General features: G+C 42.5%; 1 protein-coding gene and 1 long non-coding RNA gene across 3 annotated transcripts; both read left to right on the plus strand.

The window, feature by feature from the left end:
- The first annotated feature begins 8,107 nt into the window (after positions 1-8,107).
- LOC309883622 lies at positions 8,108-14,172 on the plus strand. Of its 2 annotated transcripts, XR_014318490.1 has the most exons (4): positions 8,108-8,156; positions 9,663-9,765; positions 12,369-12,418; positions 13,418-14,172. It is a non-coding gene; the product is annotated as an uncharacterized lncRNA (long non-coding RNA). The 2 variants fall into 2 exon arrangements; XR_014318491.1 differs by lacking the exons at positions 8,108-8,156; positions 9,663-9,765 and adding an exon at positions 11,011-11,309.
- An 8,678-nt stretch (positions 14,173-22,850) lies between these two features.
- Positions 22,851-58,714, plus strand: NSG2 (neuronal vesicle trafficking associated 2; the record flags this gene model as incomplete). Its single annotated transcript, XM_082771577.1, has 5 exons — positions 22,851-22,969; positions 23,550-23,700; positions 36,840-36,959; positions 56,834-56,944; positions 58,523-58,714. Exons 2-5 carry the CDS (start codon positions 23,572-23,574, stop codon positions 58,712-58,714), a joined length of 552 nt encoding a protein of 183 aa, XP_082627703.1. The 5' UTR covers positions 22,851-22,969; positions 23,550-23,571.
- Positions 58,715-72,089: the final 13,375 nt, after the last annotated feature.

Genomic DNA, 72,089 nt, shown 5'->3' on the forward strand with positions numbered 1-72,089 from the left:
AGGCAGAGTCTAAAAAATTCACCTCAGAAAAGGTGAAATATCACAAGTCTGGAGCGTTCAAAACTGAAAATAACCACACTTCGTAGTGAGGGCTTCGGCCGATTCTGAATTGCTGAGGAGTAACTTTCTAGGAAAGCTGATATAACGAATCCCTTTTGGGTTTCAGTTTGTCCAGAAACTATAAATAAATGCTAGGGGCAGACTCCAGAAGGTGGAGATATGCCTGCGGGGTAGAATTTCAGAATTTCCACAGTACATGAATCTCAACTATTTTCTTTCAGCACAAACTGCTCGCTGAGCACAGTCAGCCACCAGCTTTCTCTTGGGTGCTACTTTCACTAAATGAACTGCTACATTCCACATCAGTGAAGAAACTCAGTTTGGGTGGAGATGGATAAAACCCATCTAGTTCGGAGTTAAAGGCGAAGGTATATTTTAAAGAGAGTCTCTTAGCTGTCAAGTTGTTGTTGGACAGTTTCTACTGTCTGTCCTGATTCTCCAGCTGCTGTTTATTCAGTGCTATGAAAGCCTGCTCAGGCGCAGTCCAAAATGCACATTGCTTGCCTACAGGAAATCTAAGACAAATAATAGCCTCAGAAAGGACAGATGAGGAAAAAACACTGACATCTCTTCCTCTGTATAAAATAAGCTGATTCAGTCCGCCGGCATGAAAAACAGCCTCTGGGATAAGAATATACTTGCAGCTGTCCTCCCAGTCATAGAAATTGAAGGGGGTAGAGGGGCTGAATCGGTGCTCTAAATACGTTACTGAGCTCCCTGTTTAAGATGGAGAGTCTTTCCGAAACGTGATGCTCTTGTTAGTGCTATCAGATACCACCTCCTTTCATGACGCCCAAACTAGAATTCGCTGACTTTTTGTAGGTCTTGTCGGAGAGGGGCTTTTGAATTATAAATATTAATTTATTTGAATGTAGCTATTATTAAGGAAAGCCCCCTCACCCATCTTGTTTACTGAGCTTGGGAAACCAGTGTGTTACTACTCTGTTCAGGTTCCTTTCCAAAAATTTGCTAGTCAAAAGTTCTCAGTTCTCTTTGTGTACATAAAATATGGAAATATATAAAGTTTGTGTTTGATTGTTTTTTTTTCTTCCTGAAATTTAATTTTAGTGAGTCATGAAAGCTGAGAGTAAATCCTCTGAACACAACACAGGTACCGGGGAACTGTGAGAACAGGTTTTTGATTTTGCATGAATGTTGATGTTTAAAATGGACTTAGTTTTGTTGCTCTTGGTGATGTGGCATTTTTTTGATTCCAAATCTGCATAGCAGAGTGAGTTGGTTTGCTTTTCATGTGAGCAAAGAACACTGGTTTCACTTAAATGGCGGACTGATGGTGTAGATGCAGTTCTCACATGCTGTGTGCCTTAGTAACTCTTAACACAATTTTGTAATCTGTGGGGGATATCAATTCACACATAGAGCAAAACATTTAAAAAAAAAGTCCGCCAACCTTCTCCAACCTAATGTTTGAGAAATTGTTTGCTTGATCTAAATCGCCATCTCACACTGCTGCTGACTCATGAACCAAGATCAGTTTGCTTAGTGATTGTTTTTGCCTTGCTATGCATGTGAAAGCATTAAGTTGTCAGTTTAGCAAAGTGCCATTTTTCAAGACAGTGCTTGTCGCTTTAAGCACTTTCCTGGTATTGGTTTGTGTATGGAGTACATTCTGAATTTTCTTTCAGCGAGTTAAATGTGATTTTTAGGTTTCTGAAGAACATTCTCATCGTAAGCAGCAGGCAGTAGCCCCCAGCTTTGCTTCAGCAGGCCAGCTGTTCACAGGCAGATGCTGCTCTGTACACACTGGCAGAATCAACTCAGTTCTTCAGTCAGTAGTGAGGAAATTTGCTCAAGGGTTGCTTTCACAGGAGGATGTGTTTGGAGGAATTTAATGGCAGAACAAAGCAGGGACTGCTTCAATTTTCTCTGCAGAACTGGCAATCCCCGGAGACAGAAGCCCTGCTCTGTTCCTTTCCTGGCAGCATCCTTTTGTCTCTGGAGTTAGGGAAGGGAATGAATGTTCGGGGACTGGAACAGTTGTGCTAAGGTCCCAGTGCCATCACAGAGTACACCCGCTGCTGAGGAAAGAGTATGTTCAGTGCTATTTATACTGTACTTACACAGAACTGTCTCTCTTACACAGACAGGTGCATTGGTGGTTACATATTCTTCCACACTTTGAGAAGACAATCTGGAGTTTTATATCAGGTAGGCCTGACCTTCTCCATCTGCTTGTTCATGGAAGGTCTGAGTACACATTTCCAAGAATTACAATAGTAACATTCAGTATTATAATCCCTGCAGCCTAACTTTTGAAAGAGACAAGGTAAAGTATTCTTATCACCGACTTGGAAACAAAGGGTGTCACCGTTAAATAAAAGCAGTTTGCACATTGACATGGAAAAGATAAATCAGAGAAACTGAAGTCCTTACCTGACTTTTGTGATATTCCCATGACGAGTTTTTTTCCAGTAAGAAGGCTGTTGTATTCTGGCATTACTGCAGTGATCATTTTGCCTTTTTTTGAGTCACTATAGTTTATATTTCAGATTGGGAATCTTTATTTAAATACCGTAACATGAAGTTCTTCCAAACCAAGGGTTTCAGTCTCATTGACTTGGGTTTTAGTTATAAAGTCCGTGGTTCTTCCCAGTGACTTGAAAATCTCTCAAGGGGGTGCTCAGGCTTTTGTGTAACAAACTTGGTTTATAATGTGCTAAATATTTTTATGTGCAGCATGGATAAATGGGAAAATATGCCTCTCCTTATGAGTGGTGCGGATGAAGTGATTCCCACATGCATGGTTTGTAAGGCAATCTGAGATATGCAGGTTCATTAATATGAAATGCAGGTGTGTTAAAATGGCAGCTGGCCATTTTATGCCTCTGCTGCACTGTGTTGTTGCTTACATAATTAACTGAGATCTATTGTAAATTATGAAATGTTACAAGTAAGCAAAAACTGAAGGCATAATGCATTGCTTAGATTTACCAGAAGTGGTGGGTTTTGTTTTCATAATGATTCCTAGTTATACTAATAAATGGTCTCCAGTGTGTTCTGTAAAGTAACCACCTTCTAATAAAATACCTCACTCCAGCGACTCTTATTAAGTCTTCTTTGAGGACGACAGATACTGTAATTGTTTGTCCTACTGGTGAGGATATAATTAACAAGGTTTGTCTGTAGCTGTTCTCGGAATTAGCATACTTTCTACATTAAAATTTTGGTTAAGAGTGTTAAAATTCATATTTTAGATGGATTCACAATTTGAACTTGATAACGGTAATGTAGTATTTAATAAGCAATCTGCCTTGCCAGTATTATGTTGAGTAATTCTTTGCAGTCCACAGCAAACAATCCTCACAGAGAAACAAATCTCAAATGAGAATGGGTTTCTTTTTTGCTGGGGAGTGACATGAGATAAATCACCAAATGTGCATGCAGCAATGGCCTGTTGGCTCTTTCCTTCCTCCTTGGCATAAATTGTAGGCATGCTACCACCAAACCTTTGTTATTTTAAAATGGTATTTGAGGTTAACAGAAGATGATGCATACTTGACCAAGTAAAACTGAAACAAGAGAATGCGGGAAACAATGCACATTCTGAGCTGGAGAAGCTGACATCTGAATACAAAACAAACTATGACGAGGTGCAGACTGAAAGCTACAGTCGGGTGTATTTTTAACTAGACAAAGATGTGGTGAAAAACTGAGAGGTTTGTTCAAAGTAGCAAACACAGAAGTAGCTGGTAGTCAGTTCACATGTGGAAAGGAGCGCGAAGAAGTGTCCAGTTCTGCAGATTTCTCAGAGACTTTCGTGTTTGTTTTTGTTTGTTTGTTTGTTTGTTTTTTGTTTTTTGTCAGCAGTAACAGATTCTACATGGGATCTGAGATGAATTTGCTTTTGGAATCAAAGTCCTGGCAATGTGCTATTGAGGAACGTAGACAAAATGCGTCACAAAAGGGATGTGTATTTGTATTACAAAACACAAATTGTGTGGAAGAATATGCCATAAATACAGGTGCTGAGAAAACCCACTGATGTGGCAGCCCCAATGCCCTGAAAGGGCCACAGGACAGGAGCAGCCAGGTGGCAAAGCGAACTCCTGGTCAGGATCATGCAGCAGCAAGTGGTCATGCAAAGTGTGAAGAGTCATGTACTGAAAATGGGTGCTGTTTAGATTTATGTGCGTGGATTTATGTTCTCTGGGTGGTTGTGGACTGAGACCTGTGTATTTCAGCAAAAGAAGCACTTTCTTAACCAAGTCTTTGTGATTAATGGACATGACAAACTTTGTATGCTGGGATCAGTTTTTAATGAAGTTATTTGTTTGTTTCCCTCTGAGCTTCATTCCCCCAAGCTGAACACACTGGCTACCTCTCTAGGCTAAGCTGTCAGCTCAGGTCTTTGAAAAGAAAGGAGTGAGGCGTGAAGCTCTGGTGCCTTCTTTTTCTCTCTCATTTTTTTCTCTCTCTCTCTTTTTTTTTTTTTTCTTTTTTTTTTTTTTTTTTTTTTTCCCTGTGTGTGTGTGTGTGGCGGGGGGAGAGGGGGGACAACACACACACAGTCTCGGTGGTTATATTATATAACTTCAACCTCTTTTTCATTCCATGTGCTTTGGATCCTGTAGTAGATGTCCTTTTATCATTCGGACATAACAAATTACTCTGGCAAACTGTCAGGCTGAGCTTCTGGAAGTTATTTCCCTCTTTTTCAACTGCATACACAAGATGCCTTTTTCCGACAGTGTATAAAATAACTGAAAATCCTGGGATACTTCGCAGAAGAGTGCTGTGGGTTTTTCCTTCCCCTTGGCTCCCCTGCCTACATCTCAGGTTCCTGCGGGGACACGGGAGGCTCTTGTTTGGAAGGTAAGGCTGCCATCTCGTGGGGTCCTTCTGCACAGCACCCTGCCTTGCCAAGGGGACAAGGGGACAGCAGCTCTGGAGACCTTGAGGGCTCTCAGCATTATGGTCTCTGAAAGCTGGGGAAGATTCCAGGGTGACAAGTTGCTGGTGCCATTCATGTGCTCCTGTTGGTGAGTCAGAACAAGTCTTCTCACGGACTTTAATTTGTAATGCTTTCCCTCCTGAGAGCTAAGGTTGCTGAAATGCTGAAAAATAATACAGAGCAGTATTTCAATGCTAAAGCAAAAATCAATGAGAGGATGAGAGGTGTGCTGTTGTTTGAGAAATCCTGCTTGTCATCACTGACAATACGTCCTAACCACGGTGCTGCAGTGGGACTCATCTCATTAGAGCCTGACAAGGAATGTCTTGCTGTAGTGGTGTCACACAATGCTCATCAGCTGTTGCTAGAAGGACAAAATGACAACAGTTAATTAATATTCCATAAATGCTGGTGGCTGGAAACCCACCCACCCGTGACCCATGCACTGGCAGGTAGGCTGTTAGTTTGGGATATACTGGTGTGAAAACTCACGGTATTAACACAGGACCATAGAAGGGCCCACATGAAAGGGGTGCCAATTATTCTTCTTCTGGAAATTGCACCAAAGATGGACTGCCTTCAGCCTGGATTGTCAATAATTTGCATCAAATACATCAATAAATGACTTCAGGCTGTGTCCTTTGTGCTAAACCTTTACTGAAAGAGGGTAGATTGAGATTAGACATAAAGAAATTCTCTACTCTGAGGGTTGTGAGGCAGTGGACCGGGTTGCCCAGAGAAGCTGTGAATGCCCCATCCCTGGACATGTTCAGGGCCAGGTTTGATGGGGCCCTGGGCAACCTGATCTAATGGAAGGTGACCCTGCCCACGGCAGCAGGGTTGGACAAAATAATCCTTAAGGTTTCTGCCAATCCAAACCACTCTGTGATTCTATAATGGTGGCCAAAGGCATCCCTGTGGAATAGGTTGCTATCTCATCTGAGGAGTGAGTTATAACCAGCTCGTAGTGGGCTCATCAAACCAGGGGGATGCTTCCTGGACAGCTGGAATTTTGTGATAAACCATTTTTCTGTGTACGTGACAGGAGGGGTGTTCTGCCGGGCCCCCACACCATGCCCATGTACCCCAGAGCACAGTGGCTGGGCACCCACTCCCTCAGCCCCCACCTCCCCAGGCTCTCCTCAGCGCCCTCCCGGCCTGTCCGCCAAAGATGGAGCCTGGCTGCAGCCAGGGGAGGCCGCTTGTGCCACACATTTATGTCAACAGCTTTGGCTCCCACCGCTGCGGTTCCCTCATCCGCTGTGGCAGGGGCTACAAGTGGGCTGATGTGGGCCAGTCTAGGATCCTGCTTTCTGAGCAGAGCCCCGTGGACAGGAGCAGGGGGCATGGGGCAGCCAAGGCGCGTTGGGACAAGGCTGACCCCAAGCCATCGGCCGCTGCTGGCAGGGTGCAGGCGGTGGAGAGCTGTGGTGGGTTGAAGGACACCAGCCTGTGCCGTGGTACGTGTTGCTGGGCCTGGGGACCTCCATGCCTTGGGAGAGCATGGGCTGAGGTCAGGCCCTTGCCATGTCCTTCTCTTCTCAGGGGACACCATTTCTGTGTGGTGCTTTGGGCTGGCGCGTTGTCCCAATCAGACTGTGCATACTGGGAGGTGAATGTGGCACAAAGGTTTTTTTGACATGCTGTGGACAGGTAGACTGGGTATTTAGGGAGGGATTGGATTGTGGTATTAAACTCAACGTGAGTGAAAAATTCAGTCTTTTTGCCCCAAACTCTTATTCTGTTGAGCTGCAGTGTCTTCAGCCTGCAAGGTGAGGTGGCTGCAATGCAGCACAGCCTACCTTGTCTTTTCCTGGGATGAGGCCAAAAATAACCAGCATCTGTGGAGCTGCTCTGTTACACCTTGTAGTTCTGTGCCCTTTCTGCCTTTTCTGAGGAGATTCCCCTCTAACCAGTGTGTCACTGTGCTGCTTGCTCCTTCCTTGCTGTAACAGCCTAAAGATGTTTCTTAATTTTTTTTCTTTGTGGCTGGGACCAAAGAAAGTTGGGATGGGCATGGGTGTGGGTGCCTTTTATTTATTTAAAGCACACAAGAAAGATTAGGCAGTTTCCCACTGTTTTCAGTCTGTTATGAAACATAGCTCTGCTGCACAAGATGAAATGGAGAGAAAATGGAGAGCGTGACCTGGCTTCTAGAGAAGAATCCAGGGCTGGGGGTTGGAAATGCTGGGTGACAGAGATAGGGTGGTCCTGAGTGTTGTTAACTTGTTGATCTTCAGATGTTTTATTTTCTTTCCTTTTTTTTTTTTTTTTTTTTTTTTCCTCTCCTTTTTAAAAGCCATTTTTTCTGAAGATGACAAAGGGAGATGCTATATTAGGCTGTCATTAATATCACCAGTTCTGCTGTTTTTTTTATCTGAGTGATGGCACCCAGTGGCTCGGAGACAGCCTGTGACTACTGGCAATTGGAAGTCCTACTGCAATGATGTGACTGGCAATGGGGCTGTGGTGGCCTGGAGAATGCTGGTTTACCCTAAAGCCATGCTGCAGGAGGGGATGAGCCCGCAGCTGTGACTATGTTCAACAACCCCACATGGATGTACCCTTTCACTCATCTGCACACCTTGCCTGCCTGTCCAGCAGCTCCTGGGAAGCCTGCTGTCCTCACCCTGCTGGGAACTCATCCCAGTCCTTCCTCCTTGTGGCTGTGTGTCTCAACTCCAAGAGCCCAGCCTTGCTTCTCCTTGCTTCTGTTTTTTTAGCACTAGCAGAGGTGATTATTGTGATTTCTTGCCTCAGTGTACTCACCATTTCCTCTTTCAGCTGAAACTTTTGTAGCTGCCATACTGAGGAGATAAAAAGGGAATTAAAAGCTAGTTGTATTGCCCAGAAACATGTTGTCTTCATTTGTGGTTGCTGTACTGTTTTGAAATCTGTTTTGTGAAGTTTGTGAGACACCCACTTGCCACATGGTTATAATGTAAAAATGGGCAAGATGATGGCATGATGTGAGGACTGATGTTCTGTAACCTACTGGGACCAGAAATAAGCACCTCTGGAAGGATGGGATGCTACAGCTTCCTCAAGAATTTACTGTAAACACTCAGGATATGCTATCTAAACTCTCTTCTTAGATGACCTTCAAAAGGAGAAGCCTGACACCTTTGACTTTCCCTGCCCATCAAGAAATGTTGAAAAAGTAATTAAACGAAAGAAGAAAAAGGTATGAAATGTGGGAGCTGATTAGCTGCCTTTGCATTTGAGAAAATAGCTTCCTGCTTGCTCCATATATGTCTATGTGAGAGCATAAGGGAGATTAAAAGATTGAATTGGTAGTCTGTTTCTGAAAGCCTTACTCACAGAAAAGAAAATTGGAATTATTTTCTCTCTTTCAGGGCTTTAAAATTCTGGCTCTTATTCAATAAAGCTTTTAAGTATGTGCTTACCTTGAAGAATGAGAGTATTCTGTTGACTTGAAACATGTACTGAAATGCTTTCTTGGATTGGGGCCAGGGTGCTGTACACCTTGCTTGGTGAAACCTGGCAGGAAAAAACTTCTGCACCTTCTCTTCCTCTTTTGTTTTAAGCAAAGAAATTCCACAGGTTACAAAAAAAAAAAAAAAAAAAAAAAAAAAAAAAGTCGAGAACAATAGGTACTAATACTATAATAGTAGCAATATGAAATTACTTTCTGTTTCACAGATGTATTTCTGTTCCTGTTCAGTAGTTCAACAAATGCTTGAAATTTAAAAAGGCACATTTATTAAAACAGTAACCCATTATGAGATTTTGTAATGTGTGAGGTACAAGTAATCAGCTAGACTATAATATAGTAATGTCACAGACACTTGATTTAAAACCAGAAAAATACTACTGACTTCAGAGGAACAGCTAATAACATACTATAATATCACTCTTCTAGTACATTAAATAGTCTTCAAAAAGAATGAGGAAAATGTATTATGTTTTAGCAATAAACGTCCATGAGAAAGGAATTATCTTTAGATTTAAACTAGTTTCACGGATGGGGTCCAGCAAAAGTCATAACGTTAGCATGTTAACAGCCATTTATATTTCTTAGTCTGTTTCTCTTTCTGAATGCCATTGTCAACAGTTCCAGTTTAATATTCTTAATGCACACTTGAAATATGCCCACTATAGCTGGAGTTTTATGTCTCTAAAATAAAGGTCATCAACATCTATAAAACAGATAAATACTGACTTGATATCAAATAGTCCAGGCCATTGCTGTGCTGGGATTTGGCATGGGGTCTGAATTATGCCGTTGCTGAGGGATTAAGCAGAAAAGCTTTTTGTCCTGGTAAAAATGAGCAATCTTGTCTTATTCTCTCTCTCTCTCTCTTTTTTTTTTTTTTTTTTTTCCTCCCATTTTGGATGACTTTGAAGATAATTTAATGGCTCTGTGCAAGTTTGCATAAGTTCTTCTTATCTAGAAGTCCGCAAGTCCTGGATAAACAAGAGTGCTAGGCCAGAAAGTAGGGTGGTATCTCATGTGGAAAAATTATGGTATAATTCAAAGGTTTTTTTACTTTTAAATAAGAGATGACTTCCAGTATATCCCATGTATATATCCTTCCGCCACTCCTTGACATCAACGCCTCTAATCCTCTGACTTCGTAGTCATGCTGGAGAAGTCTGCCATATAGGAGATGTTTTGACACAAACTTTTTATATGCTTCATCGAGAAAAAATCAATTTTGTCTTTCAGTACAAAGTCTGGATTAAAGTCTGGAAAGTAATTTCAAAAATGCTTGAAGAAAATGAAAAGTTCAGAAGTCGACTGTCTGCTTGTAGTCAGTTTAATGGAGAAGGTAGGTAATGAACTAAGTGTATTTGCTATCCTAGAGAAAACAAGTTAATAATGCAAGTCCTCAAGGTTTAAGATCTCGAGGTTTAAGGTCCACTAAGCTGTTTGTTTTGTAATATGCTTTACAACTCAGAAATTATAGAACTCATTGCATACTTCATGCTCTTCAAGCCAAATTTGAACTCTTATTTTTCATTGAGGGTCTTATGAAAAGTGTATTACTTGGGAGAAAGGACATCAGAAGTGTTTTCTGCAGTCTTTAACATTAAAAATACGAACATAAAATATGTGCAAGTTTTCCTGAACATGTTAAGTATATACATGTAATTAAACTGTTATTCACAGACAGGTCTAAGGCTGTACTTGGATGAATAATAATTTATTCCTTCACATTGGAAAATTGGAAAATAGTGGTTGGTTTCATACTGACAATAAATAAATTAGATGCTCCCCAAAGGTAACTGTAATACAATTTAACATAACCATCAAACATGTCCTCACACTGTGCCCCGAATGCCACTATTTCATTACTGGAAAATGACTAAGGAATTAAAAGTGGTGCTCTGTACTGAGACAACTTCAATTAGAGACATTGTAGTTGCTACACAATTTGAGATAATACAGCGTATGCTTACAAATGTAATCAGAATTTCTGGCCTCACAGTCTGATGAGTTTTTAGGAAAGAGAATATACTAATCTGTGAAGAGTTACCAGGTAAGTTAAAAATGGCATATTCACGTGCAGTGCTTCTGCTTAGTTTACATTCATGTTGGCAGAAGTTTTCCACATACACATATTAAGTTATATACCAAAATGTACGTCCATTGTTGCCAATATTTTATGTTCATAATGTATTATGTTTTGTACTGGTTAAATTTACACATACATAATAAGAAAATACTCATTCAAATTTCTTCTTCATGAGAACAAAAGAAGTGCAATTTTGGTTCAGAATAGAAATACATATACCCCAGTGGCCTGTTCTCTGCAACCTACCGTGTATGTAATTGAAACGGTAGAAGAAATTTGACACCATGTCACAACATATTCTGTGATTGTTCTGTAAATGTTCTGCATTATGTGGAAAAGTACTGCTGTTTACTTTAAAATCATTTTCTGATTAATTTTGGTATAACAAGATACTGACCATTAATTTTATGGTATTTACATTCTTTATACCAATCATGATTCCAATGGCCTTTGCCATATTTCTACATAGCTCTCTCTCAAGCTGAGAAAGTCAAGACTACTAAATCTCTCCTCATATGGAAAATTTTTTCTTAGCTCTGATAATCTTTACTCTCTTATCTTGGTCATCAATTGAAATGCTGTCTCTGCTTCTCTACGTGCTGCAGAGTTCATCCATATTGCTCATTTGTTTGTGGTGATAAGAGACAGCAATTATTGGCAAGCCTAAAACTGTGTCTGACTTATGCCTGTACAAGTAAATACCTGTGATATCTAAGAACTCCACAGGGTCAGGCATAGGTACCCTTCCTGCTGAACTCAACCATTCCTGCTAGCCAGGAGAGGTGTTCCTGGGCAAGGTGGGTGTCTTTCACATCAGAAGTGTCTTAAGATTGTTTCTCTCTCTAAACCTGTTGCAGAAGCTGTTATAAAACTGTGCTTTACTACCTAACTTGAAGGTTTGGTCATTAATGTCTATGTGACACTTAGCAGTCAGTGAAGAAAAAATGTCTTCTAGGATTTTTGTTTGCCTGCTTTAAGAAAAAGGAGAGTGGGAGACATGGATAAAGGACTAGAAATCTTTTAGAAAGAAACTAGAAACCAAACCATATAATGTGTGATTGCTTCCAAAAATTCAAGTTATTGTAAAAAAAAAAAAAAAAAAAAAGGAAAAAAAGGTCAAGATTTCTGCTGGTACAAGATCTCCTAGGTGGATTTACCATCTCAACATAATGGTTCCTAATCTGTTTTTCTGTTTGTTATGGATATGCAAAGTACTGCTTTGTCTAGCTTGTATTTATCTTGGCATTGAATAGACAAGGCCCATTCACTTTTCAGATACTTACTTCTTTTTGTCATCAGGAGAGAAATCATTAGCTATATATGCAATTTCCACTGATTCTTTTCTTAAAAAAGAAACAAGCAAGCAAGCAAGCAAACAAAAACCAGCCAACCATGCAACCACCACCACCAAAAAACAACCAAATACCTATTCTATCTTTAACTGTAATTGTACCTCATTTTTCAGGAGCTTTAATTGAGAATCTACTATTAAGCCCTATTTAGCTGAAAACCATCAATTCTAACACCTTCTTGCTAATTAGCAGATTTTACACAACACCAAATCAAGGAGATAAGTCTGCTATTGATCTGAATTTTTCATTAAACAAGAAGCAAATGGAATAATTCTGGAAGACATTTAGATATGGATCAACAAATCTGAATAAACTTGCTTCATTTTCTAATTTTTTTACTACATTAATAGAGCTAGAAAACTAATGCTGCATTTTATTGCCTCTATAAATAGTTCTATTGAGAGAAAAAAAAATGTATGTGAATTCTAATGCTACCTATTTAATCCTTGAAATGCTGCATGATTAGATTCAGTGTGACTGAAAATGGTGATGATTCTCCCACAGGCAATGATATGAAGCAAAGTTCACAGAATGAGACATTCTCCCTGGACAGGGTATGTATATAGTCCATTAATTGCCAAGCAAGCTTAAAATGATAAACAAAATAATTAAATTAAAAAGATGCACTGATACTGTTTAATATTATTAATATGTGCCAGTCTTACACTTCAGTATTACTGATGTTGGGCTCAAATATTTTTCAAGATTGTAGTCATGTTTGGGAAGCAGAAGGGTTTGTTCTCAGCAGGAAGCGTTGTATGCGTTCCCAGCACAGGGAAGTGGATTTTGCCTTCACAAAGGCATAGTCCCTGTTCCCTCACTTCAGTTCTTCATGTGTTTGTAGTAATGACTGTTCTTGCCTGTTCTGACCCAATTCTACTCTAGGGCTGGTCCCCTGATCTCTGTAGCTCATTAAAGGCTTTCTCAGTGGAGTGAGGAAATGTTTCATCACATACGTTCCCTCCTTTAACCCCAAAAGATTACTAAATGTCTAAAAACTTGGGTCAGTGTACATAAAATATACTGAAGTGTGCTATCAACTTACATTGCTATGCACAGCAAGTATTAGAGGGGAGATGCTCAGTCTGTAGAGCACAGAAAAGTACAGCAGGTAGAAATGGTTTAATTTGTAAACTGTATGGTCATGTGAACTCATTTTTTTTTTAGCTCTATGGATGCAAAACATTCTTCTGTGATCCAGTGAGCAGTGCTGGTAGTTGGTGTTAATAACACTACTTTCTCATCAGAAATATGTGTAGGTCTGTTCTGGGAAGTGAGAGCATAGCAGCTTGGAGAAATAGCAAAGCTTAAGGCTACTTAGATAATATGGAAGCTTCCCATGAGCTCTAACTGTCCCCTTAAAGAAATTCCATGCATGTAGGTAAGTGGCCTATGTCCAGGCTGCCTACATGTGCAATGTGTGCCTTAATAAACAAAATCTTCTTGTGATGAAGTACAATCTAAAGAGAGTCTATTTGTTATGCTTTGTATATGACTTTTTTTTTCTGTTCATGTAATGTACCACTTCACTTTTGTTGTCTCTTTTTCTTTAGGAAGAGTCCATCTTCGGTTGGGTATAGCAAGAAAATAAAGGAAGATTCAATCCAAAAGGAAATATAAAAGTAGTGAAGTTGTTTGTTATGATCTAGTTCTTACCGAAATTGGTGGCAAGACTACAAGTGGTTTCACTGAACACTGTTTTTCTGTTGTTTGTTTGGCATATGTGTTTCTACTGTTCAAGAGGTTTGTTTTTAGAGTGGCTTAAACAGCTCTGTTGTGAAATATTTATTTGAAGTCATTAAGTCTAGTGTTTCACTTAGTTATTAGATTTGAAAGCTTTTTAATGAGCATAATATTGTGACAGTTTGCTTGCAAAAGAATAGAGACACACATTTAGTGTTGACTGTGTATATTTATTGGTTCTTTTTGTAGCTTGTCAGAATCATAAACAAACATAAATTCAGTAAAGCAGAACCCCACACAAGATATATAGAAACACTTTTGTTCCTAGTGATTTGAATAATTTTGATTTTATTATATTAAAATAACACACAATTACCCTTCTGTTCATTCATCCATTTATACATGAACCTCGGCAAGTATTTTGAATATGAAACCAGGTGAATGTTTTCTGCCTTACTGTTCATCACAAAGCACGTAATAATATCATCATAATCAGAAGGTGCTGTTTATCTAGCTGACTTCAATAACACAATATAATTTTCTTCTGTTATGGAGTTTTATAGTTGGAATCTTGATTGACTGTTAAAACCTTTTAAACTAGCAAATTGTGTAAATGGAACATGAAGACTGCATAAAAATAGTATGTATACAGATTTCATCTCTATAGCTAAAACATTCACCTGTCACAATTAGACATCTTTGGTTTCAATAAAAGGATGGTTTTCTCATTGCATAATGTCTTAGTGTTTGCAGATATAATGACTGGAATGTCAGAGTGTTGAGCTTTAATAGTATGCCAGTGATTGTGTCATTAAGCAGCAAAGCATTTGGAAGGGTTTAATCTTTGTTTACTTAATAGTAAAACTGCAAATATGGAACTGGAATGTGCCTTTCTGATGACAGTTTGGGCATCAAGTTTTTTTTCTGATTTGTGGCTGAGTAATATTCTGATTTTACTTGAAATAGTTGACATTTCAGCTTGGAAAAGGAAGTGAGAAAGCAAAGTATTCAGTCAAGATGTGATCATTTTTCTGGCAGAAGAAAAATGTCATAGTTCCTTGGTATTTTCAAAATTCATGTTTGGAGTCACACATTTATTTATTTATTTTTAATAAAGGAGATAGTCCTCCTCATCCCCCACAGTTGTATCAATGAATTGTTGGCATGAAGAGTAGTTATTTTATAATCCCAGACTGTAAATTGTAGAGCTGCTGCTGTAATGTTTCTTTTCTAGTGAACTGCAGCTTCAATTGGTACCTTTATTAGCACAGATTTAAGTGGCACTGGACATGAAGCTTTTGTGTTTCTGCTGTGCTGCTACTTTTTCATCCAGATGCGATGGCAATTTGAGGGGAGGGCCCATGCAGCATCAACCTTGCCATATAAGTTTATAGTTGTTAACATGCTGCTGATCAAGAGAAAGAAATGTCTACTGACTTCCTTATTAATCCCAGCAATCTGTGTTGTTACCTGCTTGTCATAGTCCTCGTCCAACATGCCTGTGTTCTGCCTTCGCCTTGTTTCCACCTCACTCAAGAATGCAGCTCATGCCCAGAGCAGAAGGTGGTGAGCATCAGTCCTTCTCAGCCTGTGAGGTGTGTGAAAGTGCAAGGAAGGGATCAGCAGGCCCTTCCCCCAGAAACCCTGTGGTAGTGGCAATATAATTAATTGGTTGGGATCCACTAATAGAAAAGAACCTCTGATTGGCAGCACTCTGAAAGGGATCTTACATTTGAAATCACTTTGGGTTAGATCTCCTAATGCAGCAGGGCAAAAAGATTGATGATTTAAGTTCAACTTCTAACTCTCTGTGTAATTTCTAACTTTTCTAGGTTCAGTTTCTAACTCTTTGCCTAGCTTTCTACTCTAGTGACCAGATTTCAAAGGTACTGTTATGAATAAGGGTAGTTAGAGTAGTTAAGCTACCAAAAAAAAAGAAAAAAAATTGGAGAAGATCAAGCTCAGGATGTACAAAGTAGCCCAGCTGACATGCATACGATCATCATCCACTCAGATCCCTGCTGCATTTTTTTTTCCTTCATAAGACCAGTTAAACTGCAGAAGACAAAGTAAATGTTGTGTTGCATTAAAATATTCATATATAATCAAGTAAGTAGCATTTTCAACATGGAAAAAGGGAGTTTGTACAGGAAGAACTTTATTTAAACCCTCTTTGTTAAAAGAAATCAGAAATAAATAGGGGAGCCTCAGGGCACTAGATCATACACTTGAGATTCAGAAAACAACTGACCCTCCTCTGAAGTCTTTAATCATCACTGCAGAAGCAAAGCCAAGGGTCATACTGTCCTGCTGTGGTTCCTGGGTAGTGGTGGTGTTCTTTCACATTCTTTAAAACGTATATCAGTTACCTGAAGTTTTTAATAACAAATCTCACTTGGAGTGTGAACTGAAGCAGATGTGCGAATATAGAGGTCATGATTTGTCTTTGCTTTGCAGCCTTTTTTCTTAGTACCTATATTACCTTTCTAAGCAGTACAAAAAATCTAGTGAATTCTAGAAGTTCAAGAACAATTTTTAAGCTCAACCCTGTGAACATATTGCAGGAGATCTGAAGAGGTACGTTGCAGTACAGAGGTGGGAGGGAGCAGCCAGGGCTTACAGAGTAGCTGAAGGCGCTGCTGCTGAATTCCTCTGATCAGTAAATGCTAGTGTCAGCCACTTGCCTCAAGTTCTTAGAGCTGGTCTGAATAAGTATTCTTTTGTAGCACATTTTTATAAATACAGATGACTCTATAGGAAGCTAAGTAATGCAGAGTAAGGCATTCAGTTACGAATTTACTGGTAAAACAAAGTTTAACTGGAAATAGCACATCTGCTGGGTCTGAAATGTTTTGATTGAAAGTTTTCCCAGATGGTGAGTTCTTGCCAAATGAGGTCCCCTGGCTCCTGGAACACTTCTTGGCAGGTCAGCCCAGGATACGCTGCCTCTTCTGTCTGCCCAGTGACACGAAGGAGTGTCCAGGGCTTGGGGGCTTGAAACTCCAGCCCTTGGTGTTAGGCTACCGCTTCCAAACTGCTGTAAAGCTGTAAAAATCATGAAAATCCGTATCTGGAAGTGCTAAGAGGCTTGGCTGGAGGCAAGACTGCTGGAGCTTCTGCACTCCCTGACACGGAGCTGTGACTTTGGGCAGGCTTCCCGGGACAGACCTCAGTGACAAGGCTTTGCCAGAGCCAGAGGGTCCTGGGAGGTCCCCCAGCTACTGCGCTGAGCTGGTGTTTGCAGATGCTGCCCTACTGCCAGACACAATGTCACTGATCAGCTGAGGCTTGGTAACTCAGGGAATTGTGTTCTGGAAGTGTTTTGATGTTTCTGAAGTGACCTTTCTGGGAATTTCCACTTTGCAGGCATTTTCAAAAGAGTTTGTTTCCTGCCTGATTTGGACCGAAGCCATGATTCAGATAAAAACCCATTTCCTGCAAACTGGCGGCTTGGCTTGCCAGGCAGCTAGCTCTTTCAGCTCATGACCCATCTGCTCTGGTGCTGAGATGAATCAGATTCCTCTGCCCTAATCCTGTGGCCTGCGAGGTTATAACTTGGCCATTACAATCACCAAAGCTAATAATGTTTCACAATTGATTCATTCCATAAAAAGATTTCAGCTTTTAAGAAAACTTGGGAGCAGGATGCGGAGTTTCTCCCATGATCAGATTTCAGGAAAGTATAAGGTGACCTTTGTCTTCACTGGATGTTTACATCCAGTAAATGTCTTTGTCTTTAGGGCCCTTGCTAGCAGTCAATGTTCATGTTTTAACTTCAAAGCTCCTAATACAATTTTGCATGGCCTCTGACTAAAGAATAGCCTTCAGCAGGCAGATCAGTTCTATTTTTTTTATCTTTTGGGAAGTGACTTAAGGCAAATTTGGGGCATATGTGACATTTTATGTATGTGTGCAATAGGTCTTTATGTATGAAACAAAACATGATGCAACTTTGATTTATAGCTCTTGTAAATAATTCTTGGTGACTTAGGCAGGTTTGTGTAATATGTATATTTTCATTGCATAAGCACTTATATAACTACAACAACAGGAATTTCCATAAAACCCAAAGCATCCATACTTCAATGAGTTTAATATTATAGGCTTTTCTGCAAAGTAGCAGGGGAACGTATCATATGAAGTGTATATTAAGGCCACAGTAAATTTTAATAAATGCTTATAGGAAGCTACCCACTCATTAGTGACAGCATCACAGAAATCTGATCTGATGGAAAAAAAAATCCTGATTGAAAGTTTTTCTGCTTGCTTTGTCACTGGTGAAAATCGAGGTGTGTAGCTGCAGATTCATTTTGTTAGAAGTAAAAGATATGGAGGCCCCTGAGCAAGAAGGGAGTACGCCTTGATGCAGAGAGAGGCCAAATAGCTGCTGGATGATGCTGCATACTTTCACGTCCTGTTGTTTGTGGTCCCTCTTAGAACAGGCTGCATTGCATCTTCTGTGCTCCATGTATGGGGCATATTAATGAGAGCATCTCTTCTTCTTGTTCCGAATTGTGAACTCACAGGTGCATCTCATCTAAGAGATTTTGCTGAATTGCAAACATTGCTGGGCTGCTTACGAGTATATGTCTGATTTGTGTAGTCTTCCCAGAGATCATGATAAGAACATGTTCATGCTGTGAATGTGTGAAATTTATTGCATGCCTGGCATTCCTGCACAGATGAGGAATGGAGGCAGATTAAAAGAGCTGTGCAGGAGGGTTCACTAAGGCACTGACAAATGCTTCCTCTCCTCCAGAATCTTTGTAAACTCTTGTAAACTCTTGTATTTTGAAATGAATAATAGATTAACATGGCTTTTCTTTCTTTTTTTTTTTCTCTCTTTTTTTTTTTTTTTTTCCTTTTTTCCTCCTGTTCTGCTATATGCTTATTTTCTTGTTCCTAATGTGTGTGTGACAGGACATCAGCAGCACTGATGTGATTTCACATAATGGATGATCTCCTCCATAGCAAAGGCTACAAGTAGTTAACCCCAACTTAAAATATACATGATCAGTTTTTACACCCCTTGGTATTTTAAATTTCTTTAACTCCATGTAGGATAGAAATTCTTGGCTATGATACTAATTTATCTGTGGAGTGATCTCCAACAGCAAAGAAAAGAAATGCATTCCTCGCTCAGCTCTGTCATTCCAGACTGAGCAAACCAGCAGGGGATGTGCAGTGAGGAGCAGTTCAGAGCATGGGCAGGGCACAAGAACTTGCCCTTTTCTAACTTCCACAAGTCTGTGGCTCATGCAGGCAGGCATTTTAGTGGGAACAGTTCCATACTCTGGGTTTAGGTTGAGGATGTGGTGAGATTCCTTCCTGTATTGATGTGCTCTGTCTAAACGTTGCTTTCTGTCACATCATGGTGTCTTTTACAGGAAAACACAGATGTGAATTTGTGACATACGGTATTTGTTAAGTTAGAAGGCTCAGATCAGGGCTGGGTTTGGCTTGAACTGTCACCTGAACTGTGCTCCTCACTGCTTGTCACTATTCTATTAGACTCATTTTGATATGAATTAATGGGAATGTCTGAGAGACAAACCCGATCTTTCATGAGATGAGTCTGAAGTGGCTGATGTTCTTCCTAGGCTCACCCTGCCTTAACTGGTCTGATTTCCTGAGACTTTGTCCTTACTGTGTGTTTTCAAGTTCTGCAGTTTCTCCTCTTAGTAATTTCTACCATCTGTCCACATGCTTTCAGATACTTTTATTGAGAGCCCAATGTCAGTTTTTCAATGTGTGAGAAGAGATAAAAATAATATGTTACTTACAATAATGTACAAGAACACTATAGGGAAAGTGCATGGTGTGCAGGAAATATGTTTTATGAAGAGGTGTAATGGGCATAAGGAATTTGTAGATCATGGAGCAAGTAAGGAAAATAATATTCATGAACACTGAAGTGCAGTTGATTTATATGTTCAGGCATGGAGTGGGTAGAAGTTGGACTATTTTGAGTGACATTTTGTTTACGACTTGCAGAATTCACAATACAGTGAAATGTTATACCCAAGCCCTATTACAAATATCAAGCCTCTTAAAGACAGCCAATAATCTTCAGTGTAAACTGATAATGTAAAAAGTAATTCTACTCTGATTTGTTTAACTGGAAATAGAAAATAATACATCATGTGAGTCTTATTAAATGAAGAAGGAGAGGCATATATTTTTGTTGACAGGAGAAATACATTGTTTACTCCTCTGGAGTCTCATGTTGCTCGTACTGCTGCTTTGTCTTATTGCCAGTCACTGATCTGCTCTGTGTGGGTGGAAATGTCAGAGTTTGTATTCTCTCCATAAGAAAAGCTGTACGTTACTCGTTGCTTTGTTGTATTCACTTGGGTTTGCTTTAATGCTGTCTCCAGAGAAGGTTTGCTTTTAGGATCTTGCTGGCAACTTTAAGCATCCGTTTTCTTCCATAAAGCATTCTGCTCTGTAAACTCACTGCTGGTAGTTGGTGTCTGTCTGTGAAACTGGTATTTTGCAAAGAGGTATTTGCAAACTGAAATGGAGCATATGACCCGAAACGGTTACAGGGCTAGTTTGGTCTCATGGAGGAAATAAAGGAAAGTTACTGGATGTAATGCCAATGACAGCTTAGAGGGAGACAGTATCTCTCTGCACATCTCCATCTGCCATGCTGCCAGAATTCTCAGATGGTGCCATTGAGACGTTGCTTAAAATGTGCTTCTGTTCTGAAAAGTCGTAAGGTAAAAGCCGCATCTGCTCACTTATCGCAGGTTCTCGCTGCTAGTACTCACAACTAAAAGCCTTCCAGTGACAAAGTGGCTCTAACTGCCAGTGCTCAAGTGCTGGCAGCATTGCTCTGTGCTCTCTGGCTTATACAGACTATCCCCAGCAGGGTTCAGTTCTGTTTAGTTATCGGTAGATTCACAGATTTGTATTTAACAGCAGAAGTAATGCACAAGAAGGTATGGGACTCACCTCATTGCTCCTTAGCTATGTTACTGTGAAGAGTATTCAGCTATAGCCAACAAAGGTTAATGTATTAAACTCTGCAAGTCAGTCTGCAATGTCAGTGTATTTGTGTGAGTCGACATACTGAACAAGCTGGTGCCATGTTTGCAACTTTATTTTTCATGGTATAACTATGCTTACCATGGATTTGCACAAGTGATTCTGGAGCTTTAACATGACTGTGTTTGTGGAAAGTGTTGCTTAAGACATTCTCTTAAGTAAGAGGATCTATCGACTTACTGCTAAGATTGTATTTTGGCTAGCAGAATATGCATTCCTGATGTTGATGTTCATGAAAGTGATTTGGCTTAATTATCACACAAGGTACTTGCAAGCTTTGCTTTTCAACAAAGCACTCTCATAGCACTTTATAATTCCCAGATAAAGGTAGAAGACCACTATGGAATTTCTATGTAGTTACAATGCAGTTGTTTCTTTTTTTTTTTTTTTTTAATAGTATTTCCCAGTTCCTCAGTTGAAAATAGCCATTTTGCTGAGCGAGGAGCTAGAGTAGTTCAAAAGTGTATGTTCAGGAAAAGATAACAATGGAGTCTGTTAGTCTCTTTGGATAGTCAAATCATATGATATAATCTGTAATATATTGAAGGTTGGGGAAAGAGTTGTTGCAATTGCTTTTTTATTATTATTATTTATTTTTTTCAGTTGGAGTATTTGCCACATGGGGAGAGGCAGAGAGAGTGAGGATTGCAGGATTGTTCAGCCTGGAGACAGCTCAGATCAGAGCCAGAATCTTCTCACTGTGGGCAGGCCAAGGGGCAATGAGAACAAGCTGAAACACAGGCAATTTCTTTAAAAAAAAAAAAAAAAAAAAAAAAAAAAAGAAGAAAAGATTTTTTTGGCTTTTTGGATTTTGTGTTTTTAGATTTCCTTACAACCTCTGCATTTTGAAGGTCCTCAAACTGAGCCAAACTACCAACGTGGCATTCATCTCTGTGCAGAGCATGAGAAGGCAGGTTTTGCAGGGTTTATAACTTGCTATATATTTGCACAGATCCTAGTCCAGATGGGCATTGATGGTTGATTTCTAGTAACACTGCAATATTAAGTTATTACATGTAGTAATTTAATCAATTGTCTTTAGTGAGTGGGTTTATGCTCCTCTTAAGAGGCACATTCTCCCATCTCTTAGGGATGCAGTCTGCTGGCTTTCTTTGTAGGTATCTGTTTCTGGGCAGACTGCAGCAGCCTGGAGTTGTAGTTACAGAGAAAATCTTGTCGAGTTGAGCTGAACATGGCTAACGGATGGATCTGGGGAGGATTCTGCTACTGAGCTTAAGACGTTTTTTCAGAGCAGCATGGATATGAACTCCCCAAACCTTGCGCTGTGGTCAAATGTAGCAGATGCTTCTGAGCACATCGAAAAGCTACCTGCTGACAAATTATAACACGCTGAATAAGAGTGACTCCAAGTAAATGCTCACACATGGCAGAACCTTATTGTTAAAAATGGAAACTCCATCGGATGGGATTTTCTATGGAAGTTCAGCCTTATACAGAAATGTGGCAGAACAAATTCCAACCCAAGCATTAAAAGCTGGCAAAGACAGATTCTTTAAAGGACCGTGCCAGGGGATGGTAGCAGTGAATAGTTTCAGCTGTCCCACCTCTCCTACCTTCCCGGGACCCTTCTTACCCTAAAACTGCAGCACCACGAGCGAGCTCCTGCCAGCGCCTCAAGCGCTAGGCCTTGCTCTGCCAAGCCTGGCTTTAAACACATTTTCACCATTTTATTATGGGAACAGCTCCCGCCTTTTAGGGCTATATTTAGGGCTCGAAAAGATGCCAAACCGCCAGCCCAGGCGGTAAACGCTCTGCTTACAAACCCATCAGGCTCCAGCCTCGCCCTGCAAGGGGACTGGGTCGAGGGATGGATCGTCAACCCCCACCCCTTCGGCCCAGCGACACCCCCAAAAACCCTTCCCGACCCCTTTTTGGTGCCCGCAGGGGGCGCCGGGGCGCGCGGCCGTGCGCGGCGGGGACGCCAGGGGGTGCCCGAGGCCGCGCAGCGGGTGCGCGCCCGGCGGGGGGGGGGGGGGGGGGGGGGCTGAGGGGAAAAGAAGGGGAGGGGGCGAGGACGGGAGGAGGAGGAGGGGAGTGAGGAAGGGAGGAGAAGCGGGGGGCTGAGGGGAGGAGAAGCAGGGGGTGAGGGAAGGGAGGGAGGTGTTTGGGGGGGGGTGGGGGGGAGCCGCCCCGCCCTCAGTCGCCGTTGCGGAGCCGAGCGCCGCGCAGCGCTGTCCCTTCAGCACCGCCGTCGGCACGCGGCGGCCGCCCTTAATTACAGCGAATCGAATAAATTACCCGAAAATTTCCGCCCGCCCCGCCTCCCCGCCGAGATCCCCCCCCCTCCTCCCCTCCCCCGGCCCCGCAGCAGCGCCCGGGCCGAGCCGCCGCCAGTGACCGCGTGGTTTGCAGTAAGTAAAGGCTGGGGGGAGGCGGGAGGGGTCCCCGCAGCCCACCCCCCTCCACTCAGCACCTCCACATCGCGGGGAGACCCCCGGGGGACCCCTTCAAGGCGGCCGGAAAAAATTTGGGGAGGTGTGGGGGGGGTGAAATGCACCTGGGGCCGGGAGATGCGCCCGGTCCCCGGGGTGGTGGGTGCTGGTGGGTGCTGCTGGTCGTGGTGCTGGTGCCGGTGGGTGATGCTGGTTGGGGTGCTGGTGCCGCTTGTGGTGCTGGTTGGGGTGCTGGTGCTAGTGGGTGATGCTGGTCGTGGTGCTGGTACCGGTGGGTGATGCTGTTGGTGGTGCTGGTGCCGGTTGTGATGCTGTGCTGGGGCTTGCAGCGGATAGGGGGGTTAAGGGGTGTTTGTGGGGTGTCTGTGTAAGGCGAGGAGAAATACATGTGTGAAGTCAGCCTTGGCGTGGCATGCTGTGCGGCTAGAAACCTGGGTATAAAACCCAGGAAACCAATCCGCCAAGGCAAAGTGAGCCAGGCAAGGCAGAAATCCTCTTCCCGCTACCCTTGTGACATCGATCGTCTCGCTGGTTTTAGGTCTGGAAAGCAAGGTCCGAGAATGGTGAAGCTGGGGAGTAATTTGAACGACAAGAACAGCAAACCACCATCCGGCGAAGATGGTTTTCAGACAGTTCCTTTGATCACGCCTTTGGAAGTAAATCACCTGCAGTTCCCGGCTCCGGAAAAGGTAAAACAAAATCCAACGGCACCCCTGCATGCTTGTGCACATGTACGTGCCCCTTGGTTTCCCTGTCCTTATCAATTAGTGGTCATTGATGATATGGGCTGTGGCATAGTGTCTATACAATAAATAAAAAGGGGGTGTCTTTCTTAGTGTATTTATCTGCTTGTACATGGCAACTGAGCACACAACTGTCCCCCAGCTCCTTCCCTCCTCAAAAAATATCTAAATATTCCTTTGTATATACATCAGGAAAAGGCTTAGTGTGTTTCTCTTATAAATGCTGGAGAAATTGAGGAGCAGTTCACAATGCATAATTATTATCAGTAAGATTAGTTGCTTGCATTGAGAGTAATTCAAGAACTCTTCCAAAATAAACAGCTATTTTAATTATCTCAGTTAAGGTTTATTTTCTTCTCTGTGGCTATGCAAAGCTCATTCGGGCATTCACGATGCTGATTTCTCTGAAGAGAGCGACTGAATTCCCCCATGCACTGGCTGGTGATGGAGCAAACCCAGGTTTTGTTCCCCCAATTGGCTCCTGCCAGGGGACAGCTTTCTCCCCTGCCCACTCTCAGCACTGAATGCAGCACTAAGATGTCCAGAAATGTGCCTCAGCGATTGGCTGAGGTTTGGTGGTTGGGGTGTTTTAGATGCAGGATGTGGCTGGAAATCTTTTGTCTATAGCATTGCAGTGACGGTGCATATCAAAATAACCCGGTGAGGACATGATGAGATCGTGAAAATCTGTATGCCACAACGGTCCTTACAAAAACAAAGCCTGTCTGCAGTGTAGTTCCCAGATACCACAGAGATGGAGCCAACTCACCCGAAAGTACAAGACAGAATGATTAGATCTCACAGGATAATGGAATAATAGTAAAATTAACACTGATGATTATTGAACATACATCCTGTTTTTACTGTAGTACAAAATGAAGTTTCTCTAAATACATTAGGAGAACATGATGATGGATGTGATAAAACTGTCAAGATAGACAAACTGAGTTTATTTTATGATAGATAGAGCTGAGTCAACTGCCTTGACATCCTGGGAACCAGCCGTGCCAGACAAAGGACCTAGGTTCATTCCCCATGGGCCTCATGGCAATCAGGAGCAACTTCACTGCATTCAGGAGTTACGCTTCCATGAATCGTTGTGAATGAGAGGATAAACTGGTCCGTATCTGTGACTCTGATAAATAAGGTTAAGCAAAATAACTTGGGCAAAGCAATATGATTTATGACAAATGTCTGAGAAGCTCAGAGGAAGGTATGGATGTGTGAAAATAACTTGTATGATCCTAGACAAATGGCTTATTGACACCACACACACACATTGACACATGATGTGAAATGTAACTGGCTCGCGTATCAGGTGAGACATGGAAAACCTAACAAAAATCCTTTCAAGCTAATAAGGTGGTAATGAGTGTTCTCAAGACCACCATGTTCCAATTGCCTGTTGGTGAACAAACATTGGAGTGTATTGGTCTAGTGTGATTCCTTGCTGATTTTCCTGTTTAAACATGCCTGCATCAATAATTCACATGTTGTTAGGTTACATTACCTTCATTAACATACATTACTGTCAATGCATCTACTGACATCCATATTTCTCTTTGCTGGAAGAGTGGGATGTTTCTCCAGGAGTGCTAAGCATGATTCAGAACTCATTACAGTCAATGGTATTGATTTCTGCAGGCTGTGGTTCAACTCCTGTGTGCAGTAAGCCTAGAGTTAATGGCGACAGAAGATTTGTTACATGGAGAGGTTATTTACGATAAAAGCAAAATAATTCACATTCTGTTTCTTTTGCTCTTTGTAGAACAGATTCTGTTGGGCTGAGTTCATCCTGGGGCAGAGTAAAGACCTGCTAATAAGGAGAGGGGCCTCAGGTGAAGAGCTTGGGTGAAGGTTAAGTGGTGGGGGAAACTTCAGCTTTGTACTTGGTAAAGCAAAGCTGCAACTGAATTCTGCAAGACTGTGAGCCTGAGGAAGAGTAAACATAGATTTCAAGTCATTCAGAGTGGATTTTTGTTTGGACTTGCCTTCATGTCAGGAGGCAGGGTTAAAAAAAATATCTAAAATCAATTTTACTTTTTTTTCTTTGTATTCCCCAAACCTGCCAGCAGTAGATTTCAGCTTGTAAGAGTGGAAACAAAAGCCAGGGCACTTTCTGTGCCTCTTGCACGGGATGTCGCATAAATCCCCAGAGACAAAACCGGTTTGGTATGGGGGTCTGTGTGTATGAGCTCAGAAGGGCTTTGCTCTCTTTTTCCTAAATGCAAATCAATTGCTGCTTGCTTTTAACCACAAGGAGGCAATGCTCCCAGCCTCCACGCTCCCATCAGGGAATCACAACGCCTATGCTACTGCAACAAAGAGCTGGTGCACCCTGGCATTTTCCTGTGATTGAAATCTAGAAGAAGAAAAATGGGGGAGCAGGAGAAAAGAAAACCTGTTCAAATGCTCCCTTTTCTGGGTTTATCTTGACCATTAAAGGGTATCGTCATTTAAGACACTGTGAGCTCTTAACCCATATCTAACCTGGATTGTCCAGGGGCACTCCAATGTGCATCAAAACGAGAGCAAGGCTCTGTGTATTTGCTCTAGCTTCAGTTTGGCTGGTAATTTGGAGTGGTACAGGCTTTGGGTTGTGATTCAAGAGGCGGCTAGGTCTGTACTGGGCAGCCCTACTGCTGTTCTCAGTGTGCAGTGGTGCATGTATCTCGCATGGCAAAGGTTTGCAAACACTGTCCATTTATAGGAACTTTTTTTTTTTTTTTTTTCCAGTTGAGTCTTAGACACCTGCATGCATGTGGAAGAAAACCAGACCTGTTGTTTCTCAGCATACTTGCCTTTGATTCTCCTTGAAAGCCACCCACAAAGCCCGTGGAATCTGCAGACTGAAAATAATTTTTAAGGGCTTAAACTATCCATTTTTTTCTTTGTTTTATTATTATTGTTATAACTGGATCACTAGAGAATACCTCTAAGTGACTCTCAACATTGACCTCTATAGGTGTTTCACCATAGCTGATCTCTTTCAAGGCATTTTTTGTTCAGCTCCACTTTCAGAGAAAGGATACACAGAAAGGCTATCAAAATGAGGCTTTTGCTCATGTGATGTAATTCCTGAAGCCCATCTCTTTTCAGACAGCTCCTTGATTATAGGAAATCATTTGGTGAGGGGGCGAAATTCTTAAATTCATGAATGTATTAGCTGTCCTTTTGGGGATGCTTTACTAATAGGTTTGTTTTTTGAAGTGCTGTGAGCTTTGCAGCTCCCTCTGACATCCACCTTGATACTGTTGGAAGTGAGGATGTCTCCTGCAAAGGCTCATGTTATTCCTCCTGCAGCATCAACATTCTGGTGGATCTGTCAGCGATTGTACGGCTGCAAGGGGAGAAATGTACCCAGGATGGTAATTTCTCCCCTAGGGTGTTAAGCCTGCTGTGTATTTATATTTATTGACTGTCTTCAAGCCTCAAGTTTTTTTCCCTTGGTCCTGTCCCCACCGCTGCCCCCCTTCTCTTGATGGGGAGAATTTGCAGAAGGCAGAGAGATGCTCTTAAATCATTTTTGTGTGGCTGTTTTGCTGAAATCCACCCATGTAGCAGGAATAATAACAATCACTGGTGACAAGCCCTTGACCTGGCTTTTTATGTTTCTGAATTTAATTTCTTTTGTATTCAAAAAAAAAAAAAAAGTATTTTTCTTTCAGGAGCTGGGAAGAAAAGGCTAGCTGTTCACTTGTTTTCCTGGGCGTAGACAAAGTGCTTTAGCTGTAATTGTTATGTGCGTCTGCAATAATAATGCTAAAAAATACACAACTTTTAACAGACCATACTGTTTCACTGAAATTTTAAATGAGACCAACAACTGGGGACCCCTTGGTCTCATAGGCTCGCTTCAGCAAAATCCAGCAGGAAATGCCTCTGTTCTGGCAGTAAAAATCTTAATTTTACATAATACACAAGTGCATGAAAGCTATTGTCAGGGCTGAAAAAAACATCCGGCATGTCTTTTGTGGGGAAAGCTGCAGAGGGCTTATCATGTGGTCCATTGTTCTTTATTTTGAATGCATCTGGAGGCTTAAGAAATAATTTCTCTGGTGACAAATTCCTGCCATCAACCCAAGAAAGAAAAAAAATAGATGTAAATGCTCCCTTCAAATACTTTTCCCACCCCATCCTCCGTATAGTCTGTGGCCGCACCCTGCTCTGAGTGCCCCAGACCATGCTTTTTAATACAGTGTAATCGAGAAATCCTGGAAATCAGGAGTGTCCCTTGAGCTCACAGCCTGTCCCTCTTGGTTTAGTAGAAAATAATGTTTTGTCCTGGCCAGCTGAGTAGGCATAATTAATAGTACGCTGGATGAGTGCTCTGGTACCTAGGGGACTACTTGCAGCTCTGTCCTGAAACATCGCTGTCAGCCTGCCCTCTGCCCTAGCAGCATGCTGCAGCTCCGGGCAGCCTCAATGCATGCAGCCAGGGCAACTTGGAGCAGGTTTTGGGGTGCAGTAGGGTACAATGGGAAAAGAAAACACGAATAAAAGAAATTTTCTTTCTTTTACTGCAACTATGAAGGAATGGGCAAGCTGTCCTGCCCCATCCTTTCCTTTATCCACCCGGGAAATGCTGCCTAATCCCCACAAATACCAAGTCTGAGCCTTCCTCTCCGGTGACATTTGTCCTCTAAATGCATGTTTGGATGTAAACACCACCTCTGCTCATTAAGCCACAATAAATATTTGCAGCAACGCTCACCCTGACAGCGCAGTGTTTTTGGGGTAACCTTTCTGATTTTGTTTGCGTGTCTCAGACAGCCCTGCTGGAGGTTCTTGGCAGTTGGTGCTCCTCTTCTTCAGATGCTCTTCTGATGGCCTTGCCCTCGCCCTAACATACTGAACAACGCTGGTTACCTGTGTCCACTCCTGGCAGGGCTGTGCTGCAACCCGAGTGTGTGCTCGCAGCCTGCGCAGACACCCGGGGTAGCATTCAGCTACCTCACTTGCATACAGATAGCACGCTGCTGCTGCTGCAGCTCCTGAGTATGGAACGGCTCAGGATTTGTGTAGCCTGTGCAGAAATTTCTCTCCTTGCAGCGCTACCAGAGCCTGAATTAGGTGGTTTAAAGCTAGCTCATGCCTGTTTATGTGAGCTCCATTGCCTCTCTTAAGCCCAGTTATGTCTGCTCTGTGTTTCTTAGAGCTACATTCTGCAGAAACAGCTGAAATGGACACAGGAGAAACGTGTTTGGGTATGGCTGTTTGGCTAAGCCTGTTGAAATCCATTCTTTATTTCAACATGAAATGCCATTACTGCAGGTGGAAGTTATTTCAGCAAGACTGTGGACTTAACCCCACATCCCAGTTGCTTACTGGTCTGTGAAGTAAGTCTGGGAAGGATTCTTGATTAGTGTAAATCTGTCATTTGGATGAAATCAATGGAGCTCTGCTAATTTACCCTGGCCAATTTACCATCACTATTGCTGTGTGATTGATTCTTTTGTCTGCTTTGCTGTACCCTTCCCTGGCTGAACCTACTAAAATCAGTTTTTACACCCTTTCACAGCCTCCCATGGGCTCCTGCTGGTTATGGGCACCTGGAGATTTGTAGTGAGACTTAACTGAATAATTTTCAAGCTGTCTTTGTGTTTGTGAGCTACGCTTTTCCCTTCTCAGCTGCTTTCAGCTCCCAGTGCAGCTTCTGCGTTCTGTGCTGCCTTTCATCGGTGGTGCCAGGGCTGATTATATTTGCTGTCTTTGTCCTTTTGTGATTTTCCTTATGCCTGGAATATCCTCCTGGCACTGATTCAAGAGACCACTTTTTTCTACCACCCTCTGTGAAGCTCATTTCTAGTACAACACCCATTAGATGAGCTGATACAGGAAAAATACAAAAAGCAGATTGTTTCCACTGGCTGGGGCTTTCTTCATTGACTATGGAGACTATGGATTTGATCCCAGGACATCCTTTTTCCTTTTTTTTTTTTTTTTCTTTCTTTTTTTCTCCTCTTGTTCATTGATATTTCAGACATTTCATGAATTCAAATAATGAGTAGGGTGTCCTGGGGACTACCAGTACATACATCCTAAATGCCAATTTTCTTATTAATCTCTGGGAAGTCTGCCTGCTGAGATATGTTCATCCTGTAGATTGGGAAGCACTGCCACCTCTTCCATGGGATGTGATGTAGTTTTAATTATAGGTCTTCAAAAACTTATCCAAATTTGTCTTAAAATCTTGGAATCTGCCACAGGTAGCCTGATTACTGATCTGTCCAGTCTGATGTGTCCTGTTTCTAGCAGGAGCCAGTGCAAGACTCAGAAGGAGGTACAGGCAGTAGACAAGGAGTTGCTCTGGTCCATGAATGTTTCATCCAAAGCCTGTAAAGAAAGAGATTGTTATAAGCTCTGAAACCTGATTTTTCCATCTCTTTTCCTACACTCTCTTACTGCTAAATATTTTAACTTCAGCTGCTCTTGGCAATGTGCACAGCTCATTTGCCCTTAGAGGCTGGCTGCATGTGAGGATTAGAGCTCGGAGGTCACTGGAGACTTTTGTGTGGGAGCAGGTGGTGAATTTTAGCCATTCCTTGGCATGAATCACATAAGCATAGAAACTGCCTCAGTCACAGCAGATTTAGTGCCAAGGCTGGGGGTCACCATTTTGCTATCATCAGTAACCTGGACAGCATGCTGCAGCTGGGACTTGGTCGAAGGTCTTTTTCAGATACTGATGCTCAGTTGGGTAATGATGGCAAAAGAAACCACGATGTCAATGCCAGTGTGAAGCTTTATTTTCTCTTCTCTCTTTGCAAGGAATGAAGAAAGGCATGTCTTTGGAAGCTGAGAGTCTCATTTTCACTTAAAAGTGAGCATGACTAATCCAAACGGAAAGTGATGGGTGTGTTACAACCATTTTGTGGGACTACAAAGGCCAGCTTTGAACCTGGAAGAAACCTTTCTCCTTGGTAGGAGAAGCGCATTTTGTTTATCTCTTCTGTCAATCTGAAAGCCACTCTGAGTGAGAGACTCTTCATTATTAATAATCCCGGGAAGTAGTATTTTAAATTTTTATGGTCTGCACTTTGCAGCACCTGAACCACAATATATTACATGCACTGTGGCAGTGAAGTGGGAATTACAGCAGGGCTGCATGTCCTTTTCCAGATGAATAATTTAAAGTTTTCACAATGCCAGTTATGTTAAATATTATTACTCATTTCTTCAGGGAAAACCATTGAGCTCAAACGCAAATATAAAGCGGCAATAAATGATGTTACATTTAGCCAGCCTGAGACAAGACTCAGAATTCATATCAGTTCATTTTCTGAAACACTTACTTCATACCCTTGCAGGAAAATCCTTTTTAAGTTTCCATGCTTAATGTGATATTTTTCCATTTGTCACATTTCACGTCTGCACTGCTCCTTCTCCCTGAAAGCAAATGCTTTCAATGTGGTCCATTTGGTGAAAAGTTGCCTTTCTTTCTTTCAGCATCCAAAAATCTCTAGATTTCCCAGCACTCTCCTACTGTTTACTTTCTTAAGGTTGTCAGTGATGGATTTCCTGCTGGTATATGCAGCCTCTGAGCTGTTGTTTCTCACCTCAGCATACCTATAATTTTCCAAAGTATCACTACGGAGAAGGTGTCTGGTCCTGCATTCATTATTTGAAAAGGAAAGGTTTCCTGTTAGCTCCAGTGGTCACTAGCGTTAAGCCTAGAATAGTAAGTACATTTAAGTTTAGTACTCAATAAATGTATTAGCAAACAGCATCATTAGAAAAATCTTGCTTGTATGGACCAGCATGATAGATATGTCTTGTCCCGTGTTTGGGATTTTATAACTTTTACAGGCTTCTGTGTAGACCACTACTGAGGTCTTGTAGAAGGGCATTTGAGGGATTGGAATGAAGAAGATGCAAGAAAGTAGATAGAAAGTAAAAACCTTTAAAGAGTTGGAGTGTGTAATCGCATCTGCTAACCTAGAGTGATTGAGGACAACAATTCTGCAGAGAGCTGCCATTTTCCATCGAGCATCTGACTTTCAACCCAACCCAGCCATATCACTTGCCAGCCCCTAATCCCAAGAATGTTTTATTTATATGGAGCTATTACTGCCGCTCAGTTAATGAAAACCTGAGCAAAGAGGATGCACTGTAAGTAGCAGCCACAAGTTGCTGGTGTGACTCAGCACATTACTCTGCTTTTATTTATTTATTTATTTTTCCTTGCTCTTCCTTCTCTAACATGGGGATACTGGGCCCATGCTGCTCTGAGTGGTCTCGCCGAAGAATGCCAGAGGAGCCCTAAGACTTTTTATTATAACTGGCTGTGGGAAGGTGACTGAAGCAGGCTTAAGCTCTGATCTGGCCAAAACACTTAAATGCACACTTAACTTTGAATATCCAACTAATTCTGCTGATGTTAATAAGATGACTTGCAAGCTCAAAAGCTTCACTGAATTGGAATTTGGTAAGTTCAACTGCTATATAAACTTAGTTTGGGAGGAAGCTGCAAGGACTAGGAGCGTGGATTCTCCTAATTAGAAGTGTCTTTTTGCTGCTCCATGAAAGCCCTTTACTCTCATCTTGTGTTCTTGTAATCTGCAAACTTCATCTGAGAAGCAACTTTCAAAGAACAGTTTTATCTCAGGTGTAAAATGAAAAAAGTCCCACATAATTTATTTGTGTCCTCTTTATTTTCCCTCTCAAAAACTATACAGTGTCTCTGCAGTTAAAGGTGGAGTGTCTCTGGGAAACAGTGTGAAAAATTTAAGAACAGGTTATAGCAGCAACCTAATTTGCAGGGAGATCCCCTGAGATGGTATTCATCTAAACTCCATCCACAGTACAGTCTTCAAAGGTCTGCAGCTGGGCTGTACTGAGCTGGCAGGGAGTCTGCTCTCTGGTGGACAATCGCAAGCCACTAAGTGAAGCTTAGGCATAAGCTGGTGCTGGATCAGGGCCTAGATAAAGGAACGGAAAGGCTGACAGGTGTCCAAAAAAGTTCAAAGGGTATTCATCCAGCAATCACAAAGTCTCAGTTAATCCAAAAAGCTGATTGATGGGACTGTTCTTGCTTTTTAATATTCATTTGCAGGTGTGCAGGTTATTTCGTGACATGAATAAAAATAATAATAATTCACTGCCCCAGTAAGCTCACAGAGTTGGGGATAGTGACCCAAAACAGCCAGACCCTCCTCACTGTGAGGAGTATGAGTTAAGGCAAGGCTTAGGGAGTGTGCAGGAGAAGGTGAGATCTCAAGGAGGCAAGGGCAGGGAATAGGTAGAGCGATGTTGCTGTGTTAGGGATGGCAAGGAGGCTAATTGTCTATTTTGAGATTATTCAAGAGACTTCTTGGCCATTTAAACACTGATTTGATTGTTTGCATTTATGGTCTGTACTCATGAGGCCAGAGCACAGCCATGCTGTGCTGCTGGCTCTGGTATTTACCCCCTTACTGCAGTCCATTTCCACCATAACAGCATTGCAGAGGAGAGAATGAGGAGATGGCCATTTCTCCCACTTCAGTTTGCTTTGAATTGCAACCTACACAGGACCCCAATTTCATACTCCTTTTCACCGGTTTCAATCAAGAACAACTGTACTGGAGTCAGCAAAGCTGCAAAAGGTACAAGAAGAGGGAATCGGGATCATTGTGATTGCTGTGGTTTGTAATAAATGCCAGTACCTTTCTGAAGGAACCTGCCATGGAGCGAGATGAATGTACCCTGTTTGCACAGGAACAGTAGGATCCTGGTCTCTGAAGGAACTGCTCTTGGGCAGCTGGTGATAAATGAGCTCTGATCAGTGTGCTGGCTGTGGAGGCAGTGGGGTTTTTGTTACATCACATCCAACAGCAATTTGGTTAGAATTTCTGGTAGAGTGAACTACCCCTGTTTTTTCCTTGGTAACAAAATGGAAAGAAAAGGTAAAAAAAAAAAAAAAAAAAAAAAAGCAGCAAAGGCAGGGAACAGGGGCAAGGCAAATCCCCTTGCCCACCCTAACAACCCCAATCAGAAAGCTGGAAAGCGAAAACAGAAATAACCAAAACAGCAACAATGATGCTAAAAATATAGCAAAGATTTCTTTATGAGATTCGTTATTCTTTGTGTGTGTGTCTGTGTGTGGGTATCATCTGACAGTGTTCGCTCCTCTTTCCGGATGCTGCCGAGGTAGCCCAGGCTGGGGTGTTCTCACTAGTGCAGGAGGCACGAACAGTTTGATGAACACAACTCAATTTCCAGAAGCTTTTGCGTGGGCTTCCTGATGGCAGCTTGTTGGATGGAGGGGGTGAATGTTGCTGCAAAAGTGGGATCTGTACTCAGGCTTATTTATTTAGGCTGTAGGCGACTGAACAAGAGGTAGGTCTTTTCTTCTAAATGTGCACCCAGTGCCCTCAGCAAAATTGCATTTTTATCCTTACTGCCACAATATTGAGTGATACCCTCACACTACAGGTTTTCAGTTTTCTGTTTGTCCTTTGTCATTTTATTTCCGTGCTCTGCTTTAAAGAGGAGACCTTACTGACTGCCCTGTCTTTCTTCTGCTGAGTAATTCCAGCAGGTGTCTGACAAAGATACTTTTAGAGAGCAGCTATTTAGCTTTTGCAATGCCAAAAGGCATTTAGCAAAGGTATGTCTTAGCTCCTCTACTAAAGCCTGCAAATTTTTCTGCAAAACACTGACCGGCAGGATGGCTGTGGCTCTACACACAGACATTTCACTGCTGGCACAGTCAGCGAATTGGGTTTCAAGTAGCTTCTCATCTGGCTGGGGACTGATCTTATTTATTCACAGATATGATAGACGTTGCTACTGGACTTGAAGGCGATGCCTTGTGCACAGTTGGGTGGGTTTATTTTCAGTCTCATGGATGTATGGAGACACATTTCAAATGTCCTACTTGTAGGATATTGAATGAATGAAATGACAGTTAAAAAATACCAGTAAGAAAGCTGTGGTTAATGACAAAGAGTGGAAGAAAATGTCAACTATATATAGAAACAAGTAAGACTTAGAATTTTTTTTCTTTTGTTTTCTGGTTTCATGGTCCTTCATTAAGACCTAATGTTAGAGCTCACAGGAAAACCCTCTTATGTATATTTAAAGATTTAATTGGTGACAACTTTGTGTATCAAGCAGGAGGTATGGATTTGTGACAATTGGATATTGTGGCTGGTAACTTTGAAACCAAAATGAGTGCAGTTTCTGAACTGTGGTTGGCAGGTGTTGATGGTTTACACTATAATTTACTGTACTGGGTTTACAAGAGGCCAGCGAGGAGACTGGAAAGCTAGGGCCCAGCTGTGTGTAGTCCTGGCACACCTGGTCTCTTTTGAGCGAGACAGCGAGGTTGTTATTTGTTCATGTCAGCACTAACTTGGATGAGCTTGTCCTGCTTGGAGAGGGAACTTTGTTTCATTTGGTCCAAAGTGTGCTGCATTTTAGAGCATGGTAGAAGTCAGTTCATTAGTAGGGTATTAGTAGTGTTAGGTTTCATCCCAAACCCGCTGAAGAAAGCTTGTCCATGTGTCACATACCAACATCTGTGTTGTGTCATCAGAAATCCCAGGTTCCAAAATGCTAACATGAATACGTTTAAGTGTTTTTTTATCTTGTTCTTCCGAAGTCTTAATGTTGCAAATACTACTGTAATAAATGTTATTGAGAGGGATTCACTGAAGGATGTAAATATTCATCAGTCTTTAATGATTTGCATTTGAATCCAGAAAATTGGCTTATGACTCCATGCTGATTTTCTCTCACTCTGATTTTCACATGGCATTAAGTGCAGGAGAATTAAATACTCAGGGTTTTCTCTGCTCCAAGCCAGACTTTACTGTCTTCATTTGGATATAAATTCTTCATTAGCCAATAACTCAATCTTGTACATCACTTTATAATCTTCCTACAAACATTCAAAACTTTGCTTCTAACAAAGATCTTTAGGATCAGTCTTGCCACACCCATATGAACTCCTGGAGTATTTTATTTTCACCTTGGCAAAGCTGACAAATGCATAGTCTTGCAGTTCAGAATGGGAGGCCAAAAAGTGGAAGTATTGGCCCTGGGATGGAGATTTTCAATGTGCTTTCTGTTCTTTTGTGCTTAACCTCTCTGAACCTTGAAAGTCACACCAAACGGTTGTATGTCTTGTGGACGTCAGCTGATTGGGGAATCACAGCCACAACCCCAACTCTCCAGGGATGAGCTCCAGCTCATTGCCAGTGCTGAGGACAAGGCCGTTTTGCCTTCTCTGCCATTTCACAGCTAGATTTAGACAGGGCAGCTATACTAGCATGCTGTCACACTGTTTACCTGCATAGGCTCATGGGTGGGTAGTCCTTTAGGATTCTCATGTATAATGGGATGGACACGCTCACACCTCAGAAGGGATATTAGTTTCAGAACACATTCCTTTTGCTAGTCCCATCTGGGAGTTGGTATTAAGTGTTATATTTTCCATGCTTATGGTGGGTGGGTTTTACCCAAAATAGTTTACATATATACTCAATGTAGATTGAAAATGTATTTTTAGTAATTTGTCCAAACCCTTTAAAAGCCACTCACAGGCTTTTCCATTGGTGTAAGCTGCCTCACTTTTATAAGATTAGTAGGAGCTGGATTAGTAGCAAATGGCACCGAGATCTCCTGAGAAAAACCCAAGGTAATAGTATGAGATTAATATTAATAAACTGGAGCCTGAATAAATGAGAGGCCAAATGGCCTAAATTTAAATTGGCTTCAGTGGCACTTTTTAGGATGGGGCTTTTAATAAGTGAGGATCTTCTGATGGATGGGCTGTTTGTTATTCTACATGTTTTGCCCATTGAATGTGATACAAAAAATTGCATGTCTAGCCTTAAACAAAGGTGTGTGTTAAACATTTTGCTGTGAGCTACTTTAAGACTCAATGTGATAAACTCATTATCCTAGGTCTGTATTATCTGCTTGCCTGTTTATCTGTCTCTTTTAGTTCCTGAGGGTATGATGAGTTTGTCTTAATTTATGGTTATAAGATACCTCTGTAGGTTCAGGGGAAAGTTAGAATAGAAAAGCAGGGGCTTAGATAACAAAAAAAAGTGCTTGTTGTGTGCAGGAACCTTAGAAGTGTTGATGTTTTCCAGGTAATTGTGAAAACAAGAACAGAGTATCAGCCTGACCAGAAGAACAAAGGAAAACTCAGAGTGCCCAAAATTGCTGAATTCACAGTCAGTTTCACTGATGGTGTAACAGAAAGACTAAAGGTAAGAAATGGTTATTTTGGTGCCTTCTGATGCAAATGCCATTCATTTTAAAGTAACTGAATCAAAGTGATGGTAAAGACACACCAAATTTAACGCTCCAGTCATCACTAAGGTCAAAGAGATATTTATCTGCATGAGTATGAAGCTCTTTTATGTTACTTGGTTTTTGTTTTGAACAGATACGAAAATACATTCATAACAAGATATACAGCAGGAAATGATTTTCTTCTCCCAGGAAAAGTTATGAAAATGTTTTCCAGCCCAAAATGGAAGTGAAAAAAAGTTTGAATCTCTTTTTTTCCTCTCAAATATTTGTGTTTAAAAAGAAAAAAAAAAAAAAGCAGTGAAAATTGATGGAAACAGTTAGTCATCTTTCACATCTTTCAAAAATTCTTTTTTTTTTTTTGTGTAGTCAAGCAAACTTTTTAATATTTAAAATATTTTATTGTTATATAATTATTTTATTATAGATGAAAAGTCATTTCAAACTGGATAAAAGAAGATATATTAGAACGTGTCCAAGCATATCCTGTTCTGTAAGCAGTTTTGGTTCATAGGAATTGAAATTTTCTGATGAAAAGTGGTTCCTTGAGAAATTTTCAACAGGCTCTACTGAAACATGGAAAGAAACTCATGAATTATTGAGTGCTCTCAGTTCCTGTTGACTGCAGCAAATTAGAATGGCTCAGTTCCTCCTAAAATTAGACTCCAAACATGTAGCAGCTAGTATTTTCTCCTTTTTCATTGAAAAGATGATACTTTTACTAAACCACAGAGCATGTAAGTTGAAAAAATGCAAGATCTGATTTCACGTTTCCAAAGTCAGAGGGAATATCAATGATGTAAGTAGAAAAACTAGAGACTAGGCAGCGCCTAATTAATAGCCCTGTGACTTGAAAAGCTGGGATTAGGTTTATAAATTTTTACGGAAGGGTATCATCCTCAAGAATAACCAGGAATTGACCCAAGTAACTGAATAATTGACTCAAGTAACTTCAGTTTGGCCCAGTTGTTCTTAATCTTGCAAGACGTGGAAAAGTTTATTATAATTAGTTTCTGACAACTTAGAAGAAAACTAGTACTTTGTAATGTGATCCAGGAAAAAATGTTATCGTTCTTTCTTTCTTGGAAGATGAGTCTTTAAGACCCAAATCTTCAGGACCCAAACTTCAGGATGAGTCTTGTTCAACTTATAGAAAGGAGAAATTTTCAGCTACTCTTTTCTGAAATACTACAAAATGGTACTGTTTCCTTTTTTTCCAGAAACTCATTAATGTATTTCACAAAGACAATTCTGTTGCTTTCAACCAGGATATTTAAAGCCATGATTTATTCTTAAGATGTCTGTAAATAAAAGTTTGTAGCTTTTTTTTCTTTTTTCTTTTTTCTTTTTTTTTTTAATGCGGATCATGTATGTTGATCTAAATTACTTAGCAGGAGCTTACATGATGCTGATTTTGTTTTAAATTCTTCCCTGATCTTATTGCATGCATAGTACCTATTTACCATCAATAGTGATGTTTCACTGGTACCACTAGTAAAGTAAACAGCTAATTAGCCAAATTTAAATCCCTGGCTTGGAAACCACAACAGACATTTTCTAGTACGAACAACGTACAAATCAGAGCCAGACACAATGTGCCTGAGAAACAACAGTAAAATGTAGAGTCTCCAGGAAGTGATGCGTTGGGTTGTGACCCACAGTAAATGACATTATTACATTATTGTTGATATTGCAAATGACAGTGCATCACTGGGTATTTAAAAGTTCTAGCCCTGTAATCTCATCCTTACACACTGTGTACTCTGGAGGCACAGAAGTTAGAGATGTAGCTCATCAACTGCAAAGGATAAATTTCCTTTAATCATCTCCTTCTATGTTTCTTATTTTTCCCTTTCTTCAATCCCCCTCCCCCCCCCCCCAACTTGCTCTTGCATTCAAACTCCTCTTTTTGATATATTTTTCCTTCTTCCCCTCCTATTTTCTGTACTGTTCTGCCATTGTTTTTGTCCATGTGAGGACTGACACAGCAGCAGTCACAGGGGAGCGGGGGGGCTCCAGCAGCATGCACTGCACTGGCACAGATTTGGAGGTTTAAGCACTGCCATCCCCTTTGCTGCATGGTGGGGATGGCTGTGGGAGCTGTGCCTCTTCTAATACAGCCTGGCAGCATGACAGTTTTGTTTTTAAGCTATTTCCTTTCCCTAAAGTCCATATGATTTTCATTCTGTGCTCTTCAATGTCAACTTATTAATCACTCAGCCTCTAGCCTAATGCTGGATAAGATGATAAGCCTCTCCCTGCCTGCTTTTCATAAGGCTTCCATGTATCGTATTAAGTTTGTAGTATTATTTCCTGACAAAAATGAGCTGAGATAATAGGTAATATTTCATTACCTTTTGTACTTTTTTTTATTGCACCACGTTTTTATACCCGTGCATATTTTTAGTGAAATTATTAAAAATACTGCCCTCTGGTTATAAGCAGAGCTGTTATCTGGTACTGATGAAATCATTATACATTTGTTTTTTGTAAGAGGAAATCACAGTAAATACTTAACTTTTATTATCTCAGTTTTGATACAATTTTACAAGCTTGAGAAATAATATAAATGAGATCATCATGTTTTCTGTTGCTGGCTTGTTGCTTTGTATAGCTTTCCAGTATATGGTGTGTTGGAAATATCATCCACACTTTCTTGCTAATGCTCTGATTAAAGTGTTCATTTATACTCGAGCCAGGCTTTTAGCTTAGTGCACTCCAAATATGTGAGTTCTGTACCCAGTAACGTGTATGGGCATGAATGTTCTTCTGCAGAATGTACAGCTAGTGTTAGTCCACAGTAATGCTTAAATTCAAAGGTTCTGATACGGAACCATTTTGATACTACAGTTCTACTAACCTGTGTATGAAGAGTGAGTGTCTCAGCAGCTGGTATCTGTATGCTGGGGAAACAAATACGACAGAGAGAAGAAATAGCCAAGAAATCGTCTTCTATCTGCAATTACACTACTTTGGCATCTTGGAGAATACAAAGTGAGATGTCTTGTAGTTTATTTTTTCACCCAAAGGGTAAAATTGTCATCAGTTCAAACAAAAGTATGGTAAAGCAAATCTCTGTCATTAAAAAGTGTGTGTAGCAAAACGCTGCTGGGACTCCATATTTACGACTGTGCTGCCCACCCACCAGTATCTCTTTGGAGCAATTCTTAACATCTTTCCCGTTTCAATCTATGAAGTACGTTTTTTGTTTTTTTTCCACTCTTCTGGTCACTTGATACGGGAACATACCCAAGGAAGAAGGAAAAACTTTTCCCAAGTTCTTTTTCTGTGAGCTGTAGCTGCTTTCAAAGAAGAGCTAGATCTCTTTGGAAAGCAGGGGACCTTACGAACATGGCAGTCAAATCCACAGATGCCCTTTATTCTGCCTTTTGGATATCTTTTATTGAAGAGGCTAATAAATTATTAGACAACTTTCTAGCATGAGCAAGCCAAAGCCAGAATCTAAGCTTATGCATGCATATTTTTCATCCATCCAGAACAGTACAAATCTGAGCTCTTTAATTATTGTAAAGAAGAGACTGTCCCTAGGCAACGGTTCTTATTTCACACTACCTCTTCCAAGAATTTTAGATAGCTTCTGCAACTTGTCACATCTCCTAATAGATGAGCGTATGATTCTCTATAGCTCAGCACACAGTGTCCTGGAAGTTTGACCAATTAGGCTTATTCTTCAGCTGGATGAGTCACCCCATACATACTTTATAACAAATGTTTAAATAGTTGTGTGTAGATGGGTTACAAGAAAATGATGTTAAAATAGCGTTGTGGTTGAGCCATCCATATATAAAAGACATTTCTTTTATCGTTTGACTCCTCCACAGAGAAGCAATGACAACAGCTTTTCTAAGCTGACTGGCAGTGATTTGTAGATGTTGCCTCCTCCAGACTGTTTATACTTTTGGAGCGTGTCCCACTAGGAAGTTTTTGAACTGCAAAGATCTTATTTTGCAGTAATGATGTATACCAAGGTTTCTCAGTCTGAAGGGGAATAGTTTCTGGTGTTTGCTTTCCATTTTGCATGTTTTCAAGGTAGTGCATCTTGCCATGCTTTACTGTCCAGTAGTGACACCAAGGTGGACTAGAAAGGATCTGAAAATATGATGACTCTCTTGTGTTCCTTTGTGGAACAGTGCATCTAGAGCTATGCAGTTGAGGTAGGTTTTACTGCTTCTTTTTGCCAATGATACCCTACGTTACAGTTTTGAGAACAATCTCTCATGCAAGTAACATTATTTCAGTGAGTTTCAGCCGTTATTTCTTTTTATTGGTGTTGAAATGAGATTAAATGCACCTTTGGTTTTGAAGCAGATCATCCATTGAATCAGAAGTCTTGTTACTTCTGGAGGACAAGGTTTCCAGTCACTCCCTTTATCTTCCAACCAGTCAGGATAACACAGAAACCAGTCAGAAGCACTGAGGTGAGGAGTGGGTTTCTACCCGTTTCCTTGACTGTCACTTAGGCGGTGCTTGGCTTCAAGACATCAACATCCTGCTTTAGAAGATGTTGATGAAAAGGTTTCTCTTTTCTAGAGAAACAAGCTGGAGAATGGTTGCTGGTGGATTTTTGCACTTGACCTAGTCAGACCTTTGGAGGCTCAGTAGGCCTGTGCTAAACCTGGGTTTGCCCAGATGTATCTGTCTCCTAGTAGCACCAAGGTCTGGGCTCGAGGGGCCTTTCAGCACGGGGTTATTAGAGCTTACAACACAGAGAATTGGGCTGACACATGCAACTGCTTGCCAGCTGCTTGTTTGTGCAAATGGCACTTGTGAAGCTCATGTGTAACCAGTTTGACCTCTGTTATTGCTAAATGCCACTGAGTTATCCAGTACAGCCCTTTCAGGGAGACAGTGCTTTAATGACCATTAGCTGGGTGATAGTTACCTGCCATAGTTCTATGACTTATCAAGTCTTCAACAGGTCTTTCCTTTTTATGGATTTTTTTTTTTTTTTTAAAGAAAACAAGTTATCAGCCCCTCTGAGCTGGAATAATTAAACCATGTACTTTCTTCAGCAGATCAAGTTGGTAGTGGGTGTATGGGGGAGAAACTGAGATATTTAAGAAGACATTTTCTTGTGAGCAATTTATCTACCTGGAAAAAATCAGCTGCAAATATTGATGCCTGCTTCACCGAAGAAGACTGGAAACTTCACTCTTTTTGCTGCAAGTTGGCAAGATTCATTTTCAGAGTCACTGACTGTGTAATCTGTTCCTGTTGAGTATGCAATGACAATATATTTCTTATCTCTAGATCAACCCTCTCCCCTCCCTCCACCCTGAAACTGCTCTAACACATACAGATCCAATATCCAGTGGATGTAATGATTCAACAGACTTTTCATCAGGTTCTTAAAATATAGTGGAACCCATTCAAATGTTTCTGTTATTGAAATACTCATACTGAAGCAATTATTTTCCTCTGACCTAATGTGAAAGATGTAGAACAAAATCTGTTTGTCTCCAGCCACACCCTACAAAACTGTGATGCAAGAACTGTTCTTTATCAAAAACAAGCCAGTATCTGAAACACTTGGCTCCTAATTAAGAAAGATTTTTCTGGCCTAGGGCCAGGGCTTGATTTCCTGTTGGTAACAGCTTTGCTGGAATGGAAGATGCTTTCCGTGCTTGCACCACTAGATTGTGACCCACTGAATCCCCAGGGTATTCAGCTGCATCTTGTAGCTGGAGGATCCTCATGTGGCAAGCACTGAAATTCAGAGGGAAAGAAAGGTCCTGGGCTTGTATGCCTGTGGAGGAAGGTGGTGAGTTTTACTCCTGAGCAGGAGCAGGTCTCGATCACTTTATTTTTGTAGGTAGGATCTGCTGAGCCCTGACCACTAGCTGTCTTTTACAATGCGGTGCAGAGAATTGCTGTGCGGCCTCTGCAGATGTTCTGCCAAATGACTTCACCTTGAGCATCGCTTTGAGAAATGCATCATTTCCCTGAATGCATATATTTATCTACCTGCCCATCCTGCCCTTAGTTTTAAAGGGCATATCATCATTGCAGATGGATAGATGATAATTCTTCCTTGCTCTGCTGCTCTCTCTGAAAATGTTGTATTCCTCTTTTTCTGCTTCCCCCTGCTGTTTCCCAAACTCCCTTTCCAGCCTGGTCCTGCAGATTTCTCCACAGGATGTTCTGCTTCCACTTGTAGGCTACTGCATTATGCTCACAATTCTTCCTCTAACCTGCAAAGGAATGAATCCCAGGAAAATAACATGGGGCATTTCATCGTGCCCATTCAATAGCTAAATAAAATTAAAGGTTCCTTCAATTGTTAAGTTACCACAGGGCAGGAATAACTCATGGAGAAAGGGCTTCTCTGAATGTGAGCAGGACAATTTTCCTTACTGCTTTTTAATACTAACAAAACAATGTTACCATGGTGACTGCCACATCAAATCAGTAGTTGGGAAGATGCGGAGTGGCTGCTGAAAGATCCCGTTACACTGACTAATGTGAGTGGTGCTTGAGGGAGGGAACATGCTCTAACACACAGAGATTTTTCTCACTTTAGTGATAATTGCTAATGTGGCTGAGATCTTTCCAGGCTGCGCAGCTCTCGGATGGGCTGTGTGATCCTGGAGAGCAAGGGACAAAGTGCAGGAAAATTGGAAAGGGGGCAGTTACAGGAGAGCACATGAGCACTAACAGTAGCATTTGGGGGTCTTATTGCACTGGCACCAGGGGATGCTGTAGTGGGTTCCTGTTGAGCCTCGTATTCAAAGAGGGGCTTGTGGAAGACTTCACTGAAGTCTTCTCCAGACAGTGATGGAGTGACTTATCTCTGGAGCTTGAGCTTTGGGGTGGCTTTGGAGGTTGAATATTTTTCACTGCAATGCAGAGGCTCACAGTTTCTCGTTATTCACAAATCCACTGCCTGGCCTTGTGTCTACTTTTGCCTGATGCAAACTAGCACCTGCATGGATTCGGACCCTCACTTGTGTGTATAAAAAGAAATGAGAAATGTTGCTCATCATCTTTCTGCCTCAGCTCAGCAATCATTCTTCTCCTCCTCTGGCTGTAATAGGAAGAGAAGAGGATAGGTCATATCTGTCCTAGCTGGCCTCACAGCTTGCATGGAGATAGATTGATGGAGCCATTTGTGATCATCAGTGACAATTCAGAGCTGTGAGGATGAGCTGAGTGTGGATTTGTGGCTCAGTTGCTAGAAAACAGATATTTCTGATCACATTCTAGGTATAGTACCATAAACCCTGCAAGCTTTCCATTTTCCTGTCTGGGTAAAAGTCTGAGATTTTTATGAAAGTTTCTAGCTAAGACCTAGCTTTCTGGTAGAGGTTAGGTCTGAAGAAAAGCTAGGAAGAGTTTCCTCTGAAACACACAAAAGACAAGTATATTTTGATTTAACTAGAGTGTTCTGTAATACCAGGCTGGGAACTACCAACAAAATGAAGAAGAAAAAAAAAAAGACATGTTTTTTGTATGAAATGGATCATTCCTTAATGTATGTTATTGTTTTGTATTCTTTGTTAGGCACACACGCTTGCTCTTTTGCAAAGTTAGAAAAAACACCTGAAATATATTTTATTTTTGCCACCTGTGAGCACTGACAGAATAATCAGCTGAAGAGAATTTTTCAGGGTTATTTTTTTTTTCTTTAATTGATTTTTTGGAGAGAAGAAAAAAAAAAGCTAATTGCTATGCAGAAAATGTCTAAAAATGGAAGTCACAGAGAGTATTCACATGACTAAAAGCTTGTGAGGTAGACCTGCTGAATCTGGATTTTCTAAACCGTGTTATATTGGAGGAAAAAAAGGAGTTATAGAGAAAAGAAAGAGAAACCTCAACTGACCCTTTGCTTTGGAACAAAATGCATCACAAAGATTTTCATAAGGGACTGCAGGGAGTAATTCTGCTAATTACAAAAAGAAATTGCAGCTTCCATTTAATTCAAATGATTTCTTACATTGCATCTTTGTCTTCAACAACACAATGCCATGGTACCTTCTGGTATCTCTGCTGCCCCACAGTAAACCCTATTTGTTAGGTAATTTTCTTGTCAGCATTTGAAATGGAATGAAAGATGCTTAACGCTAGTTTGGCTATTGTAGCAAAAGAGGATGGAATGGAGACGGAAGAGATCTCAGCTGACTGAATCCAAGGCAAAGTTTATTGACTGTTGTGAAGTGCATTTGGAGTGTTGCAGCCAAACCACAGAATGCTAAAAAAAAATAATCAGGGAAGTGAAATGCTTCACTCATATATTTTTTTCCATGTAATGTTTTCATTCTCTCTATTTATAAAGCAGCATGGGCTGCTGATTGAATGTTAAACAGACCTGAGCTCCCTCTTGTTAGTACTTGCAGATGTATTAAGCCTGTTGGGCCACATCCACAGTTAATGGAACTGGCCTCATGCCTTTGAAGGGATCATAATCAGCAAGATTATTCATTTTTGTTGTTTGTTTTTAAAAGAGTAGCTTTTATAAGTCATTTGCAGCAATAAAGCTTCACATTTCTAATTTAGAATAGAAAGGCTTTTAATTCATAAGTTACCTAGGGAACACTTAGCTCTTCAAGTCCTCACTTTGTCCTTGTCTGAAGCACCCACATAATAGGAATAAGTTTTTTAAGATAAATGGGTGTACTGGACCATGAATGCTGCCATATTATTAGCTTTATTTCCTGACCCATGATGATAGACATAGATGCTGAAGTGCATGTGATTATTTTGACCTTTTTGAAGGAACAAACTTTCAATTGATTTTTTTTTAACCACAAGGGTGCACTGAATGAATGTGTTTCAATATGTGCAAGCTTGACCTTCCGTGGGACTGGGGAGTGGAAGGGGAAAGTTATCTTGTTCCCTGATGTATAAAGAACTTAAACCGTTTCAGGCATTTTTAAATCCAGTCTCCTGTCGTGATGGCTAATGTGGAAAATGGTAGTGTCACACGTAAAATCAAAATACAGAAAAAAGATTGGAGAGGCAAATACACAGGAAAATGTGCCTGGAGGAATACCATTTTGTGCCTTAGCCTTAATACGTCAATACTGAAAGGTTTGCTTCAAGAATTGTCCTCTTTGTCCTGCCCAAAAGGGATATTTTGTAAAGGAAACAGACCTCGGGTTTTCATTAGAGCCTGGCCAATTTTCAGGTCTGGGATGGTGTCAGTGCTTGGGTGATTTTGAAGACAGGGGCCCAGAGCATGCTAAGCTTTTGGAAGAAAAGATGCTTGCAGCTTTGGGTGGTTTTTGTAGAGGGTCTGTGAGTACCAGTGGTACTCCAGCAAGCACTGGAGCTGGACCTGAGTGTGTGCTAGGTCTCACAGAAAGCTGGTAGTGGAACAAGGAACACAAACGACTTTTCCCAGATCTGTTGCCATGTGCTAATCCCTGGACCTGTTTTTACTTGAGCTCCTAGTACTTTCCCTGCGCCAAATCCAGTGGAGGGAAGCAGGGAGAAGGGAAGATTTTGCATGCATGAGACTCTTCAGAGGTTGGGTCTTGGCAGGCAAAGGGTAGGCAAGGAGACATTTTATTGATGACTTGATTTATTTTGTATTCCTGTTAATGCATTTAAAAAGGGCTCTTGATGAGCTGAGGTATCCATTGTCATGTTCTGCTTGCAATGACCGGAGGAAATGTCACAGCCAGGACTTTGCACAATGCAATGGGAAATTGCAGTACGTCACTGAGGAGGGGCTAGCTGTGGAGATGATGTGGCTGTCTACTACAATCCCATTAACTGGATTAAAAAAGGAAAAAAAAAATCTCAAACTGGTAATCTGAAAGGAAGCCTCTTCCAGAATTGCTCAGATCATGTTTCCATGAAATGGCGTACCATTTTGTGAATAGGATCATGGGCTTGGGAAGAAAAGCACCATTACAAGCAGTGGTTCACCCCACTTATTTTTGTGTGTTTGCTTCTCTGTTATGTTCTTCTGAAGGGATCAGAGAAATACAAATGAGAAGGGAAGGCTCATGTTGTTGAAAAAGGAAAAAAAAAAATCTTGTAGAAGGAGGGAAAAAAGACATTTTAACACCTTTATGTTCTGCCCAAAAGACCATGTATTTATTTGGTGTTCCCAAAAGCAATTGTAAAGCACCTCAATATACCAGTGTGTTCTGAGCATAAAGGACTGTGCTTGGAGCCTGCTGTAAGGAGAAAGGCTTTATGTTTTAACAGAAAGAGCTTAAAATATGACTTTGTTTGCGCTACTGCAGCTCATGAAGAAGTCATGCAGTCTTCTGCACACATAACAAGTTTGAATGATAAAAATCTGTGTTTCGTGTAACATGGGACATGTTGGAAAGTTCTTGTTGTTAGCAGGCAAAAAACCTTGTTTGGTTTGTCTTCCAATGAACTTACATTAAGGTAACAGATGTAACATTTTTAATGGCAGTAAACAGCAGAAAAGAAAAAGCAAAACAAACAGAGCTTTTTATTTACCTAATTGGAAATTCACTAACATTCAACAGTTGAAGCATCCTCATTGAAAATGGCATTTCAGAGCTTCCATAAGGAACAGGGGCTTGTAAACTGAGCCATGAATTTTCCATTCAAGGGGTTTAACTTGGCACAGAAAGGAATCATGCAGACCGCAGCTGGCACCAGGCACAGTTAAAAAGATCTGAGGCTATTAGTGCCTAAACAGCCACTAGAAATTATATTACATGATGGAGACTGGCTAATATAATTGAGCCAGCTAGTTATTGTGCACATAATTTAATTATTTGACAAATTGCTTAGAAACATGGTGTTCTTGTTCCACACTCATGCTGCACTCACAGCTTTACAAGGCACAGAGCAGAGGAATTGCTGGTGGGTACCTAGCCATCTCAGCAGATAGATGCTTCTTTTAAAGATTTGCAAACATGACGAGATTCCCAGGTGGGGATGTGGTGGAGTGGTGTATGGAAAAATGGGTAGAGCCAAAAGGGACGTGGTGGAGATAGCAAACTGGCTCAGAGATAACTAATGCTTTTTCAAGCAGACATCTTTGGAGCTTAGGGTAGTTGGAGAGATGACCCTCTCTTTTCTTTGTCCCTTTCTTGTAAGTCCTTTGGATTTTGGTTGCTGGGCTCTGTGGGCTAAAGAAAACCTATAAAATAGTGGAACAGATGTGAGATGGTTTTGCACCCCAAGATTGTAACATCCTCATGGCTGGTGTTCAGTGGTCTTCGGAGAATTGGGGCCAAATTGTTTTATGGTAATGAATTCTAAGATGCAGGTGTAAAAACCCAAAGCCAAACCTTTAAGCTTCATGTAAAAAGCCATGTAGCACGAAGAAGTATTTTCCCATAGTTTTGAAGATTTAAGTACTTGACAAAGCATCTCCTAAAGGCTACTTGAGAATCTGGACACCATCTGGAATAAAGCTGTGCTGTTATAATGAAGGACAAATCCTACATCTTCTTGAACAGCACCAGGGAAATATGAAGACCCGATTGTGCCACTTTTTTTTTTTTTTTTCTCTTAGCCTTTCAAAATTCAGAGGCTAAGCTGTTCTCAGAAAATCAGCGAAACCAGCGACTTACTACAAAAAGGTTGTTATAAATCAAGACTGAAATGCCATTTTTGAAGAAGTTCAGCCAAATGAGTTTTACCGGCAGAGCAGATCAGTCTGTATAATGGGGTGCAGTGCCCTACACTGCCTTGGCTGAATCTAGACAATGGAGCAGCTCTTCTTGGGGCATATTTCAGAGTCCTTGTCCCACTGGTCAGTCCATTTGAGTAACCTGTCATCTAGTGGCTCCCTCTGTGCCTATGTTTGTTTTTTCTTACAGGATTCAGATTTTGGGATGGTTCGTATTTGGATTTCATCTAGACTTACAGGTGGGAGACAGCCAGGATAGACAGCTGAATCTGGAGCTGGGACGTGCTCCAGAGTCTTTCACGTTAGGTGTAGCTTTCATGTCAAGATTTAATGTTGTCAATCTTGCATCTAATTATCGGCTGGAAGAAGTTATGGAATGAAGGGAAAAAAGTTGCTCTCCTAAATTTTTCACTGTCAGGCATAAATTGTTATAATGAGATCATGAGCATATGACAGTGTAGTGAGAGCTCAAAAATTTCTACTGAGCAACAGGAGCTCTGGGACCGGCCCAGTGGCAAATTCATTGATGATTTTGTGATTTTATTCTAGGTTGTTAACTAGGTTGTCAATGGGTTGAGAGGTTTCCAGGTGGAACAGCATTAGCATAAACTACTGAAGGAGCCTTGTAGCTTATCCAAGCATAGCTCTTACACCCTTGTATGAAAATGATCTTGATGGAATTTCTGCTGTTTTTGTTTACAACAAATTTTGCTTCATTCGGAGGCAAAATTACTTTACAAAGAAAAAAAATAAAAACAATAGAATTTATTCAGCTGAATTGCCTATTAAAGGTCATGAAATTTCCCAATACCCAGCAACAATGAATGTATCCTGGAGAACCAGACATGGTATCTGCAGTGGCATCGTTTCCGGACAAACTTGACTGCAAAGAGCGAGACTGCAGTGCAGGAATGGACAGAGGCATCTGGCTCCTGAGGTCCCCTATTTCCATCACAGCTGATAAGATTAGGAAAACAGTGGAGAATTTCCAGGGACTTTTCCATGGTAAATAGTCTTTACTCAGGAATTAAGCTCTGATCTTCTTGACTGTAGCACACCACTCTGTGCACTCGGAGAGCATTAACTCTTCTCTGGGCGCTGCTTGTCTGGACGGTTCCTCTGTAGATAGCGGCGCTTTTCCTGGCTGTGGCATCTTCCTGGCTGCTGTCTTGAGCATATATAAGCATGTATATTGAGTGCTCTGAGCAGTGGGAAAGGTATCCAGAGTCAAACAGCTATGTGCCAGGTTTAGAAAAAGCAGATACCATGTTTGATGATACCTAAGTGCTTGCTAACATCATACACCAATTGCATGAGTACTGGACAGACATCCTGTGGCTTTCTTCAGACAGATTGATAGAGATCATGTTGTCTGTTTGCATTCTGCTCCATTTTTGTGACGAATGGAGGATGGATTTAAACACCTGGGCACCTGAGGCTTGTGCCTGGTTCACAAACAGCAGGAGGTTCTTGCTGAGTTCCTCCAAAGCTGGACTCGGTGCAACCGTTTTCCCCCCAGAGAAATGGCAGCACAGTGATCTTCAAAATGGATTTCAGACAGCGGATGACAAGGCTGCTGCCTGAGTATGAGCTGTGATAGGACTGAGCCTTAGTGTTGGAGCATTGGAATTGCAGGGTTGTACTAGACGAGCTGCCCTTCTGAGTTGGAAACCCAGCTTAGTGACCCAGAACAAGAAATGTCAGAGCAAGGCATGAAAGCCCAGAATGGACCATTTCTTACCCCTCTGAAGACACCTACAGATGGTGCTGAAATACTACTGTAATGTAGGAAAACAAAGGAGATTTAGACATTCGGCTGCTTTTGTGGGTCTAGGTCTGAGTGACTGATTCAATTTAACAAATCTGAGAATTTGGTAGGGCTGTTCCTTAAGCCACGTGGAGGATCTCCATATAAATAACTAATCTTTCTGGAACCTTACTGAGCTCCCTCTGTTGACCATATTGCACAGAGCAAATATTTTAGATTAATTATGACTGTGTTTTTGATTAGAAAAAAACAGACCTTTCCTTCTTCAATAGGACAGTTTTGTAGAACATCATTTTCTGTGTCTCATTGTGAGATGGCTTGCATTTGAGTACCCACATTCTTTTCTCTCCCTACCCAATTTTTCATTGTTTATTTTTTTTTTACTATCTTTATGCTGAGTCCTCACAGGGTGTAGCACGACTAGCAGAGCCTGTGAAAAATAAATAAATAAATATAAAGGTGGATTGAGAAGCCCTGACACCAGAGCCATGATTATAAGTTATATTCCTCTAGCTGGTAATGCAAGTAATATGTGGCTTATGTGGAAAAAAAACCCACGCCCCCGCAACTCACCAGCACAGGTTGGATGCTGAATACTAACAGAGAGCAGTCTGCATCCAGTCCCCACTGGGAAAAAAAATATTTGTCAACTCAGTTCAAACAGTGCATAAATTTGAGGGAGCTGCCATCTGTTGACAGCCCCTTCCCCCACCTGCACTGCCTGAAAAATGTTCCTTATGAATATCTGCTCTATGCAGTAGTATCCCCATCAGCCTCAGCTCAGGATCTGCCTTTCTCTGCTTCCTTTTTTTTATTTTTTTTTATTTTTTCCCAGGTATTTCCAGAGGATGTAGATTTCCCAGGACTCTAAGGCTCCTCGCTGGTCTGTGTGGCAGTCAGTACCAGCCCAGTGCCAGCGTGCGGCTCTCTGCAGGCTCGGTGGCTCAGCAGGTCACCAGTAGGGCTGGCAAACCCCCGGTGCAAGTCAAAGCCCTTAAGGCTTGGGTTTTGGAGGGACCTGCTGCTCTCTGGTCTTGTTGATTCCCATAGAGAGTTAAGGGTGCATCCCCTGTGCAAACTAAGGCCACAGAATAGAATGTTTGGTTTTTTTTTTGGCTAAGAAAAATAAAAACTTGGAAAACAATAAAAAAAAAATGTAGAAGGGAAGTGGCTATTAAGGAATGCCCTGCTGCTTGGATGTGGCATTGTTCTCTGGTTTGCTTTTAACTGAGGCTTTTTCACTGCAGCTAGAGAGGGAAAAAGGGAATTTCTGAGGCAAAAAGTAATAATGGGCAGTCACTGAAATCAAAGAGAACAGGAGGGACACTTCAATGGGCAGTACGAAAAGCCAGGTTGACAGGAACACTGCTAACACCATTGCAATTTATCATCTCACTGGAGCAAAACCTTGTGGCAACCATGCCCTGTTGCTTGATGAGAATGTGTGTTGTTTTTTTTCTTTTTAATCTGTGCTGTTGTAAAAATGCAGTATGTACTTCACCTATAGGAAGGATGAGGAAGAGCCAAGCTAAGTGCGCTCTTCTTGATGGGTAAATGAAATCATCCTTCACTGAAGTCAGGGGCCTTAGATCAAGCCTTTTTCCACGTTTTGTGGTGGATGCGGAGTTCCTCGGTGTGGTAGTGATGTTCTCTCTGCAGCACTCCCTTCCTAAGGGAACCTTTGGGAGCTGTATATGACTTTGGGAAGGGGGTGGGCAAATCCCCCCCTCCAGCTACCCACTCGAGCAGTCACACGTGACAGATTCATGCCTGCGGCACTTCTAGGTTTTATCTGCTCACTAAATTTTATTTCCCCTCTGTGAGTGTTTATATTGCTTAGAGACTGCCAAGGTTCATGTTATTCATAAAAAAAAAAAAAAAAAAAAAAAAAAGTGGAGGTTTATTAGGTATTGCAGCCCTGTGATTCTTTGGTGTTTGAATGCTAACGAAGCTTTGTATTCCCTGGAATAGAGGTGGATCTTAGCTCTGGCTTGGTGAAATATCTGGGGGTGTTGTTTTTTTTTTTCCCTTCCCTTTCCTCTGGGTTTTAACATCTTACATGACATTTCATCCTAGAGCAATTTTACACTATGTATCATCATGTGTAATATTGTGTCACGCTGTAATTTTGCAAGTGCATGAAGCGGCAGGAGGGAGGTGAGAATGGGCTCAATTACACCCGGGAGGGAGGGGAAAGCTCAGCGGAAGGGACCTGCTCCCGGGAGGTAATGAATTGGGTGTCAGCATTTTGCTGGAACAGAGCGCCAGAGCAGAGGGGAATTTATTATTTTTAGGCGCTCAGTGGGCAGACAAGAGGAAAGGAACCAGTCAAATCACATTACTAATGGCCATTTCCATAGGCTGTGCGTGTACAGGGGATTTAACAAAAAAAAAAGGGACATCCGTTCTTGCTCCAGACAGCTCAGTTCTTTCCATTTTTCAAGGCTAAAGGAAAAACTTGGCCGTTTTATCTGGCTCAGAATGAGAAGCCTTTAAAGCCACTTTGGTGGCAGCTCATGGGGAAGGCAGACAGATTCGTTCTGAGTGAGGGAGACATCCCACAGCTGAAGGGATATTCCCCTTTCACATCATCTTTAGGTGCAGTCAGCCCCATTCTTGAGGAAACTGTGATGCAGAGGAGGAGGAGGAAGGTGCCATGCAGACATTAGGGCAGGAGGAACTGTGTGCACAGGGTGCATCCTGCACGTGTTTATCTCTTGCTAGCCCTTGTGATGAGGGCTGTATTTTCTAAAGAAAGACAGAGGATGAGCATCGTCTTATTTCTCAGAAAGAAGAGGTACCTTCTCACTGAGTTATGCCCTATGCATTCCTGGGTGGTATTTGGTATAATTTTAGTGCACTTTGTCTCTTCCTTTGATGTGAGCATAAGTTTGTTCCTCCAGGTTAACCTAAGCAAGATTTCTTCATTCACTGTACATTGTAATTACAGCAGACCAACCAAACTAGAGAGCTGAGCATTTCTTACTTGCTGAATTTGTAGCCAGGACCGCCCTCTAAACACTGGCTTTGGTAGACCAAGATATATGTCTTGCTTTTGTGCCTTCAAACTAACCTCAAAGGAAACTTGTGTCATTGTCATCTTTGTGTTACTACTTAAACTGTTATGAGAGGAGGTACTAGGCCTACCATGCTCCTCTTTTAAATGGAGAAGAACTGATGGGCGTTTAATTCTACAGAGGGAAATGCTCTTCCACATTGGCCTGCCAGAGCTGGGTCTTTCTGGAGAGGGGTCTTTTTTGTGGCTCTGCTGTTGAATAAGGTAGAGTGTTGGCATACATAATCCAGGAAGTCTCTCCTTTTGAGTATACTTCTTCAAAGTGCCATTTTTTCATTTCTTTCAGGTGTAGTATGACTTCTCTTGGGGGCAGAAATCATGGAAAATTCTGTTTCCATCTCCTTTGAATCAACCTGAGGTTTCTTCCTCTCAAGCCCTGTGAGAAAGGACATGGCTTCCCCGGGTTGGGAACACATGGGCTACAAAAAAACTGGTCTGAAATATTTACATTTTAGCTTGCCTGCAAACATGCTTTGCTGGAGAGGAGGTGGAACCCTTATTTTCTTGGTCAGACTAGTGAAATTATTACAGCTGTACTTTTTTACCAGCTACCTCTTCAGCACACCAGGACTCTCTTACACGTGTTCTCTGATGGCATCCAGCAGTAAGTGCTTCTCCCTCTACAGCTGCCTTTTGCTTAATTGACCCATTTTGCAGCAGATTAGACCCCAAGGAGGAGGTTAATATGAGCAGTCATTCTAAAAGGAGAGTCAGGGCTGCAGTGAACTGGTCACCACTGGAAAAGCCCATTAGTCCCAGTCTTACCTAGTCATCTTACCCTTTTACACTTTTATTCTAAAATATTCTGACTTAACAATGAATTTATGAATTTCTCCTTCTGGATATAATCTTCATACTTCTCTCTCCTGAGTTTTGAACTGTATGTGTTGGGTCAGATTTGACATCATACATGAAGATTTAATTTCATTCTTTCTTTTTTTTTTTTTTTCTTAAAAGAGACACCAAAATTGTAGTTCTGGATCTTCAAGCATTGGCTAGGGCTGATTTAGCTTCTCTAAGTAATAGTCCCAATGTGCTACATGCTTAGGAATACATCTCACCTGGGAGTGAATCTCTGCAGGATGGATGAGGGAGAGAAGTCCCTTCCTGCACTGCAAGCAATTACAGCGGCCCCTTTGAGTCTGTGCAGGGACTGCATATCTTACAGGTTCTCAGAATTACAGCTATATCAATGACCAAAGGAGAGAATTTGAGCAAAATTCTGTGAACTAGTATTAAACAATTAATATATTTTATTGATATGTTATATAATACTGTAGTTATATATATAATATTGTTATATATTATACTATACTAATGAATTCTAAGATGTGTCCAGCTTATTATTTATTACCTGCTGTTCCTAACAAGCTTAGTCACTACACTGTAGGAATTATCTCTGAATTTCCCCACTTTCTAGCATTACCAATCAATCTTCCATACAACTTCTGCCTGTACCTACTATTGAATTTCCATGGACACCTGTGTACAAGAAAATAAAGATAATTGTGACATAATGGTAACAACAAAAAGATGGGGGGACCAATAGCTGAATATCTAGATAGAAATGAAAAACGTGTGTCTTTTCCTTGCTAGGGAAGTGGGTGATAATGATTGTCTTTCATACAGGAGGATGCAGCTGTGATACTGGGGAGAGGGCGTACTTTGGAGGTCTGTTTTGGTTATGAGGATAAGCAGATACATGGTATGGTGGGAACATGCCTGCAGGCAGGGGTGTTAGCCAGTGGTAAGCAGGCAGCCCCTTCCTCGTCCAGCCATTGTGGTTCTCCAAGTGGAATGGTTTTAATGTGACCGGGGAGAATTTGCAGCCCTGGGCTCGGCTCCTGGTGCTGTGGTGCAAAAGTGGGGTTCGGGAGCAAACAGATTGACGCTGGGGTAGGCAAAAGCCTCATTAATCCCCGTCCATCCTGTAAACCCATGCCTGACCTCAGTATTTTGCTGTGGGAATTTCCTCAGCGCAAGGTCTCGCACAGGCTCACAGACACAGGGACACTGCAGCACCTTCTCAGTGCAGGCAAACCTCCTGTACGATCCTGGCTGCTGGTGTGCAGTGCCTGCGAGCCGGGGGAAGCTGCTGAGCTGCCTCTGCTCCCTGCCCACGCTGCTGGCTGTGCAGCAGTCTTAAGTGATCCTCTATTGCTGTTCCCACCCTCATCATCTCAGTAAGTGAGTTCATTTGATTATGAGCCCCAGTTTGCATGGTAACACTGAAGCCCCAGGGATTATGATTTTTTCATGCCAATCCAGATCAGTGTGAGACAGCAGACTCAACAGGATGGGTTGCTGTAATTTAAGCAGTAAAAGTCCAGAGCCTTTTACATGGCATTTGATGAATTACCAGCTGGGGCCAAGAAAGCTTTGAGGAAGGAAAGAATGGAGGTGGGGCTGGTGCTTATCCAGGTGTTTAAACTAAAATATACACCCAAGTGCAGCTTCTCTGATGGGATAATTATGAACTTGAACCTCTTCCTAGAGGAACGAGAGTGCATTTGGGACTCTTGCTCAGTCCTTAGGGAGGACACAAGTTTTAGCACAGCTACAACCAAGGGTCAGGGCTTCAATCCAGACATCTGAATGGGGATAGCAAACTTGTTGTTAAATGAACAATCTAAATGGGACCTGGAAGAGCTGGAAGAAGAGAGCTGCAGCAAAGAAACAGAATGGTGCAGCCTACTTGGGAATGAGAAAAGGGAGTATTTGGGCCTGTTTGTGTCCAGTAACTCCAACACTGACATCTGGAATGCTTACAGAGACTGCAGTCACGATGCCTGCCTGCCTGCTCTTGGATATATGGTGGGACGTACATGTTGGCCTTTGTCAGTGGCTGACTGTTCTCCCTTTACAACTTTGATAGATTGAGAAGGATTCCCTTCTGCAAGCTACTTGAGGTGCAATTTAGCCTTAAAGCATCACTCAGAAAGCACAAAGGGTCATGTTCGACAGAGGCTTCATTCTTCCTACCTACATCTGCTATCAGAAAAACATTTCTTGCCATGGCTGCAAAGCAGCTTATTGCACAGATCAGACACTAAATGTGGAGTCTCTGGCTGCTGGTGAATCCTGCTGGGCCAGCAGAGGTCTCGGTTGAGAGCATGGGAACACAAAGTCTCGGAGAAGACCAAATGCCTTAGGAGAATCTATTGCAATGGGTTAAACACAGGAACGTGCACTTCCGAAGGTCTCTAGGGGGATAGAAATGATGTGACAATTCGGGGCTATTAGATCTAGCATTCATTCAATTACCATGCTTAGTTAAGTACTGCACAGTGGAGTGAAGACTGCAGTCTGTTAGGATGGATGTTACTATAAGTCATTTAATTATGAGGTTGCTCATATGCCATTTTAACATATGTAGAGTAACATTATCCCTCTTTTGTAGGTCACTATTCTCATAAGCCTGGCTCTTGCATTCCTTGCCTGCATAGTGTTTCTTGTGGTATACAAAGCCTTTACTTACGACCACAGTTGCCCAGATGGATTTGTTTATAAGGTAAGAAACTTCAGATGGATGAATTGCCTGAGATAATGATATACTCTAATTGACTACATGGTTACAGTCTAGTCTGCTTTTTTGACCAGGCCAAACAGAACATTTGGCAAGAATGTGTTGAAATGGGAAAAGTGTTATGGGAAATTTGGACTTGCATCTGCCTCCATCAGCTACTGTTACACTGTAATTGTTGGGATTAGCATTTGGTGAACACTACAGACAGATGTTCAGGAACAATCCCTCATATTTGTGAATGGATTTATTGCAGCTGGAATCCTGCACTTTCTTCCCACACATTTAAGCGACTGAGGTTTACTGTTGTACATTTTAATGCAAAGCAAACTCCCAGAGTGCTGGCACATGTGTCCTTTGTGAAAGAAATCCAAATTTGCCTATGGGGTTCATTTTTTTGGTGTGCTTTTGAGGTCCATCAAGAACGAAACCATGTAACCTACTTGCTAAAAAACCACTGCCCTGTGGTTTTATATCAAATATTTGCAGAGAACTATTTGCCTACTCTGTTGAGATTTAAAAAGAAAAAAAATTAAAAAATTAAAAATAAACTTTGCAAAACAGTTCAATGACTCTTTGCTGCAAATAAACTCATAAACATGTAGGAGTCTTGACCACACTGAGGTTATTCTGTGAGCTGGAAAATAGAGTAAGTATGTTTCTGTGTTTGTCATTGTGAATTATTCTTTTAAGTTATATAAAAGTGAAGTTGGGACTCAGACATGAATTTCAGAAACAGATCCAAACCTGAACTTCTGAAAAGATAAAAAGCTTTGAACTCAGATTTCAGCTAGTCACATTGATGTGGGAGTTGAGGAGTCTCATCATTTAATAATAATCATACCTGAGGCCCTTTATGTCATTGGTGCTACTTTGAATCTGGTGAATACCAACCTGTCCGGCATTTTTACTATTTCATTGCTCTTTTACAGCTGTTTCAAAATGAATTATTTTATCTGTACAGTTCTTAGCACACAAGTGACCTCAGTAGCACAGAGGAGATGCATTGGCAGTGTCTGCACGGACAAGAAGCTCTGACAAGGGCTGGCCAGCTGGGCTGTGCTTCCTACCATTCCCATCCAAGGTGGCTGTCCTACAGGTCAGGGATGACATACAGTAACATAGCAGAACTCTGCCTGTCCGCTGCCTGGATGAGGATTAATTCTAGACTTCACTTGACAGAGCTTTCAGTCCAGCACAGGGTAGGAGCTGCCCCGTGTACTCTGCTAGGACTCCAGCAAGGGGCCTTGATCTCTGTATGTGCCAGTAACGTACCAAACCCCTCAGATCTTTATTTTACAGTCCTCATTTCCAATCCAGCAATGAAATCAGCCTGCAATCAGGGTTGCCAATAGCAACAGGTTTGGAAGGCTGCTGCCCGAGTCTAAACTTTGTGCATTCCCACGTGGCTGGTGAAAGGCAGTAGGGGTTGCACAGCAGATGCTCTCGCTGCAGCATATGACTCAAACATCATACATGCAAACACCTAACCCAGAGATTTTTAAAGGGAGAACCTCAGGCTGGTGGGACCCTGCTTTACTTCTCTTGCTTTCTCCCCTTTTTAAGCATAAGCGGTGCATCCCGGCCTCGCTGGACGCGTACTACTCCGCACAGGATTCCAACTCCCGGGGCAGGTTCTACACTGTCATCAGCCACTACAGCATGGCCAAGCAGACCAGCTCCCGGGCTGTATCGCCTTGGCTGTCTTCAGGGTCAGTAAACCATGAAGCCAAGGCTGCCAAGACAGAAGGTCATTAAAGTTAACAAGTGGTGATGGGCAAAGTGGGAGGGTGGGGGGACAACACCATGTCTATACTGCATTGCTCTAGTTGAGAGAGGGTGCTGTGCTAGCAGCACGGTGGGAATAAATAGAACCCAAGTGCGGGAGTCATCTTAATGGATATTTCTTTTCGTGCATTGTTCTCGTTGATTTGTAACCGAGTCGAGCTCTTGTACAAAGGCATGTTTGATGTTGACTGTACCTTACGATGTAAAAATATTTTTAAATCATTGCTTAACTATTTGTTAGAAAAAGAAATTAAAAAACAAAAAAAGCAAATTAGGTAAACAGCCAGAGAGGATAAAAGCAGCAAAGAGAATCCCACAAAGTTTCATTGTTGCTGGATAGCTGTGTCACAGACTTAACATGCTGAAAATCCTTTTGAGATACAGGATAGAGAGAACCTGTTAGACACTGCAGTGTTGTTTAGCTTGCCAAAGGGGGGATATTTTGCTGTCAAATCAAATCTAGTATCAATGTGCATTTACTGATAAATGCAAGCATCCCCTCCTCCCTCAAACATACACACATGCAAAGACATAGGCACGCAGCCCTGCACAGTGGCCTAAGCAAATCCAGGCAGATCTCGGTATTTGTAGAGAGCTGCACTGTGCTGGTGATCTTGGCTGGGATCTGAGGCTGAAACCCTGGCTGGAATGTGGATTTGGAGCAGGATGGAAGCTGCTGTAGAGAAATCATGGGCATACTTCTGAGCACAGAGCTAGGAGTCAGGAGATGAGGGCTTCATTTCCGCTTCTGGCTTGGCTTTCCTGCATGACCTTTGGTAAGTTACACAAGGCCTCCCTCAGAGGGTCACCACGAGACAAAGAAATGCCATTGTAATATGTGGAGCCTTTCAAGAGTGGTGATAGTATAAAACAATATTAAACCTCTAACTTCTCAGCCCCTAATTTTCCTCTCACCCATGAAATGGGATGCTCCAGCTTCCCTCCTTCAGCTTCAGATATGTCAATATAGAGTTTCATTCCAGATAATTAGAGAGGGGTGGCCATAGTGTACTCTCAGTACAAGGGTCCCATCAAACCTCTGCTTGCATACACAGACTAGACCCCAAGCTTAGTCCAATCCTGGCCAGTGTGAAACATCCTCTCCTCACAAATGGCACGTACAACTAGAACGGACTGATGGGATTAAAAAAAAATAATAACAAAAGGATTCTCTGTTTTTTAGAGCCTCTGCTTGGCCCATTGCTGCAAAGTGGTTCTGCTGCTCAGTAATGCAGGCAGGGAAAGGCTGAGCAGCAGGATCAGAGCACACATGGAGGGCAAGATTAACGTGTTACTAAGGCTGCTTTTTCAGATTTGTGGCTAGACTGGGATGGAAATTAGGAACTGACCCCTTCTTCCCCCGCATTGGGCAGTTTTGTCCTTCATTTTGCATACATAGACACTAGAGGGTGTAAATGAGGGCAGAACTCCTCAGTCCTTACAGGCATCATGATAAATAACTGTATAGCATAGCTAAAAATGTAGTGCCAAATGCCATTGTCTGATTTCCTACCCTTCCTTCTCCTTCCACCTGTAAATTCATTTCTCACCCAAAATGTACAAACCACTCCCTCCACCAAAAATCAGAACTCCAGCAAACCACTGAACAGTTTATAATTTTGTGGTGTATTTTTTGTCAGTAGGTAGCAGAGACTGAAGTATTTTTTGGTGTAATTCTTGAACTTTTCTGACAGGATTAAAATAAAGCTAGATGTGACCGAGTGTCTCTGTGGCTTGGGCAGGTTTCTTTGGCGACGTGCCGGGACGTGGCGGTGGTGGCGGTGGCGGGTGAGTGTCAGGAGCTGCAGAACGTGGCTGCAGCAGAGACTGCGCCTTTGCGTGGGGCATGGGATGGCTCTGGCTTTCAGGAGGCATTTTCAGAGCTTGCTGTTTTCTGCTTTAATCACTGGGGGTTATTCTGTGCATTCCTGCCCAGTTTTTAATTGGAAACAGAAAAATTGTACTTAAAACCAAGCTGATCTTCAAAGCCCGCAGAGCACAGAGCGTGTTGCATGACCACAACTCCTGGATCCATGACTCTATTAGAAGCCTATTTTGCTTTTCCCTAAAGTTTTAACAAGAAAACTAGGCAAAAAAATACTTCTCTTCAGCTTGCACCATGATGTGCTATTCTGTGTTATTCCTATCACAATGCCAGCACTCGCTTGGAAATGTGGCAGTGTAGGGGGTGACAGAGAAGAAATGTAATGGTTGCAAAAATGGTTCTCCATGGGTCCTTCTGGAACAGGGCACTTTTCTGGACTGTCCTGTGACCTCGAAAAAAGACCAGATGGGTTCTGATGGCCTCAGAGTGAGGATGCAGCCAAGGCATAATCTTGGTTTAAGAGCAACTTCAATCTTTTCTCCAGCATCCTCTCAAACACAGTGATAAAACTGCTGAAAATAAGGGCTAATGCTTTCGATTGGTGATTCTTGGCTTTATGGAGGGACCTCTCCTCCCCTCCTATTTTAAGGCCAGTGACTGATAGAAATTTTGGCTAGCAGCAATGTCTCCTTTGTTATCTACTCCTGAGGCACTTGTCCTGTCCTGCTGGAGCAGGCTTAGAAAGGAGGGCTGACACAAAAAGAACGTTGCAGGAAAGTACAGCTGACAAACCAAGAGCTGCTGCTGAACTTTGGAAAAGTTGAGCTCTGTATCCAAACTCTGCAGCTTGGTTTCTAATGAAACCACAACTGTATTCATCTCACATTGTTCAGAAAGCAGATTGTGTTTCCTCAAATCCTTCAGCTCTTTGAAATGGAATGATACCCTGGCATTAAATTGACTCATTCCCAAGGGCTAAAGAATGTTTTATAAAAATCTTTGGATGGCTTTCCTTTAAAAAAAAAAAAAAGTGTATTCAGAGTTGTGAAATTGAGCTACTGCAGGAGAGAAACCACTCTCAGAGAGGTCACTACTGAGTACTTGTGAAATGTATTAAAAAGGATTCAGTGTGCTCTGCAGAATTGAGTCACAAGATAATATGACCGTGGTATTTCTATTGCCACTCTCCCAGTAATACCCTAACCGTATGTTTACTTTAATAAAAATAATAATAAAAAAAAAACACTCAAAGGAATCAAATCATTTGAATTAAAAGGGTCTAGCTATTATTAGATAAGTGAGTCAGTGGGGATAGCTATTTCTATTTAATAAAGATCAAAATCTATATGGAGCAAAGTGAAGAAAAAAAAAAAAAAACAAAAAAAACAAGGAAGACTCATGGGAGAGCGAAAGAAAACAAACAACTCCAGCTGCAAGTTCCATGACTGCAAATGTTATTATGGTTTTTGTACAATCTGCTGTAGAGCTTCCAAGATCAACCATGGATTTTAATCACAGTAACTGAGACAGAGAGATGTTAAATTGAAATCATAGCACATCTTTTACTTATTTCAGTCTTTAAAAGCCTCCTTCAGGGTTGATCATGTGTTTTCAGTGCTGATTAAAGTTGCCTATTGGTGATAGTGCAGCCTCATCTGGCTGTCATCTCTCTGTGAAGTCTGAAGCTCCTGACTGACTCTACAGAGCCATGTTTTTGCAAACTACTGCCTGGGCTGGGGCTCCATCTCAGCTCTTAATGGAGCAAACTAGGAAGAGCCTTTGCTGTGCTTCTCCCAACATTTATGTGGTGGCCAAGTCAAGTCATCTCCTGATTCATTTGGGCAATCCCCTCCCTTATAGCAGATTGCTGCAGTGAACTCAGTTCCTCAAAACATCCTGTAGAGTCTTCTCTATAGATGTTCCCTGGTTGTATCTGGCTTGTGGGAGGCTTCTTTTTTTTTATTTATTTTATGGAGACCACCAAAATATATGTTTGGGTCAGTGGGAGTGGGAGAGCTGATTTCTCTTCTGAGAGAGGAGATGGGTGCCAGGACTCTGTCCTAACCAGAGTGCTAGGAAGAGATGAACGAGATGTGTCAGCACAAGTGAGCTCCTCTGGAGAGACAACAGCATCCTGAGCAGGCTGCCATCCTGTAGAATTACTCGCAGAACATGTAGGAAAAAATAGCATAACTAAAGGTGTGGGGATGCCACCATGGGAATTCAGCTGCTCTCAGCCCATGCTCAGGAGGGGAAGGAAGAAATTGTGGCTGTTTGAGCCTGAGAAAGATTGAGAGCAAGAGAAAAAGGGATTGCTACCAGCTAAGACATGGAAGTCAGCGTTGCTTTTCTATTGTAACCTGATGACCCTAAAGCATTATATCCTGCTTGACTAATACAGATTGTCTTGTTTTGGAAAAGCTGCCCATTGTTGCTATGAACATCTGCTGACTGCAGCATACCCCGCGGGGAATAACTCCACCACTACAGCAAATCCTCTTGGACTGCCTGGAAAAACAGTGTCAGAAAGACAGGGGTGGGCTCAGGACCCTGCTGGCTGGTGGGGTACCCCTTCCAAAAACACAAGCGTCTATCAGGTTCTTGGAGGTGACTTCACACTGTGGATCTGCGTTAGACAGACAGCCCAAGGTGCTGGCAGTGCCTCACTCTGCGATCAGAAAAGGAACAGTTCGTGTCCTTTCGTGTGTGCATTTTTTTCCCCTTTATCCTCCTCCTCTGTGCTTGCCAGCTGTTTCTGGTTTGTAATAATACCTCAAGTGATAAGTGTAAGGGTCGTGCACTGAACTGTCTACAATCACATTTTATACGATTAGTCAGGGTTTTTTTAAAGCACCCTAATTATTACAGTCAAACCGGATTAAGCTATTGCTCTAATAGATTTCCAGTTCCTGTAAAATAGGCCAAGAGGATGACTTAAGGGAGAAGATGGGGGAAGGGAGGCCCTTTCCTGCCGTCTCTTTTGCCTTGTCTGCTTTTTAAAAAATGCTGTGCAGTACTGGGATCCCACTGGGAGCACCGGGTGACTGCCCAGCAAAGTAAGGGTCTCTCAGGTACCCTTCTGACCTAGGCTGGTGCCCTTCTGGGGCAAAAAAAAAAAGTAAAAATCCTTTTGATTGAGACTCTTACTTTACTCAGGAGGGTGGCTGGCAAGTCATTTGATCAATTTGGGGTTGCTCCATCATGGAAAATAATCTGCAGCAAGCTGAAGTACAGGAAGGTGACAAACGCAGTGGCATTATGTCTGAACCACTCTTCACCAGGAAAGGCTGAACAGGATCAGTGCTGAAGAGGCTTTTGTCCTGCAGTAGGCAGACTATGGATGCTAAAAGCAGAGCAGGAGGAAATGGAAAAGCCTCTTAACAGCAGGTTACACAGTTGATCCTGGCACGGCTGGTGCCCTGCTCTGCTCTGACCTGACGGAATTGCCTGAGCCCGCGGCAGGAGCCTGCTGCTGTGGCTGTGTATCACCTCCCTTGCTGCTGCTGACAGCCCCTTATGAGCACAGGGGCATGGGTGGGAAATGAGACACCCCACAGTGTCCCTTGCTGATAGCATAGGGTATGAGCAGCAACGAAAATGCTGAAAGCTGAGCTAGCCATTTATAAAGTATTTACACCTCACGGGCAGTGGTGTTTTAGATGACTCTTGTGCTGAGGCCTCCCCGAGGGAACTGGGAATTGGTGACTTTATTTACCTCTCCACTGCCCTTCTCCATCAACGTGCTTGTTGTAGACCAACATTTGCAAATGGTAAAGGAGACTCCAACAGGCCTGGGGGTTAAAAAGACCAGAGCTCATGCTACATGGGGAGGGAAGTGACAGCAAGCCTGGGTCTCCTTTAGAGTCAGCGGGTTCTGAGCTTGCTTTTTGGATGTCCTTCAGCCTCGTGAAAGCTCTCCTGGGCTGGTGGTGGTGCCCTGGGGCAGTACATCCTCAGCGTTCATCTCCATTTGTACAGCACCAAGTGCAGCTGTGTAGGAGTGTGCTTTGAGCAGCAGCGGGGTGCCAGGCCATGGGAGGTACTGTGTGCTGTGGCAAAAGGAACGATGCCCAGCAGCAATGCCAGCATCTCACCAAACACTGCTTGAAAGCTCTGGTGGCACCAGATCTCTGCTTGTTCCAGTGCTGGGGGCTTCACCAGTACCTTCCTCCCTGCTGGATGAGTGCACACCTAGAGATGGCCTTCAGATAACCCCAAAACCCAAGCTCCTGAGCTCTCAGCAAGCTGCCTTGGAAGCCTATGGGTGAACCCTGCTCGGCTGGCCAACAGCCAGAGCAGGTAATTAGCTCGCCCTGTCACTCAGATAGAAGCAGCACCACAGCACTGCGCCAGTTTCTGCTGAACACTCTCTTGCTCCCAACCCCTCCAGCCGTGGCTACATTTCAATGGCGGGTAAATTGATTTCTGTGTATATTTTGTATGCCAGGTTATTACAATTACTCTTCAGGATCCTTTGGGATGAAAGGCTATTACAGAGATGAAAGCTCATTAACAATAAATATAAAGGGTCAAAACTCCCCATAAAAATGTATTAGAAACAGATTCTAGTTTGGAAATGTAAATATAGCATTTGGCATTGGTCCGGACTGGCTAGTCTGGTGAGTAAGACAGCTTAATCCACTGGGAAGATGTGGCTATTTTAATAGCAGCACACAGAATTACTGTGTGAATTATGGAGTTTTGCCTCACTGGAAAGACAACTCCTCCCTGCCCGAAAGAAGAAAAGAAATTGTTTTGTGGTGGTGGAGTAAGATCAAAAAATAAAAAGAAAGGTGAAGGGAATTTTTAAATGATAGAGATAGGAATGAAAATACCTAAAGGTGACCCCCACCTTTTTTTTTTTTTTTTTTTTTTTTTTTTAAGATTTCTTTTCAGAAATTCGTAAACGAAGGGGAACCTGAACTTCTCCATGGCTCACCAGTATTCTCCAGCTCCCCTAGACACAGCAGGATGTGACTGAGCCCACATCACACCAGGTTGCGGCCCCACCCTGCACCAAGAAACCTATTGTAGGTGCCAGTTTGGTTTGCAGAGTCTCAGCTGTTACTGTGGAGGAGCCATGGTTGTATCCGTGATCCTATAACAAAAGGAGGATGCAAGCAAACACTCATGGCATGATGGGGAGATAGAGATGGCTCCATGCATTTAAGCAGGACCAGTGTTTCAAACACAAGCTCACGAGCTGTCAGAAGATCTAGCAGAATGCCTAAGAAGAGGTCGCAGGTAGCACGAGCTCGTTTGAGTCGAGTTTTGGTTTGATGCTGCGAGTAAGGGTTTTTTCACAGGAGCCATTTTTCTCAATCTGATCCTCAGGCTGAAGGTCTAGAATAGAATAACAGGGCAAGAGCAGTGGGTTTGTGATTTCCGTTGAAGAAGGGGCAGCAGCAGCAGCAGCGGGCTCCTGCGGGCTCTGGCACTGCTCAGCAGGAGCTGGCCCAGCCTCAGTGCAGGGAGGTGTCGTGGTCACCTCCCCTTTGAGAATGCAGCATCACTCTTCACTCCATCTTATCCCCTGAGAAGGTATTTTGATGGTGGTTTAGATCAATTGGCATAATCACGGAGAGTTTCAGATGAGGAATTAATGTATTAAAGTCTTTGGGTTGCACAAATATCAATCTGTGCATGCTCCATGGGCTGTCACCCCGGATTGCTGCATACCCCATTATTTGCTTATTTCCATGTCTTGATATTGCTTAAAAAAAAAAAAAAAAACTGACAATTTATTTATTTATTTATTTATTTATTTATTCATTTATTTTAATAATGAGTAAGACTTGTTACTTTAACCTTCTCAAATAAAATAAGCAAAGAAGGGGAGAAAAATCTACTCTGTTTCGCATGCAGCACAACGGTTTTGCTGCTTTTCCCTTGCTGCATTCAATCTGTGTGGCAAAGTGCTGACTGTCTATAAGGAAGGGATGCCTGGCCCCCTCTTCAGCCCTTCTATTTCCAGTAATATTTTGGCATGTGTATGATGGAAAAGCTGTTGATTTTTGCACAAACCCGTATTAATAACCTGCCTGACAGAGGGAGCACAAGAAAGGTCAGGAGAGTACAGAGAGTAGAAGGAAATAAAACATTCAGGTTCCTGCAACAGCTGACATTTAGGAGGTATCACTGGTTGCTTCTGTGAAAAGTTATTATGAGGCCCATTAAAAATGCAGCAGGACTGGAAGGGTTCAAGCATGCCGTCAGAGTCTGACAGAAGGAAATGAAGTATGAAAGGGCATACCCAGGCTGCTACCCGGTGTCTCTGACGACGTGTGTGAATGGCATGCATACACCTATCTACATCTCTGCCTCTCTGTCTAGCTGGATATACACAAGTACTCCCCACAAAAATCCACATACAAGCAAGAAGATTAAACTCTGATAACCCATAAGTTTAAATCATTCAAGAAAACACCTCCTGCCATTACTATTATTACCCCTTTAAGGAACATACATACTGCCATAATCCACCTGCTAGAACTAATTCTGATTCAAGGTGGATTTACTATCATTAAAATGCCATCACCCTTCAAGAAATGGGCCCTATGCTGCTTTCTGAGGGCCCCACATATGCATTATTGCTTCATAAAATGAGACCTGGAAGTCCTAGGCTAGCTCAGGGTCTTACAGCTGTCCGAGGGACCGTCCAACCACCCAGCAGACGTGCGCTGTGAGCTGCACCCAGCATCTGCAATTTCTGGCTTATCCAGGGAGCCTCAGCAAGGGTTCATCTGTGTAAGTCCTCTTCTGCACAGCAGTCATTCTGGTGGTCAAGTACTACAAGGAGAAAATAAACTCTGCAGGAACAATAAGCCCTGAATACCTGACTTCGGATGTGTCTGTGGGCAAGCAGTGAACTGAAATGTCAGCTCAGGAAGCAAAGTGTATCCAGTACTGTTCTCCTTGCTTATCACCCCACTAGCAGTGGCTAATCTTCCACCCAATTAAAATCACAGAACAAAGTTATCTGTAACAAATAGCTCTTGTTTATTAAAATAAATAAATGAACGGCACTGGATGAGACAGAGCCTCCCACTAACTGGTTGGGGTTGCAGGGAATGGTGAGCAGGTTGCAGCCTGATGACACATTTTAAACATCGAGAATATAATTAATGCAGCCACAGACCATGTTGATTCTGGTGCAAAACAAGGTGGAAAACAACTGGGTTTTAAAAAGAAAAGATAAATAAATGGGAAACATTTCTTCTTCCTCCCACCAGGCCAAAGAGAGGCAGATGCTAAATGGAGCAATTAATTTATCCTTCTTCTTCTTTTTCTTTCGGGGATGGTGGTGGTCGTGGGGAAATTCTGGGTTGTTTCTTGTACTAGGGCAGGCTGCATGCCCACCACACAGTGCTGGCTGTCATGGGGACAGTCCCACTGCAGCACTGCTTGGGCACCTTACCCAGCTTCCCATGTGAGGGAAATGGATGAATTGTGCAGGGCTTCAGAAGGAGGATTTGTTCATGGTGGTGAGCCATATGTCAAGGACTGAAACACTGGAAGACATTGCTGTGGGCTTTGTGTAATGTCAGTGTGTGCCTCTGGGAAGTAACAAGGAATTAAGAAGCTGCAGGTTTTTAGGAAGCACCATGTAACCTACAAAGAGACAACAAAGTCCTCTGTAAGCTAAGATCAAACACCTTTTTTCTAAGCTTTTGCACAAAGATAGGGTAGAACAGACAGCGCATTTCCCCTAGACTGGTTTCTTCTGAATACTGAATCTGTCCATCGGGAAGTTTTCACTTTATTTCTGCAGGTTCCCCTACTCCTAAGCTGCTGTATCCCCGCACCAGTGAGGGCTCCTGCCAGCAGCGCAGCAGCTGGGCAGAGGCTGGACATGGGGTCAGCCCCCGTGGGACATCCCAGGGCTCCGGCACTGCTGGTGGGGACATCCCCAGACCCTGTGCACGGCCAGGCCACACGTGTTACCCCAAAAAGCAGCAGCAGCCAGGAGCTGTGCCCAAGCTGCACACAGAAAAAAGTCATTCAAAGAACATCAGAGGCTCCTGGAGCTTTTCATCTCCCAGCTGGAAGTCAGGAGCACTCGGCAGCTCCTCTGTACTTCCAGTATCTATTGACTTCCCATTTGTTCCTCGGGTTATTTAATCCTTTCTGTCCAAGTCTCTGTGAGAGAGGTCTTTATTAGAGATGTGTCACTAGCAGCTAGGGCACTGTGCACGCAGCATTTGCTGAGCTTTGCTGCTGGTTTCGGCAGTGTAGGAGTCGAGAAGCGCTGCAAGTCCCATGGCATCCTAGACCTGTATGGAAATGTGTGGGGCAGAGCACACATTCCTGCTTTACCACCAAGCATCACAACCCAGCCATGCATCATCTAGCTCATTAAATAGATTTTCCCCTCCTTCCCTTTAAAGTCTGTGTGTCTATGAAGGAAAGGCACCAAATTCAGCCCCAAAACCCTGTGCCGGCTCTCTGCAATCAGGCCCTCTGGGAGAGCCATACAAGCAAAATGCACAGCCCCGTGGTGGAAAACGGCCTGTTCTGGGACTCTGAATGACAAACTCAGCTGAGAGCATTTAAATCTGCATCTAATCTGCCACGATAATAAAAGTGTTCCTTTGGGAACTCTCTAAAATTGGCACAAATGCAGGAGAGTGACTGAAGTTTTGGGAATAGAGCGAGAATAGGAGAATGGCTAGAGAGCAGACAGGGTGGTATGGAGCTTTAAATTTCAGCGGTACAGGTGTCAGGATGTGCCAGACGTAAGTGAGGTACCAGCGATGTTACAGAGCAGAGAGTGCACAGCCCTGTGCAGGGACGCAGCCTGAGGGCCCTGCTGGCTGCCAGTGGGGCATGGCTTGGTTCCCCCTGCCCATCAGGACCAGCTGTGCTTACATTTACCTATAGGTTTGTTCTCAGCCCTCCTTCGCTTGGCTTCTGCCTGCAGGAAGGGCTCACCCTCTGCATGGACTGGGCATGAACACCTGAGCCCAGAGCCAGGCATTGGAGGTGGCACCACAGCAGAGCCCCAAAATGTGACCCAGAGAGAGGAAGCAGCACCTGAGCCCTGCCAGCAGTGCTGGTGATCTGACCACCTTTGTCCACGTGGCTTTTTAAATCAGATTCACTTGCTCCCATGAGAATATAGGCAGTGCTAGCCTGTTGGTTTTTTCCCCCCCTTTTTTGTTACTGAAAGGCAGCTGTTGTCTTCTGCTCATTCAGAGCTGCCGAGGCAGAGCTGTGCCCTGCAGAGTGGGCAGTGCAGTGCACCCGAGGGCCGCTAGCCCCAGGCTTTAGTGCGTGCCCAAAACTGAAGAGGACAAACAAGCTCTTGAGGCCCCAGCAAGGCAGCTTTTATCTGGGCTGCGTCTGCTGTGAGTAATTCCAGCACTTGCAGGAGCAAGAGCCTCTCTGTAATCACTCGTGCAGGGACTAAACAAGACAACCTAATTACTTTCAGAGAGAGCATTTTGCATCACATAATTGGGCGGAAAGATGAGAGAAAGTCGGTGTGGTTTGGCTGTGGGTCTGGGATCCCTGATTGCCTCTGCCTGCTACTCACTTTGTGCTGGGAGCTGCCTGCTGCAAGAAATGAAAACTGTCACCATCATTTTGGGGCCAGCACCTGATGCCACGTTCTTTGTCAGTTGATGGAGGAATGATGCCTTGAGGTGAGAGGCTTGTGGGGCCCATAGGGGCTGCTGCTCCTCACTCCTGGGGCCCCTTTGTAATGTGTAGGACCCGTTGGGCTGCAGAGCATCCCCATACTGCGCTGTTAGCTGCTGCGAGCAGGAGATACAAAATCTCCATTTTATTTCTCTGGATTGTCATTAGATTCAGCTTCCACTGGAAAGAAGAGCATTGTCATTGAGATGAAATGCTGCTCTGATTTTTTTTTTCCCTCCCTGTACAGCACAGCTTCATGGGCTTCAGCAGAAATCACTTCGGCATTGCCCTCCTCTTGCTTCTGTTCTAAAGTCTGTTCTTTATTTCCTTTCCCTGTTTTAAGAGCACAAAGAAAGCAAGGAAAATAGCATGTTTCAAACCCAAACAGAAGGCCTCCTGGTCACCAATTCCTTCAGACACAGAGGGATGAGAAAACACAAGCTCACACCCCGCGGCTGGCTCCTGCAGGCTGAGCTGCCCTGGGGCTTTCCTGCTGCCAGGCCCAGGCTCACTGCTCTTCTCTGCTGAAGACAAGGCGTGATCTAGTGAAGGATCTCACCTAAGGCTGCCTTTAAGGTCCAACTTCACATTTTTAATTCTGTGAGATTTGAAATTAGCCTGTGAGGCTGCTGGTTGAGACCACATAAATTATGATGCATTTCCCCGTGTTCCCCTGCCCAGGCAGGCTGCCTGATGCTTTGCTTCAGTTCATGCACTTGGTAAGGGCTGGAGACCACACTCTCTTCACCCATACTCTCTGCTTTCACTAAAAAGCCAAACTCTCTCTCACTTATCTTCCAGCCCACGACCCAGTCCACTTGCACTAGGAATACTACCACCAGCTGTAAGAATGAGGTTAGATTCCACAATTGAAAAACCACATTAAAAAAATTAAAATACTGGCTATAATCTTGTGCCAACTGTGGAGTCTGGCTGGAAGGAGTTAGTGAAGTTTAGGGGAGTTTCATCATTGCTGTAAGACAATGAATGGTGAGGTGTGCTAATGGCTTACTGCTCTGGCTGCAGGTTTCTCTGAGATAACAGCAGACATATAGGCATTATCGGATTAATTATCATTGTAATGGGTCTGTACTATAAAAAAAGACCTGATACTATATAACCCAGGATAAGTGCAAGCACCTGCTGACAAATGGCTCTACGGAGAAATAAGAGGATGTAAATGTCTGATCCCCCGGAATATAGAGCGTGCCCAGGCTAGCAAATGTATCCTAAACCAACCCTGCCTCCAAATTGTCATAATGGAAAACGGGTGGGTGCAGACTGCCAAGGCATGTAGGAAGGAGAGAAGTGCTGATGCCTGGGGATTTTTGGTGCTAGCCCTTACAGTGTCCACCAGTCAGCTCCTAATTTGAATTCAGGCTGGCAGTTCCCAGGGTTTCCTTTCCAATGTGTAAAAGGCAAGCCCCGCTGGCAGCAGCTTGCTGCCTTGTGCCTGTGGGATCATCGATGGCACCCCCGAGTCCCTAAGCTGGCTGGAGAAGGTGTGCATCCCCTCTGCTGTGGCTGGGACTATTCTGGGTATTCATGATGATAACTGGTGAACTGAGAAATAGTGAATTTTCTTCAAGAAATCCCACTATATTTGCGGGCAGTTATCCCACATCTATTCTCAGTTTCAAAGTAGGCATCCACGTTTTTGGAAAACTTGAACCATCACGTTTAGACTTGATGCCACTTGGGAACTGGACTCTTTGGAGAAAGCCCTCTGTAGCTCCATCGCTGGGGGAAGGTCTCAGCTCCCTGAGGAGCTGTCAGTCACCTCCCACCCTGCCAGGTACCCACTGCCGTGGCTGCTGACTCTGAGCATGTTCCTGGAGGTGCTGAGACAGGCAACACATCTCCCATTGACTGGAAAGCCCC

Source organism: Aythya marila (assembly GCF_965140915.1).
Source record: "Aythya marila genome assembly, chromosome: 14".
NCBI lineage: Eukaryota > Metazoa > Chordata > Aves > Anseriformes > Anatidae > Aythya > Aythya marila.